This window comes from Dipodomys spectabilis, unplaced genomic scaffold (assembly GCF_019054845.1).
Source record: "Dipodomys spectabilis isolate Male_0828 unplaced genomic scaffold, ASM1905484v1 ptg000424l, whole genome shotgun sequence".
Classification (NCBI taxonomy): domain Eukaryota; kingdom Metazoa; phylum Chordata; class Mammalia; order Rodentia; family Heteromyidae; genus Dipodomys; species Dipodomys spectabilis.
This window is the reverse complement of record NW_024871101.1, coordinates 1,264,027-1,335,818: the sequence shown is the minus strand read 5'-3', so window position 1 is coordinate 1,335,818 and position 71,792 is coordinate 1,264,027. Positions and strand designations below refer to the sequence as shown.

Sequence of the window (71,792 nt, the reverse complement as noted above, 5' to 3'; positions counted from 1 at the left end):
TGAATATTAGGACCTATACACGTGGTACATTATAAGCACTACTCAGAGAGTTCTGATTTTTTAACTAATAAGTTTTTTTATTTGTGAAAATACCGTACAAAGTGGTTACAATTACATGAGCAAGGTAATATTTCTTTTTTTTTTTTTTTTGCTTATGTGGTGCTGAGGAATCGAACCCAGGGCCTCATGCATGCAAGGCAAGCGCTTTACCACTGAGCCATCTTCCCAGCCCATGAGTATATTTCTTATCAAGCATTGTTGCCTCCTCCTTTGTTTCCATTACCATCCCTTCCCTCCCATCTCCCCCCCAACCCCGCAAAGTTGTAAAGTTCGTTTTTCGACATACATCTTATACATTTTCTTATATATCTCATTGTTGGGATGAGTCCCCACGTATCCTTATTTAAACAATTTGTTTTTTCCCTTCCCTTCCCCAAATTATACCAACATCAAGTACAGTGAAAACAAGGGTTAAACTGTGGTGTTAGGCAAAAAGAACCCGAAGATAAGGACTCAAATGGTTTTGCTTTCTTGCTATTGTTTCTAACATATTTTTAAGATGCTTTCTTTGTTGCTTTGTATATCACTCAGAGGGTTTTTTGCCTCAAAATACTTCCTCCACTATGCCGGAGAGACCATTCTTCTGGAATTAAGCATTTCTGCCATCTTGATTTTTATCATCCTCAGGCAGGTTGAATTGAAACTTCTTTGTACAATTACTTAAGGATAATTTAAAAAGAAAAAGAAAATCCTCAAACTCCTACACAAAAAATCTTGGTGTGAAAAACTAGAAATGTAGGAATAAATGGTAGGAATCAGATATGAAGAAAAAATGGAGAAGCTTGTAGTATAAAAAAACAATTTTTTTCAACATTACGACCTGTAATTGCATCTCATTGTTGCAATGGGTCCACCTGTTACAACTTTGGCCTGGCGAGCAGGAGGGGGGAGAGGGGGGGAGTGGGGAGATGGGAAGGGATGGGAAGGGGAAACAAAGAAGGAGGCCTGATTAGACCATAAGAATAACACTTGGCTTATTTCTTTAATTTTCCCTTTCTGGGAGTGTATCTGCAATTTGGTGTGATACTTTCCCCTCACACATCTTGACTGTCATGAAGCAAGCATCTATTGAGAACCGGCTAAATGCAGAAGTGGATCAAATATATTTGAGAATAGAGAATGAGTAACAATGAATGGAATTTCGTTGATGGTACTAGGAAAGGGTTTTACCTCCCAGCAGCTTTTTTGAATCCAGTTAAGAAGATATGAGGTAATTTTCTCAAAGATAAGAAACCACTATTTATAACGGTCTAAGAATGCCATATTTACTGCTCTATGGTTTCTAGAAGGAAGTGAGGGATCCTCACTGGATAGAATTAGAGGTGGAATTTCATTGTGAAAGTCAGGCAAGACTTCCAGTAGGAAGAGGATATTATTTTAATTTTAAAAATAAAAAAAACTTTCACAAGAGTCTGTGATCTGAGGATCATGGTTTGAAGCCAGGAGTGACTCATCTTCAGCAAACAACTCAGAGAAAGCTCAAAGTGGTGCTGTGGCTCAAGGGGTAGAGTGCTAACCTTGAGCCAAAGAAGCTCCCAGGCCTAGAGTTCAAGCCCCAGGACCAGCAATATGTATATATGTATATATGTATATATATATATATATATATATATACACACACACACACACACACACACACATATATATATATATATATCTTTTATTTGAATTTCTTAAACTTCACCAGTCTTGCTACTTTTCAATGGGTTGCCTCTTACTATTCCACTTACCTGCTTTAACAAAAACAAAAATAGCTTTGAATGCAGGCATATTGCTCTCCTTAGGCAAAATACATGTTGTGAATTTTCAATCTGCTGCCACAGATAGAACTAAGAAACCAATCTTCATGTCTTTTTAAAGAAACTACTCAGTGGTGAGATTTCCTGAATGACATTACACTTATCTTTTTTCCTATTTAGGTGAACGGACTTCAGCCAAAATAAAACCAAGGAGTGTCCCTCTGGAAACCTCTTATATTTCATTTCAAATTGAGCAAATAGTCATGTATAAGAGCAGAGTGAGGATTTAGTTTAAGTTTTCATTTTATAGATGAATAAAGTATGAAAGAAAGAATACAGTGTTTCAAAAAGAATATACTTGAGACCGACCTGAGCTCAAGGTTCTTGACTCATAGCAATATCCTCACCAAAGTCAATTGTCTCTGGTCAGTACCTCACAGCATCTATGAAATGGGTGATTTAATTATAGTTATGTCACCTGTGCAAGCCTTAGATTTTGTTTAGTCAAATGCAAAAATGGTAGAGCTCTATGGCTCTTCCCTTAAATATAACAGCAGAGGAATACATTTTGACTCACGTAGACCTACTTACCAAAAAGCTTAAGCCCACTCAAGTTAACCACAAAAAATCATTCTTTTATCCTTTCTCTATAGTGTAATTCTGAATGATAAATTGTACTAAAATAGAAACAAATATTCCAACTTTAATTATTGGTTTGCTGAGAGAATTCACTTTATAATAAATGTTTCATTATCACCTAATATTTACATCATAATTTTAAGATTAAGGTTTCTATTTAGCTCCATTATCAAGTTCCATATAAAATAGTACCTAATGCACAACTGATTATTGGTTGTATAAAATATTCATACCATATGATCTATTATTTTAAATACCAGGAATTTTCCCATTAAAGAATTTTCAATACTTTAAACTTTTTTGGTTGTGATTTCATCATGACTAGCATTTGTTTAACATTTTGTAATCAGCAAAGTGTTTTATGACTTGCTATGCAAGTGCACAAAATCAGTACATCATTATCAGTTAAACGTCAAAGCACTATAATTAGCTGATTAAAATATATTTTGAACATTAGTTATCCTAATTATTTTAAGGGGAGCTAACTGTTAACAAATTATATTCATCACTGTTTAAGTAAAATATTTTGGAGACGTGGCTGGGAAAGTATTTTATGCTCTCAGTGCCAGGCAGTATACTATACATTTTGTACTCAATATCTTATATATTCTTTAACAAATTCATGTTTTGGTAATATTTTACTCCCTTTTTTAGTTTGACAAAAAGCTCAGAAATGTTAACTTCCCCCAAATTACACATCTTTCACACTCAAGAAATACTGAGTATTGACTTGAAGTTTTGAAATTAAGGAGATTTCAGGCCAGAGATGATCATTCCTGATTCTTAGTAGTGAACTGTAATATTACAGTTGAATTCTATTAATTGTTACAAATGAAAGAGCAATAAAAAAAGAACCTATAATAAGAGGTTCAGGAAGTTCATGGGGAAGTCAGAGAAATCCCAAGGGACTTGAAATGATGAAATTGTGGTGGCATTCAGGAGGTTCCATATTTGTGGAATTCCCACATAGTCTTAAGTAGACTATAAAACATATCTCTGAAAACAGTTTCAAGCAGCTACATAGCAAAAACAGTTTTTCAACACTTTCACAAAGTTTTCAGTTCTGATACAAAAAAAGTATGTTTTAGGTTTTGTGTGTGATTTTTTTAAATTGTTTTTATCAAAATGCTTCTTTGATTAGAGAATATGGTGGGAAAGCAAAATTTATTACACAGCACTTTGTTGACTACAGAAGGAAAGCAGAAGTGAATGTACAGAGAATTATTTTCATCCCAGATAAATACAGTAGTAGGCAAACGTAAAATGCTAGTTTAATCAAGATCCCATTCACTTGCAAAATCAATGTAGTAAAATAAAATTTTCATCCCTTATCAAGAAAATATAAATAGTCCAATAGCATCCAAAATAACAAATAATGATACAATCATCATTATTTAGGAATGCCTGAGACCTGGAAGAGAATGATTCATTCTGGGGAAAATATCCGGAAAAAATATACCAAAAATTATAATTTAAGTGCCAATGAGCATTCAATTTTTCTTTTTGTTTTTTCCTTTATTTGTACCCATCCTAGGGCTTAAACTCAGGGCCAGACTACTGTCCCTGAGCTTTTTTTTCTTTTTCTCTTTTCTTTTTGTTTTATTGTGAAAATACCATACAGAGGGGTTATAATTACATGAGCAAGGTACATTTCTTATCAAGCATTGTTGACTCCTCCTTTGTTTCCCCTTCCCATACCTTCCTATCCCTTCCCATACCTTCCTATCCCTTCCCATCTCCCCGCCCCCCACCCCATCTCTCCCCCCTGCACCAAACTTGTAAAGTTCATTTTTTGACATAACGTCTTGTACATCCCATTGTTACAATGGGTCCACCTGTATCCCGATTTAAACAACTTGTTTTTTCCCTTCCCCTTCCCAAATTATACCAACACCAAATACAGTGAAAACAGGGGTTATACCGTGACGGAGGGACATACAAAGCAACAAAAAAAATCTTACAAATGTATTAGACACAATAGCAAGAAAGAAAAATCATTTGAGTCCTTATCTTGTGATTCATTTTGCCTAACATCAACTAGCTCTCTACCACTTGAGCCACATCTCTACTTTTAGCTGCTTTTGTGGTTAACTAGTGTTAGGTTTTTAAAAAGAGGTAGCCAAGTAAGAACAGCACCACACACGTAGTATTCAGGTAAGGAGTAGGTTTATTCATCATTCTGGCTGGCACCAGGCCATGTTGGCCCTCCACATGGTTAGGAAAGGCCTGGGAATGAGAGCTGGGAGAGAGAGAGAGCTGGGAAAGAGAAGAGAGAGCTGGGAAAGAGAAGAGAAGGAAAGAGCTGAGAAAAGAGCTAGAAAAGAGAGCATCTGGGCCTGGGCTAGGCCTTATCTAGGGTATGGGCGGAGAAAGGTGTGGCCACATCAATTCAGATGTGACCTCGGCGGATGCAGATGTGACCTCTTCCAGGTGTGCCAGTTGCCTAGGTAATGCAGGTAACTGGGCAGAGATTTTGCTGTGAGGAGGGTGGAGTCTGCTCGCCATCCAGGAGCAGACCTTACAATTAGGAATCAGAATCTCATGGACTTCCTTTTTTTTTTTTGGTTGTTCGTGGGGCTTGAACTCTGGGCTTGGGCACTATCCCTGCGCTCTTCAGCTCAAGGTGAGCGCTCTACTGTTTGAGCCACAGGACCACTTCCGGTTTTTGAGTGGTTTATTGGAGAGAAGAGTCTCATGGACTTTCCTGCCAGGGCTGGCTTTGAACCTTGATCCTCTGATCTCAGTCTCCTGAGTAGTTAGGATTACAGGCGTCAGCCACTGGTGACCAGCCTCTCATGGACTTTCTTACCAATTTCCTTAGATATCAGCCTCCTGAATAGCTCTGACTTCAGGCTTGAGCCACTAACAACCAACAACCATTAATTTTTCTAATCAGATATAATATTTAGGGAAATAGAGGAAAAGGATATTGTTTGGATCTTTATGGTCAGACTATACCCCAAACTAAGCTTGGTTATATTGTTCTTAGTTTTAAGCACTTATAATTAGGAATAAGTTGCTGAGAAAATCTAACATTCTATACATTTTATGAAATAGGATTCAGGTGGAGCCCATAAAAGTAACTTTATTCAGCCAATGTTCATGTATGCATATGTGGACAAGACCCTATAGGGAAAGGAATACTCTTATCCATAAAATACATTATAGTGAATTATCCTACACAATGGAATTCTTTTTTGAATTTTAATTTTATTGTCAAGTTGATGTACAGAGGAGTTACAGTTACATAGGTAAGGTAATGAGGATATTTCTTGTCAAACTTGTTAACCCCTCCCTCATTTTTCTCCCTCTTTCCCTTTCCCCCACCATGTTGTACAAATTGTTTCCAAAATATTTTCTTGTGAGTATTGCTGTTGCATTGGTTCCCCCTTTGTCCTTTGTCTCACCATTTTTATGCCCCTTCCCTTCCCTAATTCAGATAAACATATAAAATACCCAGGGTACCAAAATCAAATACAGTGACAACAGGGGATAAACAATAGGGGGAAAATATGAAAGAAAAAAGAAATCACATAGCACATTTAAAACAAAAACCCTACTACACTGTTGGTGGCAGTGTAAACTTGTTTAGCCACTTTAGAAAGCAGTATGGAGGTTCCTCAAAAGACTCCACATAGAACTCCCCTATGACCCAGCAATCCCACTTTTGGGCATTTACCCAAATGATCACAAACAAAACCATACTAAAGCTACCAGTACAACTATGTTTATCACAGCATTATTTACCATAGCTAAGATATGGAACCAACCCAGATGACCCTCAGTAGATGAATGGATTAAGAAAATGTGGTACATATATACAACGGAATTTTATGCCTCTATCAGAAAGAATGACATTGCCCCACTTGTTAGGAAATGGAAAGACTTGGAAAAATTATATTAAGGGAAGTAAGCCAGGCCCAAAGAAACATAGGTCCCATGGTTTCCCTTATTTGTAATAACTTGTATATGTCTGATAAGGTGATTGTTTTGTTGCTTTGTATGTCCCTCCCCCACTGTGAAACCTTTGTTTTCACTGTATTTGATGTTGGTATAATTTGGTGAGGGGAAGGGAAAAAAACAAATGGTTTAAATATGGATACAGGTGGACCCATTGCAACAATGAGATATACAAGATGTTAAGTTGAAAAATGAACTTTACAACTTTGGCGTGGTGGGGGGAGGTTGGGGGGGGGAAGATGGGAGGGCAGGGATGGTAAGGGGAAACAAAGGAGGAAGCAACAATGCTTGATAAGAAATATACTCATTGCCTTGCTCATGTAATTGTAACCCCTCTGTGCAGTATTTTCACAATAAAAAAACTTATTAATATTTAAAAAGATGATGCTAAGTGAAATGAACCCCAAGATAGAGACACAAGTGTTTATTTTTCTTTCTTGTTATTGTTTTTAACGTATTTATAATGTATTATGTGATTTTTTGGTTTCTTTTGTATGTTCCTCCCCCATGGTATAACCCCTGTTTTCACTATATTTTATTCCGGTACCTTGCATCTTGTATGTACATTTTTCTCATTTGGGGAGGGGAAGGGAAATAACAAAATGCTTAAATAAGGGGATACTGGTTGACCCATTGTAATAATGAGATATACAAAACACTATGATGAAAACGAATTTCAGAACTTCAGTCGTGGGGGGGGCGGGGAGTTGGGAGGTGGGGAGGAAAGGGATGGTAGGGGGAAAAACAAAGGGTGAGGTAACAATGTTTGATAGGAAATGTACTCATTTCCTTGCTCATGTAACTGTAATCCCTCTGTACAGTATCTTTACAACAAAAATATATATTAAAACAACAACAACAAAGAAAAATCTCTTGTGTGCATGTCTTGGAGATAATTTTGCTAAGCATCATTCTATATGGTCATATGTATATAGCGATTGAGCTACTTTGCTCATCTGCTAAGATAGTCTTAGATGGATACCACTCTGGAAAGCAGTATGGAGGTTCCTCAAAAGACTAAACATAAAGCTTCCCTATGACCCAGAAATCCCACTTTTTGGCATTTACCCAAATGACCACAAAGAAGGCCACCACTATAGCTACCAGCGCAACTATGTTTATCACAGCATTATTTACCATAGCTGATATATAGAACAAACCCAGATGTCCCTCAGTACATGAATGGATCTAGAAAGTGTGATTATACCTATATATATGTATATGTATAAATATATATATATATATATGAATTCTATGCATCCATCAGAAAGAATGACACTGCCCCATTTGTAAAGAAATGGAAGGACTTAGAAAAAAATCATGTTAAGTGGAGTAAGCCAGACCCAAAGAAACATAGGTTCCACAATGCAATTCTTTTTCTAAATTTTAAATATATATATATATATATATTATTGTAAAGATACTGTACAAAGGGGTTACAGTTACATGAGCAAGGTAATGAGTCCATTTCCTATTGAGCATTGTTATGCCCCCCTTTGTTTTTCAGGTACCATCCTTTTGCTCCCCATCTCCCCAACTCCTCCCACCTCCCCCCCACACACACAAAGTTGTAAAGTTCATTTTCAACATAGTGTCTTGTACATCTCACTTTTACAATGGGTCAACCTGTATCCTTATTTCAGCATTTTGTTATTCCCCTTCACCTTCCCAAATTAGAAAATTGTATATATAAGATGCAGGGCACAAGAATCAAATACAGTGAAAACAGGGGTTATACCATGTGAGAACAACATACAAAGAAACAAAAAAACCCCACATAGTACATTATAACTACATTAAAAAGAACAACAAGAAAGATAAAAATTTTCTTATGTCCCTATCTTGGGGTTCACTTTGCTTCGCATCAGGTTATATGGTCATATGTACATAGTTTTTGACCTCTTTTGCTTGTCCTAGATATATACTAGTTATTGCAGATAAGGGAAACCATGGGACCTATGTTTCTTTGCATCTGGCTTACTTCAATTAGTATAATTTTTTCCAAGTCTTTCCATTTCTGAACAAATGGGATAATTCCATTCTTTCTGATGGAGGCATAGAATTCCACAGATTGGGAGATCTTCACTTAGCCATATAACGGACAACAATCTCATATCTAAAATATACTTACAACTCAAAAAATTAAATCCCCCAACAACAAATCCTCAAAGAAACAACAACCTGATTAATAAGTGGGCTAAAGACTTAAAGAGAGACTTCTCTGAAGAGGAAATAAGAATGTCCAATAGATACAGGAAGAAATACTCAACTTCTCTAGCCATAAAGGAAACACAAATCAAAACAACATTGAGATATCACCTCACCCCAGTTAGAATGGCTATAATCAAGAAATCTAATAACAATAGGTGTTGGAGGGGATGTGGCCAAAAGGGAACCCTACTGCATCGTTGATGGGAATGTAAACTTGTTCCATCACTTTGGAAAGCAGTATGGAGGTTCCTCAAAAGACTACACAATGCAATTCTTAATTCAAATGTTATACAATGCCTCTTATCTGTCAAAAAGTTGTATCACATTCCTGACACCAGAGGGAAAACTCAGTATTTTAAGTGTCTTCAATTGTCTTTGCTCTTTTTGTTTCTTTTTTATATAAGCAAACACTTATAAGCAAATTCATTACTTACTGTAAATTTATCAATTCAATCTGCTCTCAACAGAGGCACTGATACTCCCAGAAAGTGGATAAGGAAAAGAATGCTGGAGAAGGAATGGGAAAAGGTGTCGGGATGTATTTACTACTAATTTTTGCTTTGGGCCATACCTGCTGAACCTGTTAGAATGAATGGAGTCCTGAAAATAAAGAATTCTTCGACAGTTTTTGAGATCTGAGTTTTTGTTAGTGAGCCGTTAATAGACCAGAAAGTCCCTAAAACCCTGAAAGGATTTGTGACCTTTTCTCTGTACACTCATGTATATGTTTTTCTTGGGAATTTTTTCATAATTTTGAAGTTTAGGACAAAAATATGAAGAACTATTGAACTAAGATGCATCACTGTCTTATATTATCTGCTATCAGGATGTACAACCTCTCAGGAAGAAGCCAGAGCTGAAGATTTTCAGATAGTAATCCACTTAAGGGATGCAAATTGCTGATTTGATTTCCTCATTTTATAGGTGATGAAATTTAATCTCAAACGGCTACAAATATGGCCCAATGTGATATAGTTAGTCATGGGATCTCAGTAGAAGTTATTTTAAGATACCGTCTTTCTTATCCTCATTTATTTCCTTTCATGTTTCTTTCACTGTCAGTGTGAATCACATGCTCAGAATTCTGCATCCGTGTTTATATTGGTGTATTGAGATCTAGATAAAGGCAGGAGAGGAGGGGAAGTAAACATGGAAAGGAAATATTGACCGTAAGGATTATAATCATTTATGATGTAATTTTAAAACAAATGTTCTTTAGTCTAAAAGTTTCTGAAATTGAGCACATTTTTGTGTGTATTTTTGTGCCTGTGTATGTCTTTGTGTGTATTTTGCTAGAAAAATTCCATATCTAGCATAAACTTCTCCTGTGTCAATGCCCCACCAGAAGCTGGAATTTGTTGACTTCATTTTTGAGTTGAAAAACTAAGAGAGAGTGGATTTGCTCTTGTCTTATAGCTAAGTGGAAAATTCAAGATTAGAACCCAACCGTTCATTTTATTTATGTTATTTGTATTGTTCTGGCTATCTCTTTTTTTCAGCCACCTTATTGCTCTAAGTAAGTGTATTTTGTTTTTTCCAGACTTAATATTTGATCAGATGTCATCAAGACCAAGGACACTGTAGACTTATGTACAGAAAAAGGGTTGTAAATAAATATGGATCTTCTGAACTATGAATCATTCAGCTCACATATTTTCAAATGGCTATTGCCACTGTGGTGGAGGCAAAGAAAGGCTTAAGCCACGAATTAAGCTTTTAGAGACACATGGAAACACTACACTTAATGTAGACAGAAAGAGATTCAAGATGGTTAGAATAAATTACCAAATGTTCAGAGGATAGATGTCACACAGACAGAGACAATTCTGCAAAAAGCAAAGCCAGTCCTCTAGCAGAAACACTTGTAGGATTATTATCCAACACTCAGTACTTATGACATTGGGGAATGGGTATGACACCTGGCCCAGATTCTCTAAAAGAATCAGATGCCTTGGGCATAATCATTTGCACAAGATCCAACCTTTCCCTGTGTCTCAGGTTCACATTAACTTGTCCTTAATTCCAAGTTTCATAAGGATTGATCTTGAACTGTAAATAGTAGTAAATGAATAAAATATATCTGTATCTCTCTGTGTGTAGGAATATGTTGGTCTTAGTTTTTCAGATTTAATAGTACAGAAAGCCAATTATAAAGGGGTTCAAGTAGGGTGCCGTGGGACCCACTCTTGAATATTTACCATTGTAGCTAAGGTTTTTCAATGCCTTTGCAAGTTTGCAAATTACATGCTTACTAAAATGCTTGATAATACATAATATGTAAAAATCACCCGTTTCAAAAGGAAAAGTAATAAATTAAACGGAGGATGGACAGTAATCAACACTTTTCAGAAGATAGCCAATAATCTCAGGAAGATAAACTCAAAACCATTAACTACTGAAGAACTATAAATCCAGACCACAATGAGATACCACTTCTTTCTCCTTAGCATGATAGTAAAAAAAAAAAGCTCCACAATGACAAGTGTAATTATATCTGAGTTTTTACATGTATTCCATGGATCCATATCCATATCTTTATAACAATATCACATAATCTTCTGTTGCAGCTTGTGTATCATATTTTGAAATCTGGAATTGTAAAAAGTTCTCATTTTTGTTTAAAATCTTCAATGTCTTTTCATTATTTAGATCACTTTTAATTTCTTTCCATGATATTTCACATTTTTATGTACAAGCTTCACATTTATTTGTTACTGTTATTTGTTATTCTGATCTGTGAATATAGTTTTATATCCCCCTTTTCAAATCTAGATGGCTTTTATTTCTTGTTTGCTGGTTTTGATTAGAACTTCTAGGACACTATTAGATAAAAGTAATGATTGCAAACATCATCAGTTATCTTGTTTCCAAGCCTAGGAGAGGACACAAGATCCTCATGAATATGGTGTCAACTGTGATTTTTTTCCACAGAGACTCTTCAACAGGTTCCTTATCTTTGTAAGGGCTTTTTACCATGCTAAGGTACTGGATTTGTCAAATGATCTTTTATGTATTTTGAGACAATCATGAGACAATTAATATAACATGAAACATCTATTTATCTCTTAGTATTAAGACAGACTTGGATTATTAGTATAAATCCTACTTGTTAATGACATTTAATTTTTTTTATATCGCTCTGAATTGTGCTCACATCTTCATTCATAAGGTATATTTCTCAGTTTTATTTCTTCATGATATCTTTGGCTTTATAAGCAGAAAAGTACTGACCTTCTAGAATGACTTGTGGAGATTTTTCCCCTCTTTTAATTTTTGTAATATTTTGGATCCAGAAAATATTAATTATTCCAAAAGGTATGACATAGTTTATGAACGAAATCATCTGGTCTTGTAGTTTTGTTTGTGAGAAGTTTTGATGTTGTTTTTCATTGCACAGATCTATTTAGCTTTTCTATTTATTTCAGAGTATGTCAGTTGTTTGTCTTTCCCATTTTATTCAGTCTATGACATTGGTTAGTGTAAAGTTTTTCATATCATTTCTTTATGATCCTTTTTATTTACAACTATTTCAGTTATATAAGTGACATGAAACCTTTTCAAATAAGCAAATTTTGACTTTATTAATTTCTGTTGATTTTATTACTTTTTTATTAATTTCTACTTTAATCATATTTTTGTCCTCTTATTTGCTTAGGGCTTAGTTTTCATTTCATTTCTATTATTTCCAGTATTATGCTATTTTCTAAGTTAAGCTATAATATGGGAGATTAAAAAATAAATCTGTTTATGGATATAAATGTCTCTTTCATAACTGATTCTGCGCAATTCCATAAGCTGTGGAACTAGACATGATTGTCATGCCTGTAATTCCAGCACTTGGGAGGCTTAAGCAGGAGGTTTTCAGATTTGGACTACAGAGTGACAATTGGTCTGAAAAAACTGTTAATAACATTGGTATGTTGTGTGTGTGTTTTATTCCACTTCACCTTACTTTAATCCTAACTTTAATTTCCTTCACTTTTTCCCTAGATCCACCCATTATTTATGAGGATATTGCTTAATTTATACATATTTATAAATACACAATATTTTATGCTTTCTATTTCAAATTTAATTTTATACATTTTTTATTGTAAAAATACTGTACAGAGGGGTTACAGTTACATGAGCAAGGTAACAAGTACATTTCCTATCGAGCATTGTTGCCTCCTCCTTTGTTTTTGCCCTACCATCCCTTCCCTCCCACCTCCACAACTATTCTACCCCCCTACCCCCGCCAAAGTTGTAAAGTTCGTCAAATTTAATTTTATTAAGATCCAATCAAACACATTTTAGTTTCAATACATTCAAATTTACTTGAGGTCTACTTATGGACAAGTAGAAAGTAATCCTGTAGAATATTAGATGTTTGAAACAATAGCAAGAAAGAAAAACCATTTGAGTCCTTATCTTGGGGTTCATTTCATCTAACATCAACTTATCTGACCATTCCTGCTTGTCTCAGACATATACTAGTTATTGCAAATAAGGGAAACCATGGGACCTATGTTTCTTTGGGCCTGGCTTACATCACTTAATATAATTTTTTTCAAGTCTTTCCATTTCCTAACAAATGGGGCAATACCATTCTTTCTGATGGAGGTATAGAATTTGAGTGTGTATATATACCACATTTTCTTGATCCATTCATCTACTGAGGGACATCTGGGTATATCTTAGCTATGGTAAATAATGCTGCAATAATCATAGTTGTGCTGGTAGCTTTAGTATGATCTTGTTTGTGATCATTTGGGTAAATGCTCAAAAGTGGGATTGCTGGGTCATAGGGGAGCTCTATGTGAAGTCTTTTGAGGAACCTCCATACTACTTTCCAAAGTGGTTGAACAAGTTTAAACTCCCACCAACAATGCAGTAAGGTTCCCTTCTGTCTACATCCCCTTCAGCATGTGTTGTTATTATAGTTCTTGATTATAGCCATTCTAACTGGGGTGAGGTTTTACAACTTTGGGAGGGAATGGGAAGGGATGGTAATGATAAGGGGAAACAAAGGAGAAGGCAAAAATGCGTGATAAGAAATGTACTCATTACCTTGCTCATGTAATTGTAACCCCTCTGTACGGCATTTTCATAATAAAAATAAATAAAAAATAAATAAATAAGAATATTAGATGTTTACTTGAATATGTGATCTGCTACTGTTTATAGGAATTTTCTATAAATATATGTTATAATATTTTAACATATATTTCCTTATTGAACTCCTGCTTAATCCTTCTATCCACTATTGAAAGTGAGGTATTAAACTCTCCAACTTGTATAATCTATTTTTTTAATTCATGTTGCATGTACTTTGCAGGTCTCTTATGTGCAATATGTTTATAATTGTTATATTTCATTGATTAATTTATATTCACCATAAATGTTCCTATTTATTAGTAATAATTTTAGTTCTGGTGTCTACTTTTTCTGATCTTTATTATACTCATCCCAACTTGCCTTCAGTTATTATTTTATGATGGGTCTTTTTCCATCCTTTTATGGATTTAAAGTGTATCTCCTGTAGACAACATATAGCTTGATATTCCTTCCATTCAACTTAAGCTGGAAATGTTTTCTTTTGATTAGTTAGCTAGCTCATATAAGTTTAATGTTACTGTTGATCTAAATATTTGTTTGCTTTTATTTCTATTTTTTGTCTCTACCTCTTTGTCTTCAATTTTCCAGTAACTTGTATCAAGTAAATTTCACATGGTATTATTGTACTTCCTTTAAGATTGTAACACAATCTTTTAGCTATTTTCATTTGTGCCAGTACTGGAGCTTGAACTCAAGACCTCATACTCTTGCTTGGCTTTTTTCACTCAAGGCTGGCTCTCTTTCACTTGAGATACAGCTCCAGTTTAGGATTTTTTGTAGGTTACATGGAGATATGAGTGTCAATGACTTATTTCTGGGCTAGTTTTGAACCATAGTCATTAGATATCAGCCTCCTGAGTAGCAAGGAGTTTAGGCATGTACCACTAGCATCTGGATCTTTTTAGTTATGTTCTTAAGTATATTTCCACATTTACAATATTTAACTTATCTACATCAGATTCACACCAGTTTAATTTCAGTAAGTTATATTAACTTATTTTCTAAATAGATATATTTAGTCTTTCATTGTGTCTGTGTGTATGATATGTTTATGTACCAAATTAAGAAATACTTGGTTATAATTTTTTTTACTTTCTATAGTCTTATTGTATCTAAAGAGATTATGGGAATGAAAAACACAAATACATCACTTAAAGTAATTTTTTCCAAGTCTTTCCATTTCCTAACAAATGGGGCAATGTCATTCTTTCTGATGGAGGCATAGAATTCCATTGTGTATATATACCACATTTTCTTGATCCATTCACCTACTGAGGGGCATCTGGGTTGATTCCATATCTTAGCTATAGTAAATAATGCTGCAATAAACATAGTTGTGCTGGTAGCTTTAGTGTAGTCTTGTTTGTAAACATTTGGGTAAATGCCCAAAAGTGGGATTGCTGGGTCATCGGGGAGCTCTATGTGGAGTCTTTTGAGGAACCTCTATACAACTTTCCAAAGTGGTTGAACAAGTTTACACTCCCACCAACAATGCAGTAAGGTTCCCTTCTGTCCACATCCCCTCCAGCATCTGTTGTTATTAGAGTTCTTGATTATAGCCATTCTAACTGGGGTGAGGTGGTATCTCAATGTTGTTTTGATTTGCATTTCTTTTATGGCTAGCAAGGTTGAGCATTTCTTCATGTGTCTATTGGCCATCCTTCTTTCTTCTTCAGAGAAGTTTCTCTTTAAGTCATTAGCCCACTTATTTATTGGGCAGTTGTTTCTTTGAGGATTTGTTGTTGGGGAATTATAGGTCCCATGGTTTCCCTTATTTGCAATATCTAGTATATGTATGAGTCAAGCAGAAAAGGTCAGATAAGGTGATGTTAGGAAAATGAACCCTAAGATATATATTTAAATTTTTTTTTCTTTCATGCATTTGTTTCTAACGCATTTATAAGATTATTTCTTTGTTGCTTTGTATGTCCCTCCCCCACAGTATAAACCCTGCTTTCACTGTATTTGATGTCGGTATAATTTGTGGAGGGGAAGGGGAAAAACAAGTCATTTAAATAAGGATACAGGTGGACTCATTGCAGCAATGAGAAGTACAAGTTATCATGTCGAAAATGAACTTTACAACTTTGGTTGGGGGGCAGGATTGAGGGGGCAGGGAGAGGCTGGGAAGGGATGTAAAGGGGAAACAAATGAGGAGGCTACAATGCTTGATAAGAAATGTACTCATTATCTTGCCCATGTAATTGTAACCCCTCTGTACAGTATGTTCACAATAAAAAAAATAGGTAGAGGAAATTTTTTTAGATATATCAAAAAAGCACACAAAATATAATTAGCTGTTTGTTTTAAGAGATAATCTTAAAAACTGCCCATGAATAAAGGCAAAATGTCAAAAAAAAAAGAAAAACACAAATACATTTATAGAATTTGGGTGGGGTTAAAAATTTTACTTTTGAAGGTGTTTTCAGTCTGATTCATAAAAAATGTGTACATAGAGTATCATGTGTTTTGGTATTTGTATCTGGGGTACTGATTGCTTAAACTGGGTTAAATATATCTATTTTACCAAACATGTATAATTTCCTTATGGTAAAAACATTCACAATTCTTTTTCATTTTGAAATATATAATAAGAAATTGCTATCTATAATCCTTCTACTGTGCAATAGCACACCAGAACTTGCTTCTATCTAATTGCAGTTTTACACTCATTGATAATCTTTTCCCTATGCTATCCCCATTAGCCACAACCTCTGTAGCCACCTTTCTACTTGTAATTTCTGTGAGATTGCCTCTTTACAATTCTACATATGAGATAAATCATGCAGTGCTTTTCTTTTTGTACCTGGCTTATTTGACATAAAATAATGTTCTCCAGTTCCATCTGTGCTTTTGAAAGTGAGAAGATGCCATCCTTTTTACATGGCTGGCTAGTATTCCACTGTGTACATGCTCCACATTTTCTTTGTCTTTTAAGCAGTTGAAAGATATTTAGGTTGTTTCCATTTCTTGGCTGTTGTGGTTATATACAATGAACACAAGAATACAGGTGAACATACTCATTTCGTTTTCTTTTGTTATATATCTTGAAGTGGGATGGTTAGGTCATGTAGTAGTTCTATTTTTCACCTTTTAAGTAATATCTACTACTTGAGGAGCTCTCCCAGCCCAGACTTTCATTATTTATCGTTGGATGAGTGGATAGGACTTGACGAGTATAAGGTTCAGAGAGTTTCGCTTCTCTTTCTTTTTGAGACAAGTGGCTCAGAAGACACCTCTATAATCATACTTAGAAGAAATTTCCTCTCTGCTCACCAATTTGGGCATGTGCAGTCTTTCAGATCACCAGGGTTGAATGTGATCTTATTTTTAATATCCAGATTGTTAATAGTCATCGTGAGGTTAGAGTAGCTTAGGTTTCGGTCAGCATTTGGCCATAGGCTATGCTTAAGACCTATGAACTTTTTCTTTTTGTTGATTGATCTGTAAGTGACTCTGAGAAGGTTATCAAATCAACACATCTCACTCTGATTTCTCATGAGTAGTAGATACACACATCCTTCTCAATTCCCAGAATGTTCTATAATTCAGGAAAGCTATTTTTGACAGTTTCCCTTGATATCCTACTGCATTTCTGAATTGTCTGCTGTTTAATTAGCACTACCAGCTACCTCTAAATTGGACTTTACCAAATTCTGAACTTTTTGACAAGGTGTTTAAAACTGGATTCTTCACACATAAAGGCAGAGCTGTCTTTATGACCTGCCACTTTTTTTTTTCTTGCCAGTCCTGGGGCCTGAACTCTGGGCCTGGGTGCTGCCCCTCAGCTCTTCTGCAAAAGGCTAGCATCTATCACTTGAACTACAGTACCACTTCCAGCTTTTTCTGCTCATGTGGTGCTGAGGAACCAACCCAGGGCCTCATGCATGCAAGGCAAGCACTTTACCAAGATAGCCACCTTCCCAGCCCTGACCTGCCACTTTTAATAGACATTTCCTCCATATGAATGTACAAGAGTGGAGGCAATAGCATACTTCTCCTGGAATAACAACTCTGATTTCCCAGTGGGTGCTGAGTGAAGAATGTTGCCCCCTTTTCTCACCTTGCTTTTCCCAGCATAGCACCTCAGTCCTATGAACAGACCAGAATGGAACTGATTAGGCTCAAATATTCTGTCACTGTCCCTCCTATGTCCTAGCCCAATGAGTGGAAGTTGAGTGGGAAAGTTCCTTCTTTGGTGTGTGCCAGTACTGGGGCTTGAAGTCAAGTCTGGATGCTCTGCCTGAGCTTTTGTACTCAAGGTTAATGCTCTACCACTTTGAGCCAAAGCTCCATATCCCTTATATTGCTCATAATCAGTAGATTTTGGTTTTCGCTAAACACACCAACAGTTCTTTTGTGCTACTTAGATCAACTTTCAGAACTCTTCAATGGATATTTTCGACCTTTTTACCTGAAAAATTCTCCTTTCTCTGGAGAAAACAATTTGTTAAAATTCTTAAGCCAACTGTCTGTTTTTCAAATAATGTTATATTGTAAGAAAGCTGCAATCAATCCCATATGCATTGCTATGGATTCTTTTGTTCTAAATGACAGAGTTGGTTAGTTGTAACAGAGATAGAGCCTTCAAAAGCAACAAACTATTTATTGTTTCCCTTATAGAACAAAGTACAAGTTCCAAACTTAAATATTTCACTCAGCTTTCTTGATAACTGACTTCATATAGTTGTAATCAATTTGATGCAAAATAAATACAAATATCTCTGGTGTCACTGAAGTGTGAACTCAGAGCCTCATGCACATTAAACAAGTATTAACCACTATCATAAATAATAGATTTAAAGAAGATGCAAAGTTAAGCATTGTGGTGCATGCCTTTGGTTCCAGCTACAAGGGAAGCAGAAACAGGGGATCATAGTTTAAACACATTCTTAGCAAAATTATTAGGGCCCTATCTCAGCCACAGTGACCAGATCTGTGGTTCCTGCTACTTGAAAGGCAGAGCTAGGAGGACTGGTCCAAGACTATCCCCGTAAAACAAATTTAAAAAGAAGTGAGTATGACTATAATTCCAGTAGCAGAGAGCTTGTCCAGACATATGAAGCCTAGATTTCAATCCTCAGTATCACTACAAAAAGAATGAGAAGGAGAAAAATGATAAAGAGGAGGAGGAGGAAAAGAAGAAAAAAGAAAGGAGGAGGAGTAGAAGGAGGAGAGGGAGGGGAAGGGAGAGGGAAATGGGAGGGAGAAGGGGGAGGGAAAGGAGAAGGAGAAGGGTGAGGAAGAGATGGAAGAGAAAGAGCAGGAGGAGGAAGACAGGAGGAGGAGGAGGAGGAGTATTTAGAACTGTGGAAATGAAGCTGGGTTGACTAGTGGTCTAAATCATGAGTTTGACCAGCTGATCCAAGAGATTACAAATTCTGATTAAGAGACTAGTAACTATTACCTGGCGAAGCAACTAAGTATTTTTATAAAGGAATAGGCCTAAGTTAGAAGACTAGGAAGGCCATTTGGACTAGTGAAAGTTGAAGACATAGAATGTCCAAGTAGGAAGGAAAGAGAATTCATTTGAAGTACTAACACAGTGTTAAGAGGTACCTGCACCCTGTTTCCTGGATGAAATTTGGTTCATACTTTAATTTTTTGTGTGGAAAATACAATATAGAGGAGTTACAATTACATGGGCAAGATAACAAGTACCTTTCTTATCGAGCATTATTGCCTCTTCTTTGTTTCCCCTTCCCAGTTCATACTTTATTGACTTCCATATTTTCAGTATTGTGTTCCTTACTTTGAGATGATTTACACGCAAATATATGTGTTTACTTGTCTGCTAAAACATTGGCCATTACTAAAGGAAAGATTTACTTGCTTTTGTAAAATATTTTCTCCCCAAAGCCCTAGCTCTCTCTCCATTGGAACTGTAGGCACTACGGGTACATGTTTTCCATATGCATATCTCTGTTCCCAGGATAGGAAACAGCTTTTGCAAATCAGATTCCCAAAGCTGTGAACTTCCAAGCATGTTTTATTACTCTTCTGCAATTCCACAGCTGTGTACAGCTGTTTCCCATGTTAGGAAAAGCCTTCATGTCCTCCTCATAGATACTTGTACTCAGCCTATGGTTAAATCGCCACTGCACACAGGCACACCTAAATCATTTATTTTTCAGGCTTTTGGAGCAACTGGAGAATTAGGAAGCATCTGTTTCAGATAACATAGTATGTGAAATCACAGAATTCTGGCAACGCAGGTTTTTGTCAACTGAACAGTCCCTCTGTTCAGCCTGCTATTTTCTTATACAAGTTTAAAGCACTCAGGAAGGAATGGAAAGTACAGACCAGGACTGCTAGCCAAGGCTTTTGTCCGAGCTCTTCAACAAACACCATGTGTAACCTATTTACCCCTACCTCCATTCATTCAGGCCTGTTTCTCAATAAAAAGAAGGTGTGCGATTAGATGATCTCTGAGGTCATTGCCAACTTGCACAAATTTCTGAAATCTACCATTTGTGGATTTCTTTCCAGCTGCATCATATGGGTTATTTTGGATTGGAAAAGGCTCTGTACGTGAGGAAGATTTTTTTCCAATAGTACACACAGCCCAAAACATACATTCCTCATGCCCCACACCCACCATCCCACTCCCATCACCCTGTTTAGTCCACAGCCTCTACAAATTTGGCACTAAAGCTGCAAAATTCCAAGGTTGATGCATAACCTTGCATTTCTCACACAGTTGTGAACTGCTCCCGTTATCCACTCTTAAAAGTCCTCATTGGCCTTTCTGTTCCACTTCAGGATTTACACTCTTTGGGACAGCCCTACACATACTTCTAGATCATCAGCTTCCTCCTGCCACTATTTTGGGGGCCAATCTTTCCCACTGAGCTATAAACCACTTCATATAGTAACTGTAAAAGATGCAATTGGTTAGTTCTAATATAAGCATCATTTATTGATAATGTACAAAAGGCGAAGATATTGAGGCATGAATAAGGGTTTCACGTATACCACCTATAAATATCTGAAGTTAAATAAATAAATCAGATTATCTGAATTTTTCGTCATCTTTCAAATAAAATATACAACCTCCCCCACTCAACACTTGGAGTAGTTGCCGGTGAACATCATAGTTAAAGTTAATACAATTAGAAAAGCATTCAGTACTATACTCTGCATATAGCAAATCATTTCAATATGTTTTAAATGATGATAGTATAGATTAGTGGTTTTGTTGCTGAAATATTTTAATGGGAGTGTCTTAATTTTAACCCCTGTTGTGTATGTAAAGTAGTACAGTTAATTCTAGCTCTCACAAATTAGGAGGATGGAGAGAGGAATTTTTTTCAGTTGGACAAGTGGGCCAATTTATAAGCAATGTTAATAAAATATGTTGTGAAACAAGGACCTCATTTACTTGACTTACTTACTTGAAATATCCTCATATAAAGCCCGTGTGTATGAACTTATGTGTGCATGAACACTTACATACACATATGCACACTTCTTGGCCTTTTCTTAAAACTTTAATCCCTAGCTGAGCACTGGTGGCTCATGCCTGTAATCTTAGCTATTCAGGAAGCTAAAATCTGAGGATTGCAGTTCAAAGCTAGCCCAGGCAGGAAAGTCCATGACACTCATATGTTTAATTAACCACCAGAAAACTGGAAGTAGAACTGTGATTCCAAGTGTTAGAGCACTTTCCTTGAGCACAATAGCTCTGGGACAGCACCCAGGCCCTAAGCAAGCCTCATGATAGACAAAGAGTAAACCCTTTTGTACAGCATCTTCACGATAAAAAATTCTTTAATCCTAGTTCAAATGAAGCAAGAGAATTTACTTATAGTTAATATAGATAGTGTGTTGAAATGGCAAAGTTCTTTGCTGGGAAACCTGTGTTTTATCATTGTAATCTTAAGGAAGAAGGTGGAAATGAGTCAAATCTATGAGGACAATATTAATTTAATAGGGAAAAGAGATAAAAAGCTGAAAACTGAGGAGATGCATATTTTCCATGGTTTCTCTGGGACTGGCCAGAGAAAATACAAAGCTTTCTAACATGAGAATTCAAGCCCAAAATGTTAGGCTTTGTGCATCCAGGTAAAAGTATAGTTGTTATAAGTGCTTATTTTCTGGGTTGTCTTTTCAAGTGTATGTGGGAGAATTATAATTTACAAAAGAGACCTTGATTTTATTTCCTTAAAAGTACATTTTAGTCTCAAGATGATTCATTGAGGGAAATGGAATTTTTGTCATGGTAACTATAACCATTAAGATAATTCTTAGTCAATTTTTAAACTCAATTTTCAAGAATTTACAGAAAGTCCATTATCATGGAATTCACTTCATTTTTTTCTTTATTACCCAGACATAAAATTTCCCTTTGAGATACTGTACTTGAAAATTTCAAGGTTTTAAAACTAATATTTTAGGCACTTATTGGGTTTCATATTCTGGCCTGACCTCTCATATTCACTTTTAGAGAGCTCAGTTGGTTGATTGCTGAGTTCTCTAATTGCAGGCTTAAACCTCTGGGAAACAAGAGTTTGAAGCATTACAGCTTCTCAAATGGCAATCAGGTCTTTCTGAGTGCTCAATCTATTGCTAATTTTAAAATTAAAGAGACGATTGTTTTTGCATGTATGCTGTTTGCCAGAGTTGAAGATTGTGTGGTGAAGTACCCTGGCTGTGCTTGAGAAAGAAAGTGATATAAATGCAGGTGTTGCTGAGTGCTATACAAAATACTTCCAAGGGCTCCACATCAAGATTTACAGCATGAGTTAAACTCTTTGCCCTGAAGAAAGTGGCCCAAGATTCTTTATTCGTTTTTATGTGTGTTTTTTTGGCTTACATTTCAACATGAATTGACTTTAGCCCACAGACTTTTGTAGCTTACTAGGAAACAGTTTTCAAGTACTCACTTTATTTCATTAGATTCACAGAATGGGTGCAAAGTAAGATGAGATTTTTTTTTCTTTTTTGCTGGTCCTGGGGCTTGAACTCAGGGCGTGGGCACTGTCCCTGAACCTCTTTGTGCTTAAGACTATCTCTCTACCACTTGAGCCATAGTACCACACCAGCTTTTTCTGAGTAGTTTATTGGAGATAAGAGTCTTAAGGATTTTCCTGCCCAGGCTGGCTTCGAACTGCAATCCTCATATCTCAGCTTCCTGAGTAAATAGTATTACAGGTGTGATTCACCAGTGCCCTGGTAAAAAATTGGATATTTTTTATAATATAATGTGCTCAACACATTGGCCAGTTGATCCTAATAACAATACCCAACTTATTAATAACAGAAAATATATATGTACTTTATAACCATCCAAATCATAACTATCATTTATCCTTCAAAGGTCCTTTTAAATATTTACTGTGTCTAGGGATTAGACATCTTTATTCATAGTGTATGTACTAAATAAGTTTCTGGAAAACATATACAACCCTTAAGATAGTCATTTAGAACAAGCAGTGTGACAGAGTGAATTTTTTTCCCATTCCTGGGGCTTGAACTCAGGACCTTGGCACTGTCCCTGAGATTCTTTTGCTCAGGATAGCACTCTACCACTTGAGCCACAGCACCACTTCTGGCTTTTTCTGTTTATATAGTACTGAGAAATCGAACCCAGGGTTTCATGCATGCTAGGCAACCACTCTACCACTAAGCTACCTTCCCAACACAACAGAATGAATTTTTAAAGTTCAATAGGACCCTAGAAATTGGTATGAATGAAAATGAGTCATTTGGCGAGGTGACAGGTGCCAAGGGGCATGGTATACATTAATGCTTGTAACCTGTATTTTTTTTAAGCTTTAATATGTGTTGTAGAGATTTGCTTTGCATTTTCTGCTCATTTAATCACTCCATCCAAAGTAGAGTGATTATATTCCTTAGACTAGTACAATTTGGCCCAGAAAGATCGGGTGAAGAGATCTAGATTATCTCTTTCTGGTGCCATGCCTTTCTGAGAAATATATTGTCCAGAAATTCCTAAACCTGTACTTTTTTAATTTTTATTTATTTTTTATTGTGAAAATACTGTACAGAGGGGTTACAATTACATGGGCAAAATAGTGAGTACATTTCTTATCAAGCATTGTAGCCTCCTCCCAAACCTGTCCTTTTGTTCATTAACAGCTCATATAAATGAATTTTAAGCATCTAATTGTATATATTCTCTTTGATTGTACTAGTTATTCTTTTGGGGGATTTTTTTTCAAGACAATGGAAGTGATGTTATACCCTGTTTATTTTTTTTCTTTTTTTGCCTGCAGTTTATGAATAGCAACCAAAATTCACTTTTCAACCAAGTAATGACTATATAACCCAAAACAAGTAAGGTAATGATTCAGAACTTCTTCCACAGAGCACAACAGGATTAATTATCAGGAGTGTATAATATAAGGTATCTTGAAACATAGAGGCTTATAATAATCAAAAACAAACTGTGTTTGCCATGATTTATGATAGTTTAACAACTATCCTAACATTAGTGTAATGGCAGTGATTATTAATGAATACACTGACAATAGTGCCAGAATATAGAGAAATAAAAAAATCTCTTTCTCGAAGTATTCAGAATGGTTAATATCTTAGTGTTTATTTGATAAATCAGGTCTAGTGTGTGTGTGTGTGTGTGTGTGTGTGTGTGTGTGTGTGTGTGTGTGTGTGTGTGTGTGTGTGTGTGTGTGTGTGTCCTAGGGCTTTAGCTCAGAACCTGGATGCTTTTCTGCTCATAGTACTCAACCACTTAAGCCACAGCTCCACGTTCAGTTTTTTGGTGGTTAACTGGAGATAAGCATCTCATGGACTTTCCTGCCTGGGCTGGCTTCAAACTGTAATCCTCAGATCTCAGCCTGAGTAGCTAGGATTACAGGCATGAATCACACTGGTGGCTGGCTTCATCAGTTTTTGAACATTGGAAATATTAACTATGTTCTTGTTTTTGATGATAAGATACCTAATTTAAAAATGAGTCAGTTGGGCCTTGGTTTAACAAGAGTAAGAATTCCATAGTGTCTATGCCCATTATATCCTCTTCATTTTTTTGGAATAATACTATCTTAAGCTTTAAGTGCTTTTTGCCATGCTGGTAAAGAAATCTTGGTAGTATTGAACAATAGTATTCGTCATTCCAACCAAATTATACTTTGGTCCCTAGGAATAAAAGAATGAAAGAAATTATTTATAGATCTTTTCAGCTAGCACTGTCCCATAAGACATGAAGATATTACAGTTTCAGAATATGAAATGTGAGCTAGCCATTGTAACATAAGTTCAAAATTAAGTAAATTGAAATACATATTTAATAAAGCATGTTCCCTATTTTCTTTCTATTTTTATTATAACAAAGATAAACCATCTTTATTCTTCAGTGTATTTGTATAGTATTTGCTAGATACTTCAGTCAAAGACCGAGACAGACAGGGCAGGTCACAATGCAGAGCCGTGGACAAGCAACAGTGAATGGAAATCATTTTTTATTAGCATCAATTTGTTGTTTGGGGAAGTTACATTTCACATATCAGTATATACATAGAGTGTTCCTTGACTTGAGTCAACCCCTCAGTCACTTTCTGTCATCCTAATCCTTCTTTTCCCAAACCAGTTTTAACAAGCTTCATTGTTCTATTTTCCTTTACTTAAAAAACTTTTTTTTATTGTCAAAGTGATGTACATGGGGGTTACAGTCACATAAGTAAGGTAATGAGTACATTTCTTGTCAAACTTGTTACCCCTTCCCTCGTTTTTCTCCTGCTTTCCCTCCCCCCACCCTCACCACTCCCAAGTTGTACAGATCATTTCCAACATATTGTCTTGTGTATATCTATTTTCACACATAAAGAATTTTGACCATATTCATACTTCTTTGCCCTCTTCATTTGCCCTTCCCCTCCCACTACATGCCACACACACACACACACACACACACACACACTGGATAGCACCTGTTTGACATTCCTGGTTTTATGTTTTCATTTTTTAAGTGCAATGCTAAGTGTTCAAAGGCATTTCACCATGATGTTTCTCACATGCATACACAATATTTTGATCAGACTGACCACCTAGTTTACTACCATGTTTCCGATCTCTACAACCTTTTATTATTCAAGAGTTTTCAATGACATTTTTTAAATCCCTGTGGGATTTTTCATTATACCTGTTTTAATATTACCTTCTGTTTGTGATAAATTATCTCCATTTCTAGTAGTATGTTAGTGCATTTTATGTTTCTAAAACAAAATATTTGAATCAGGTGTTTTATAAAGAGGCTTATTTAGATCACAACTGTCATGGTAAAGGATCTAAAAAATATGACATTAGCATCTTGATGAGAAATCTTGGTCACATCACAAAAAAAATGGAAAGAGAATTGGTAGCATGCAGAAAAGGCCAGGAATAGGTCATAATCTTTTTTTTTGTAACAACCTGTTCTCCTGGAGTTAATATGATTCATGATATAACATTTATTCATTTTTACATTATTCAGATCATTTATATTTTTAGTGTTAGTAAACAATACATTTTAAAGTATTTATTGCAAAGGTTATGTACAGAGGGGTTACAGTTACATAAGTAAGGTAATGAGTACATTTCTTTTCAAGCACTGTTATTCACACCCTCATTTTCTCTCTCTTTCCACCCCCACTCCCTTCCCCCCAAATTTTATTATTCTTTTTCAACATATTGCCTAGTGAGTAATGCTGTTGCATTTGTTCACCCTTTGTCCCATCATTTCTGTTATTCCTCTACCCTTCCCTAACTCAGATAAACTAACATACAAGAAAAACGGTACCAAAATCAGAAACAGTGACCACAGGGAATAAACCAGAAAAGAAAAGAAATGAAAGACAAAAGAAATAACTGCAAAACGTACACTTGAAAAAAGAAAGAAAAACAAAACAATCACAAAAACTCTGTTTCCATATTGTGAACATCATTTTGATTAGCGTCATTTGATGTGGTCATATATACATAGCTTATAGGCTATTGTGAACCTCTGCTAGGACTATCCTAGACACATTCTAATTATTATAAATGAGGGAACCATGGAGCCTTTGTTTCTTTGAGTCTGGCTTACTTCATTTAATATGATACCCATCAATATCCCAACAACATTCTTTAATGAAATAAAGGAAGCAACCCAAAAATTCATATGGAATAATAGAAAACTCAAAAGCAAAAACAATCATTATCGGGAAGAACAGTGCTGGAGGAGTATCAATGCCAAACGTCAAACTTATTATAAAGCTGTAGTCATAAAAACAGCCTGGTATTAGCACATGAACGGGCCTGAGGACCAATAGAATAGAATTGAAGACCTAGAAATGAACCCACATACCTATGGCCACCTGATCTTTGATAAGGGAGCCAAAATCATCAGATGGAAGAGACAGCCTCTTCAACAAATGGTGTTGGCAGAATTGGCTATACACATGTAGAATATTTAAGTTAGATCCTTATATATCACCCTACATGAGAATAAACTCCAAATGGATCAAAGACCTCGAGGTAAGAGCAAATACACTAAAAATATTACAGCATAAATCCATTCTTGATGGCAATACCCAAATGGGCTAATGCCCAAATGAGGTATTACCCTCTTACTAGGCCCTATGTCTTGAAGATACCACACATTACAAAAAAGACTATCAGCCAAGTGACAGTGGTGCTCCCCTGTAATCTTAGCTACTCGGGAGACTGAGATCTGAGGATTAGAGTTCAAAAGCAGCCAAGGCAGGAAAGTATGTGAGACTCTTGTCTCCAATTAAGCACAAAAAACTTGAAGTAGAGGTGTGGCTCAAATGGTAAAGTGCCAGTCTTGAGCAAAAAAGCTCAGGGACAGCCCCAAAAGAGACTATCAGTCTCAGGAACAATGATATAAATTCAAGATAATGAAGAATACTGATTTTTAAATTGTTATTGTAAAGGTAATGCACAGAAGGTACTATTTACATAAGACAGGTAATGAGTATATTTCTTTTTGAACAATGTCATCTCTTCCCTGGTTTTCTCCCAGTTTTTCCCAACAGTTCCCCCAAACACAAGTTGTATAGTTCATTTTCAACAGTGTGTAGTATATCACTGTTACATTTGTTCATTCTTTGTCCCACCCTTTCTGTGCTCCCCCTTATTTTTTTAACTTCTGCTAATGTCATATTAAGTTAGACTTATGAACACAAAAGAAGTTTGGGGGATTTATTGAAAATAATTGTTAGTTTTTCAAATATACTTAAAGTAACTTTCATGTCTTTATAATTTTTTCAGCAAAAGCACTAAACTCACACAATCTTAATATTGGATAAAATAGATATTTATTTTTTTTACCACTGTCAATGTCAATTTCAACTTTCTGTGTGTACATACATTTGGTCCTTCTAGAGAGGAAATGGTACATATTTGCATGCCATGTTCCACCTATGCTATATGTACACATATTCATTGAGAAAATATAAAAGTATGCTAAAATCTGTTGGCTTAATTCATAGTCTCTGAAACACTGAAATGGTAATTATATTCTTTTTTGTCATGGCATGAAGTATTATTAAAATAAGTAATATTTTCCAACTACCTGATATTATCACTAAATTCTCAAAAACAAAAGTGTTTAATGAGACTAAAAAGATAAAGAAATAAGTAAATATATGATAAATAGGTATAGAATAATCCTCAATTACACTACTAGATAAATCCCAAGGAAATGAAGTGAGCTTTTCAAAGAGATACTTCCATTTGTATTTAGCATAGCATTATTCACACTAGCCAGGATATGGAACCAATTTAAATATCCATCAACATTAGAATATATAAGCAAAATATGGTTTATAAAACACACAATGGCAACTATTCAGATATGGTAAAGCATTGTCATTTAATTGTGACAGTGACAACATGCATGAACCTACAAGATGTTACACTACATGAAATAGTCAGGACCATGAAAAGCATCACAAGACATTACTTAGAATGTAAGAAAATTTATCTTGTAAGAGTTGAGAATATCCTTATCTTGGGGTTCATTTCACCTACATCAACTTATCTGACCATTTCTGCTTGTCTCAAACATATACTAGTTATTGCAAATAAGGGAAAGCATGGGACCTATGTTTCTTTAGACCTGGCTTACTTCACTTAATATAATTTTTCCAAGTCTTTCCATTTCCTAACAAATGGAGCAATGTCATTCTTTCTGATAGAGGAATAAAATTCCATTGTGTATATATACCACATTTTCTTGATCGTTTCTAACATATTTATAAGATGATTTCTTTGTTGCTTTGTATGTCTCTCCCCCATGGTATAACCCCTGTTTTCACTGTATTTGATGTTGGTATACTTTGTGGAGGGGAAGGGAAAAAACACATTGTTTAAATAGGGATACAGGTGGACCCATTGCAACAAGACGTTATGTCGAAAAACGAACTTTACAACTTTGGCAGGAGTCGAGGGGGGGGAGCTTGGAAGAAATGGTAAGGGAAAACAAAGGAGGAAGCAACAATGCTTGATAAGAAATGTACTCATTACCTTGCCCATGTAATTGTAATCCCTCTGTACGATATTTTCACACACAAAAAATGTTGAGAGTAGAAGACTGGTTAGTAGAGACTGGGAAGAGGAGAAGAGACATAGAATTTGCTGATAGTGTACAATGTTATAGTAAGTTTGATAGGAAGAAAAAATTCTGGTGATTTCTGTCATAGCAGGATGAATAATTATAATAATACACTGAATACCAGAATAGATAGAAGAGAGAAAATTGAATGTGTTCATTGTAAAGAAATGATAAAAAATGTATCTGATGGGCATGCTAATTACTCTGTATTGATCATTAGCCAATGAATTTGTGAATCAATATATCACATTGTGACTGATAAATATGTATCATTATTATGTGTCATACAAAAAGATAAAACCAATTAATAAACTAAGAATAGACACAAAAAGAAAAAGGGCAATGGAGGATATGATAATAAAGGTAAGATGAAGCTTGTGGAGATATGCTATATTGTAGTCTGAAAGCTAATATTTATTTTTGTTTATCATGTCATTATTACCATGTTGATCATTAGAAATTCAGAGTGAAGAATATGTGGATACTGCTTTCAAGAGTGCAGTAGCTAAGAGACAGTGGTCTTCATTTTAGCACTGAATGAAACCCATAATCCCAGGTAGTAAGTTTGGGTCCAAGAATTTTTGTAAAAATATCTCTTGGGTTATTATAGCTCTTCATTTCAATAGAAATTATTTACTAATCAACCTTTAATGCTCTACCAAACCAGGCAGTTAGGTCATATCAACTGTACTGCCCTTCTGCTAACTTGAGATCTTAATTTTCAAGCCCTCATAAGTATTAGGCAGCTACTTTAGATCAATTAATCATGACTATAGCAGTGTCAACTGACCACAAGAAGGGCCTTAGGGGTTTGAGGATCAATTTCAGAATCAATAATATAATGCAATCCTTGTGGTAAGGCTTTAATGAAGATTAGGTGAATTAAGCCATAAAAGTGTCTTATAAAACACTTCATAAATGCTAGTTTTAACAGCATTTCCAAAAGTGAGCTTCTGTAAATATTGTTCTAGGAGCTATTCCTTACAAATAATCAAACAAACAAATAACTATTATTGTTTTTTTAAGACAAACGGTTTCAGGAAATGTTGCCAGCTAATAGCAGATTCTGGAGGGGATGTGGCCAAAAGGGAACCCTACTGCATTGTTGTTGGGAGTGTAAACTTGTTAACTACTCTGGAAAGCAGTATGGAGGTTCCTCAAAAGACTCCACATAGAGCAACCCTGTGACCCAGCAATCCCACTTTTTGCATTTACCGAAACATCCACAAGCAAGGCCATACTAAAGCTACCAGCACAACTATGTTTATAGCATCATTATTCACCATAACTAAGATATGGAACCAACCCAGATGCCCCTCAGTAGATGAATGGATCAAGAAAACGTGTGTGTGTGTGTGTGTGTGTGTGTGTGTGTGTGTATAATTATACACATATATACGTATACATAATGGTATTCTATGCCTCCATCAGAAAGAATGTCATTGCCTCATTTGTTAGGAAATGGAAAGACATGGAAAAAATATATTGTTATCCGACCCAAAAAAACATAGGATCCATGGTTTCCCTTATTTGCAATAACTACTATATGTCTAGAACAAGCCAAAAGGTCAAAAGCTATGTAAATGTGACAATATAAGATGATGTTAAGGAAAATGAACCCCAAGATAGGGACATAAGTGATTTTTTTCTTTTTTGCTATTGTTTTAATGTATTTATAATGTACTATGTGATTTTTTTTCTGTTTCTTTGGTATGTTCTTCCCCCACATTATAACCTTTGTTTTCACTGTATTTGATTCTGGTGCCTTGCATCTTGTATATACATTTTTCTAATTTGGGGAGGAGAAAGGAAATAACAAAATGTTTAAATAAGGATACAGGTTGACACATTGTAACAATGCTCTATAGGAAATGGACTCATTATTTTACTCATGTAACAGTAAACCCTGTATGCAGTATTTTCCAATATTAACCTATAAAAAAAGAAAAAAAGGAAAAATCAGGTAGAAATAATTGATGTGAAAAATGGAACAGAAAATTCAAATTACTTTTATGACATAAACATTCAACAAATAGGACTAGATAGGTATTCATGAAAATTACACAGCTAACTCTATTCATTGGTGAAAGAATTCAAAACACAATAACCAGAGAATGGTGCCTACGTTCACCAATTTGTGGAGCATTGCATTTGAGGTTTTAGTTATAGAAATTCCACAAGGAATAAAATGATACTCAAACCAGAAACAAAAATTAAACTCTATTCTCGGCAAAGCAAAAGAAGTATTTAAAGAAAGAATACCACAAACAAGGTTACAATAAAAATCTTAAAGATTTATAAGGAAACAAATTAGAAATAATAAACAAGTTAAGGAAAATTACAGGATCCAAGTTAAACAAACCACATTCATTTATATACAGCAGCAAAAACTATCTGAAAATGAAATTAAGAATACAGAATTTATAAGAACATCAGAAGAATAAAAATTTTGAGATACAGTGGGGGAGGGACATACAAAGCAACAAAGAGATAGTCTTATAAATGCGTTAGAAACACATGCATGAAAGAAAAAAACCCCTTAAAATACATAGCTTTCACTATATTTGATGTCAGTATAACTTGTGGAGGAGATGGGGAAAAACCAGCTGTTTAAGGATACAGGTGGACCTGTTGCAACAATGAGAAGTACAAGTTGTCATGTCCAAAACGAGCTTTACAACGTCGGTGCGGGGCGGGGGGGGGGGGGGGGGGGGGGGGGGGGGGGGGGGAGGAAGGGGGATGAAGGGGGGGAAGGGGGGAAGGAGAAGGATTGGGATGGGGGGGAGGGGGGAAGCTGGGAAGGGAGGTGAAGGGTAAACAAAGGAGGAGGCTGCAATGCTTGGTAAGAAATGTACACATTATCCTGCCCATGTAATTGTAACCCCTCTGTACAGTATGTTCACAAATAAAATAAAATTAAATTAAAAAAAAATTTGAGATACATTTAAACATGTATATGGAAGGCTCATACAATGGAAAGAAGATGTTAAAGAAGCCCTAAGTGATAGAAAGATATTCCATTTTCATGGATTGGAAGACAATATTTTACCATAACATTAGTCTCCCCAAATAATCAATAAGGCTATTGCATTCCTTATAAAAATCCCGTTTTCCATCTCTTCATAAGTGAAAAATATGCATCGAAAAATCACATGGAATTGCAAAAGTATAAAAATTGACAACATAACCTTCAAAAGAACAAATTTGAAGAACTTGTACTCCCAACTTTACTACAAATCTGTTATAATCAGAGCAAAATAATAATACCAATAAGAGTAAACACATAGGTAAATGGAATGGAGCCAAAAGTCCAAACATAAATGTCTTTACCTATTATTAATTGATTTTTGGCAATAACATCAAGACCACTCAATGGAATAAAAGCATTGTTTTTAACACACTTGATATGCATTTGAGAAATAATTGAGATCCTTACCTCAAACCATATACAGAAATTACCTGGAACTAGAGCAAACACCTAAATATTTAAATATTTCTAAAATAAAATATGGTTAAACTTTTATGACCTGTAGTTAACAATTAATTCTTTATTTAATTCTAAAAAGACAAAAAACAAATGGGCGGTCCATGGCTCAAGGTGGACCACCTGCCTAGACCAGTCAAGTTGATACAACACATAGAAATAGCAATCACAGAATGCAAAAGAAATGATAAAAATCAGTATTTCCAATGAACCAGTTTATCAGACATTCTGAAGTTAAAATATTAGCATTTCTACTCATTTTCATCTTCTGAAGGCAAATACAAGGTCCATATATTCACTCTTTTCTCCTCTACCTACAGTAAGTTTTCATACATACATCCTTGTTTGAAGACACCAATGTGCTGGAGGAAGAATAATATAGAGCTCTCTTCTTACATCAGGCCATTGAGAAGCTTCTGAAGCAAAATAATTTTGGTAACCTAACACACAACTTCTAATGTTAATAAGCTTAATTTAACATATTTCAGTATTACTAATTATTTCCTGTATTACAATTAACAAGTCATCTTCCTTATCTAAAAAGAAAAAAATCTATTGTGTAGACTGGGAGCCAATGGCACATGCCTATAATCCTAGCTCCTCTAGAGTCTGAGATTTGAGAACTATAGTTCATTGACAGCCTGAGCAGACAAATCCAATTAGTAAGCAAAAAATCCAGAAGTAAATGTGTGGCTGAAGTGGTAGACTGCCAGCCATGAGCAGAAAAAAATTGAGATTATAAGGCCTAGAGTTCAAGCCCCAATACTAACACTAATTAATTGAATGATAATTATTTAAATTATTGTGAAATGAAAAAGTATTAAGCTGTAAATCCATCCAGAAAAGTATACATTGCTACTTGAAATTTTCAATAAAATTAAATTAGTAACATAACTTTAGGAATATGAGACAAACAATTCACAAACCTCCTCTAAAAATCTATCCTCCCCTGTAATCCATGCCTCAAATGATTCCATCCCTACAAGTCTGAAAATGTTGGTCTCTCGACTACAAAATGAGAAGAGAGTATCGTCAAAGAAAAACATTATCTGCCAGTATATTTTGATGAGGCCAGCCTACCCTTTCCAGTTTGGCAAAACCTTTCTTGTTTGGAAAGTCTACAAAAGGCAACTATCCTTAACAGAAGCAAGTGTTCTTTTCAGGGATCAGGTTATTGCCCATTGGCAATTGATTTTGCCACTATTGGCTCCAGACCTCTTAAATTACATTTCCCTCTCCTTGAAAGTACAAATATTAACAGAAATATCACCCCTCGGAAATAGACTTTCATTACATGAAAGTCTGCTGCTCTGAAAGTCCCCTGCTCTGAAGGGGAAATAAGAATGGCCAGAAGACACATGAAGAAATGCTCAACATCTCTGGCCATAAAAAGAAACACAAATTAAAACAACATTGAGATTCCACCGCACCCTTCAGAATGGCCATTATCAAGAAATCAAATAACAACAGATGCTGGTGAGGATGTGTCCAAAAGGGAATGCTACTACACTGTTGATGGGAGTGTGAACTTATTCAACCACTTTGGAAAGTAGTATGGAGGTTCCTCAAAAGACTACACATAGAGCTCCCCTATGACTCAGCAATCCACTTCTGGGCATTAACCCAAAAGGCCACAAACAAGGCTATCAGCACAACCATATTCATTGCAGCATTATTTGCCATAGCTAAGATATTGAACCTACCCAGATACCCCTTAGTAGATGAATGGATCAAGAAGATGTGGTATATATACACAATGGAATTCTATGTTTCCATTAGAAAGAATGACATTGCTCCATTTGTAAGAAAATGGAAAGACTTGGGAAAAAAATCATATTAAGTTAAGCCAAACCCAAAGAAACATAGATTCCATGGTTTCCCTCATTTGTAATAATTAGTATATGTCTAGGATAGTCCTAGAAAAGGATTACAGTACAATGTGAAATGTACTCCAAGATATGGAAACAAGAGGTTTTCCTTCATTGTTGTTTTTAATGTACTGTGTGAAGGCATTTCTTTTTTCTTTCATTTTTTCTTTCCTCTGGTTTATCCTCTATTGTCACTGTTTTTGGTTTTGGTACCCTGTGTCTTTTTTTAACCTGATTATTATTTAATATTATCTTGACTGGAAAATACAAGACTGCCTAAAAACCCTCTTATGGCCACTTGTTTCAATTATTCTTTTTTTAATTTAAATTTTTTTTATTTCAAAAATACCGTACAGAGGGGTTACAATTACATGAGCAAGGTAATGAGTACATTTCTTATAAAGCATTGTTGCCTCCTCCTTTGTTTCCCCTTAACATCTACCCTGTTTCTTGTATATACCTTTATCTGATTTGCAGAAGAGAAGGGGAACAACAAAATTGGGAGACAAAGGACAGAGTGAGCCAATGCAGCAGCAATACTCAAAAGACAATATGTTGGAAATGAACTTATAACCTGGGAGGGATGAGGGACAGAAAGTGGCAGAAAGGGGAGGGAAAGTGTAACAATGTTTGACAAGAAATGTACTCATTAATTAATGCATATTACTATTCCCTCTCTGTACATTAACAATAAAATTAAATTTAAAAAATAATTCTTAGGTCAAGGAGGAAATGAATGTAAAAATTAAGAAATAAAATGTTATGTGAATGACAGAAATGTTTAATTTTGAATATTTTCAATAGAATTATAGAAGAATAAGTAAAATATGACTATGTAATAATGCCACAATATGTTCAATTAACAGTCTGTACTGAAAAAAGCAAAAAACTTTCATGAATCATTTTCTATTAAATCCAAATATCTTATTCCAAGCATACAATTGAATATGGAGTGCAATGCAAAGAGAGTGAGACCCAAGGATTCTTGAACAAACTGTGTGTCATTGCAACCTCTTGGTCATTTTTCATAGAGAATAAAAGAAAAAATGCCATACTTTCCCAGAAAATGTATTTATTCACTTTGATGGAAAGTCAAAGATATTGTTTCTTAGTAATAAATTTTGAATGGCTTTTAATTAAATCAAAATTTAGGACATTATCCTTGTTTAAGTAGCTAATGAGAGAAAATGTGTAGTGAGATCTAAAATGTATAGTTCATACAGGGCTCTCTGTATATACACACGAACTGACTAAAGGGGAAGAATTCAAACTGAGAATGTTAATAATAATGATTTAATTACATTAACATTTTCAAAAAGAAAAAGCATGATGGATAAAAAGGAAGAGAAAGTGCCAGTGCTTTTGTAGGACAACAAGCAGCAGAGATACAAGAACAGCTTTCAGAGAGTAGTCTAGAAAGGGAAGGTGGGGATGGGAAGGTGGCTCAGTGGTAGAGCACTTGCCTTGCATGCATGAGGCCCTGGGTTCGATTCCTCAGCACCACATAAGCAAAAAGAAAAAAACTGGAAGTGGCGCTGTGGCTCAAGTGGTAGAGTGCCAGCCTTGAGCTGAAGAGCTGAGGGACAGCGCCCAGGCCCTGAGTTCAGGCCCCACGACCGGTTCCCCCCAAAAAAAAATAGAAAGGGAAGGTGTTAGGAAGTGAGTTCTCAAACAGTCTGTATCAAATCATGGGATCCTTTGTAGTGTATAAACCTATGTTAAATGAAATAAATCAGGTTAAAAAAAACCCTAAGTGCCACTTGAATCTCACTCATATGTAGGACTTACGGAAATATCTCATAGAAGTTGAGGGGAGAATGGTTGCTAGAGACTGGGGACAGCAGAAGGGAGAAGGATTGGGAAAGAGGTTGGTCAACAGGTGTAATGTTGGAGTTAGATAAAGAGGAGTAAGTTCATTTCTGGGTTTTCAATTCTATTCCATTGGTCCTGAGGTCTGTTCTTACAGACCTATAGCCATCTAATCTTCGATAAGGGAGCTAAAACAATAGAATGGAAGAAAGACAGCCTTTTCAGTAAATGGTGCTGGCAAAATTGGTTAACTACATGTAGAAAACTAAAGCTAGACCCTTATATTTCACCCTGCATCAGAATCAACTCCAAATGGATCAAAGACCTTGAACTCAAAGCAGACACTCTGAAAACATTACAGGATGGAATAGGAGAAATCCTAGGTCTCCTTGGCTCAGGCCGAAATTTTCTGAATAGAGACCCGGAAACACAACAAATCAAAGAAAGGTTGGACAAATGGGATTGCATAAAGTTGCAGAGCTTCTGCAGGGCGAATGACATAGCTAGCAAGATCAATAGAAAGCCCACGGATTGGGAGAAGATCTTTACTAGCCGTACAACGGACAAGGGTCTCATATCTAAAATATACTTGGAACTCAAAAAATTAAACCCCCCAACAACAAATCCTCAAAGAAACAACTGCCCAATAAATAAGTGGGTGAAAGACTTAAAGAGAAACTTCTCTGAAGAAGAAAGAAGGATGGCCAATAAACACATGAAGAAATGTTCAACATCCCTAGCCATAAAAGAAATGCAAATCAAAACAACATTGAGATATCACCTGACTCCAGTTAGAACGGCAAAAATCAAGAACTCTAACAACAACAGATGCTGGAGGGGATGCGGACAGAAAGGAACCTTACTTCATTGTTGGTGGGAATGTAAACTTGTTCAACCACTTTGGAAAGCAGTATGGAGGTTCCTCAAAAGACTTCACATAGAACTCCCCTATGACCCAGCAATCCCACTTTTGGGCATTTACCCAAATGTTTACAAACAAGGCCACACTAAAGCTACCAGCACAACTATGTTTATTGCAGCATTATTTACCATATACCAGCACAACTATGTTTATTGCAGCATTATTTACCATAGCTAAGATATGGAACCAACCCAGATGCCCCTCAGTAGATGAATGGATCAAGAAAATGTGGTATATATACACAATGGAATTCTATGCCTCCATCAAAAAGAATGACATTGCCCCATTTGTTAGGAAATGGAAAAGCTTGGAAAAAATTATATTAAGTGAAGTAAGCCAGGCCCAAAGAAACATAGGTCCCATGGGTTCCCTTATTTGCAATATCTAGTATATGTATGAGTCAAGCGGAAAAGGTCAGATAATGTGATGTCAGGAAAACGAACCCTTAGATATGTATTTCAATGTTTTTTTCTTTCATGCATGTGTTTCTAACGCATTTATAAGATTATCTCTTTGTTGCTTTGTATGTCCCTCCCCCATAGTATAACCCCTGCTTACACTATATTTGATGTCAGTATAACTTGTGGAGGAGATGGGGAAAAACCAGTTGTTTAAGGATACAGGTGGACCTGTTGCAACAATGAGAAGTGCAAGTTGTCATGTCCAAAAGGAGCTAAATTTTACAATGTCGGTGGGGGGGGAGGGAAGGGGGGAAGGAGAAGGATTGGGATTGCGGGGGGGAGGCGGGAGGCTGGGAAGGGAGGTGAAGGGTAAACAAAGGAGGAGGCTGCAATGCTTGGTAAGAAATGTACGCATTATCCTGCCCATGTAATTGTAACCCCTCTGTACAGTATGTTCACAAATAAAATAAAATTAAATTAAATAAAAAAGAAAAAAAAAAGAGGAGTAAGCTCTGGCTTTCTATGTCACAGCATGATGACTATGGTAATGAGCATGCACTTCACATCTCAAAATAGGTAGAAAAAAACAAGTTGGATGTACTCACTGTAAAGAAAGAATAAAAAATATAAGGTGATGAATATGCTAATTGCCCTGCATCCCAGCCTTGGGCATTACTTCCTATATACATGTGCCTAGGATAGTCCTAGCAAAGGATCACAATAGCCTAATAGCTATGTTCATATGATCATGTAAAATGATGCTAATCAAAATGAACTCCATGATATGGAAACAAGAGTTGTAGGGTTTTTTTTGTTGTTTTGTTTTGTTTTTAGTTTACTGTTTTCAGTTATTTCTTTTTTATTTTATTTTTCCCCCTCTGGTTTATTTCCTCTGGTCACTGTTTCTGATTTCAGTACCCTTTGTCTTCTATATAAATTTATGTGATTTGGAGAAGGGAAGGGGAATACAGAAATGGTGGGACAAAGGATGAGCCAATACAACAGATATAATCACTAGACACTGTGTTGGAAATGAACTTTACAACTTGGGAGCAGGGGAATGATATAGGGAGAATGACGGATAAAACAAGGGAGGGGAAAATACTGTTCAAAAAGCAATGTACTCATTACCTTATTTATGTAACTGTAATCCCTCTCTTCATCAGCTTTACAATAAAATAAAATTTAAAAATAATTCTCAAAAATCAAAACACATTGCAACAAGGAGATGTACAAGTCGTTATGTCGAAAACGAACTTTACAACTTTGGTGATGGGGGTGGAGAGGATTGCGTGGGGAGGGGGCGGGGGAAGGATAGGAAGGGATGGGAAGGGGAAACAAAGGAGGAGGCTACAATGCTAGATAAGAAATGTACTCATTAGCCGGGCGCTGGTGGCTCACGCCTGTAACCCTAGCTACTCAGGAGGCTGAGATCTGAGAATTGCAGTTCAAAGCCAGCCCAGGCAGGAGAGACCGTGAGATTCCTATCTCCAATAAACCACCAGAAAACCAGAAGTGGCACTGTAGCTCAAGTGGTAGAGCGCTCACCTTGAGCTGAAGAGCTGAGGGACAGTGCCCAGGCCCAGAGCTCAAGCCCCACGACCGACAAAAACAACAAAAACAAAAAAAGAAATGTATTCATTATCTTGCCCATGTAATTGTAATCCCTCTGTACAGTATTTTCACAATAAAAAAAGAAATAAAGTTATTTCCTGACTGATAAAAAAAATCAAAACACCTCATTCTTCCCATAAAAATGTACAAATATTGTCAAAGATTTAAATTAGTTTTACAAAAGATCTTAGCTTGTGCCTTTTAAAAAGATTTAACACTTGATTTATATATATATATATGTATATATATATATATAATACATTATTATTCATACATACATACATACTATCTTTTTGCTGGTCCTGAAACAAACCATAAAATATCAAAGGAAAAAAGTTGTTTTGCATTTTGCTAGTAAGGTAGTACATTATTTTCCCAGTACTTACTATAAACAAAACTGAATTGTAATATGTGTACCGATTTGCCACTTGCCTTTTCCATTATTGTTTTGGAGATAGTTTCAATAGAAACTTTGATAACAGGACAGGTAAAAGTGAAGCATTTTCTAATTCCGTGTTTGATTGGTCTTGATCTGTTCCCTCTTTGCTCTGCCTTGACTGTACTGAGCCAGATAAACAAAGAATAAGTTAGGACTCCTGGTTGAAAAGTGAGAGGTATAAAGCACTATATCACTTCATTTTCATCTTCTGTTGCTTTCATACCTCTGTCCTAGACACTTCGTGCTTATCTGTTTTCCTATGCTACATATTTTATTTTATTTTTTGTAGTACTGATGGTAGAACTGAGGATCTCATACTTGTAAGGCATTGTGTTATATGAATCATGTTCTTAGTCCTTTTGTGCTTAGTTTGTTTTTCAGATAGGGTATCATGGAAACTTTGTCCAGGCTGGCTTTGAACTTCCATCTTACTGTTTTACCACCCCAGTAGCTGGGGTTATAGGCATGGGCTTCTCTGCCTGTCATTCCTCCTACTTTTCCTCCTCCTTCTTTTCCTTCTCCTACAACTCCACCTTCTCTTCTTCTTCCTCCTCTCACAACAAATTCTTCTCATCCTCTTCCTTCTTCTTTGTCTCTGTTTTCTCTCTGTGTCACTCTCCTTTCTTGGTTTCTTTTTTTATTTATAAACCTGACTTATTCCAACTCTCTGTCTTTGGTTACTAAATCAAATTTGTATACTTCTTTCCCAATTTAGATTGTAAGCCAGGTGTGCTAAATATACTAGATGTAATTCAACCAGTTTGTTTTATATAAACACCAAGGAGAGTCATCACTAAAAGTGAGTGGCAGCGAAAGTAGAAGAAGCTAGGATTAAAATGGTCTGAGGAAGACAAAGTATAGTCTGGAAAGAGGAGTCAGAAGATACAGAGATGCAAAAGCCCAAGACGTATCTGACAAAGAGTGAGAAAATTTGATTTACGTGCAAGCATAGTAGGGTAAAACAGGTTTCTGTTAGACTAAATGCCATACCAAGGACTCTGTTTTCTTGCCATTTTCAGTAGATGTTAAGGAAGTTGACCTGCAGTAGGAATGTAGATCATAATAAGTGCAATTTAAGGATCGGAGACATGGTGGGGGGGGGGGGAAGGATTGGGTGGGGAGGTAGGGGGGAAGCTGGGAAGGGATGTGAAGGGTAAACAAAGGAGGAGGCTGCAATGCTTGATAAGAAATGTATGCATTAGGGCTGGGAAGGTGACTCAGTGGTAGAGCGCTTGCCTTGCATGCATGAGGCCCTGGGTTCGATTCCTCAGCACCACATAAAGCAAAAAGAAAAAAGCCGGAAGTGGCGCTGTGGCTCAAGTGGTAGAGCGCTAGCCTTGAGCTGAAGAGCTGAGGGACAGCGCCCAGGCCCAGAGTTCAGGCCCCACAGCTGGACCCAAAAAAAAAAAAAAAAAAAAGAAATGTATGCATTATCCTGCCCATGTAATTGTAACTCCTCTGTACAGTATGTTCACAAAAAAAATTAAATTAAATTAAAAAAAAAAAAAGGATCGGAGACAATCAAGCTATAAGGTGGCATACCAATAATGAATTCATTCTTACCCTGTATGCCAACTCTCATCCTGGTGCTAATCTATATTTGGTTCTTCTGTGATGTTTTCCTCCCTTCCAGAATTACTCTTCTACTAAGAGTTTCACAAATGTTAGGGAAATAAAATATGATTAGGACAGTAATTTTCTTGTTTATCCCCAGGTGGGATGAAAACCATTGAAGTTTAATGAGAATCTAACCAGGCAGACAAAAGGAAGAATGACCCAAAAGAGACAGTGACCTTCAGAATAGCAATCTAGAACTCTTGCTCGAGTGAATGTAAGAATAAGAGCTGACTCCTAGTTCCAAGAAGCAATGTATGAAGGTGGTGTTGGAAACAACTTTGATGGAATTCACACAGATCTGCTTTGATAAGTACTTTATTGAATTCACTAGAAAAGAAAAAGACAAAACTGGGAAGATACATGAAAGATGAACTTATGAGGTATTGTGTTTATTGTTCATTCATCTTGTCATACCTCAACTTCCCTAGTGAGAAGAAGGCATAAATAAATGATCCTTTGTTAGCAAAAACAATCACAAAAACAAAGCAAAAATGAAATAGTGTACCAGACACACTTTTTAAAGCATAGCTTAGAAATATATTTCATAGAACTACAAAAATGATAGTCTAATGCAATATTGTTACTGAAAACCAACCAGACTTTGGTCTTAATTAAATTCAGCAAATTCAACTAATCTAGAAGAAATAATGACTCTAATTGTAAATATTCATTTTAAGTATGCCTTTTTAGACCCCTAGTTCCTAGTGATTGCCACGGTCCATTAAAGACAGAGAGACTCAGTATGTATAATTTTGATAATTTTTATTGTCCATATTTGTTACTCTTTATGTTAGTGTTTGAGCTCTGAAAGCAAAAATATGGGGCTGCTACTAAAACATTCAAAAAGACTTTGTTACCTTCTCCTTTGTTTTTCCCCTCGATAGGAAATGTACTCATTACCTTACTCATGTAACTCTAACCCCTCTGTACAGTATTATTACAATAAAAAACACATAAAAATAAAAAAGAATTTGTTGAGCATCTCTATTTACATGATGCCAAGAGAACTAAATTATAATTTCAGCCCATAAAAATAGAGAAATCTGAAAGCCTTAATGCATCTAGTAGTCGAAAGAAACTACTAATGTCTTACCTGTAAAAATTAGGTTCAAATTTAATTTGTCAAAGAACAAAATAAATATGATGTGGTTTCATTGAAAAGAGTTTGAGAAAAGAAAGAAGTAAACATCATGTTCAATTATATACGAAAGACTGAGGTTTTACATATTTCATATTTGTGTATATTTGATTATTTGATACATGTAATCTGTCCAAGAACTATAAGAACAATAGTGATTTAACTATTTAATACTTAAAGGTCTCCCAGCAAGTCTACCCATGTTCAAACAATGCTAGTTAGTAAACTATCCCTCCATCTCTCCTCTTTACAATATGTTCCTCTAGATTTGTCTCAAATTTATTTCTTCCCAAAGTTCTGAAGAACATGCTTGCAATATGCACAATTTATCTGCAGAGGACAATGACTATACATTATTGGCTATCAGTTGTTTTTGTAAAACTATGTTCAAGCCCTGATATTTGATTTTGTCGGAGATCTTTGACCTGTATCACACCTCTTTCTTCTGGAGGACTGGATCCAAGGAACTTATGATAGTATTATCAATAAATGGTTCTTTCTGTTACCCTTAAATGGTACCAGTCCCCAGGTACAAGTGGTTCATGCCTATAGTCTTAGCTACTCAGGAGGCTGAGGTCTGAAGATCACGGTTCAAAGCCAGCCCAGGAAGAAAAGTCCATGAGACTTATCTCCAATTAACCACCAGAGAACTGGAAGTGGTGCTGTAGCTCAAGTGGTAGAGTGCTCGCCTTGAGCTGAAGAGCTCAGGGACAGTGCCCAGAGCCAAGGCCCCATAATAACAAAAAAAAATAATGGCACCAGTCAATGCTGTTCCAACCTTGAGCACTGCAAGCTTCAAACCTTCATGGTTTTCTATGATGTTAATAGGTTGTCAGGTGTTATTAGAAGTTCAGGATAGCACTATGTCTACTTTCCCTGATTTCATTTTTTTTCTTTTCTCTTTTTGCCAGTCCTGGAGCTTGAACTCAAGGCCTGGGCGCTGTCCATGAGCCTCTTTGTGTTCAAAGCTAGCACTCTACCACTTGTGCCACAGGGCCACTTCTGTTTTTTCTGAGTAGCGTATTGAAGATAAAAGTCTCGCAGACTTTCTTGTCCAGGTCAGCTTCAAACCACAATCCTCAAATCTCAGTCTCCTGAGTAGCTAGGATTATAGGCATGAGCCACCAGTGCCTACCACCCTGATTTCATTTTTAATACAACCCTTCACTGTGTACTTACAATTACATGATTTTTAAAGAATTCTCTGTATTTCTTACTGGAGCTTACCATGCCTGGTAAAGCAGAAAGGGGAACTCATTAAATATAATCACCTTCAGAAAGATAAAATGTCTTGTACAAGATTACACAGATTTTTAAAAAACCATACATATGGGACTAAAATCTACCTTAATTAGTATCGATCAGTCACATCTGTAGAAGCAATAATACTATTTTTAAAATTCTTTCTCACTTGTGTTTTGGGAAGCAAAGAATAGAGAAATGGGGTTGTATATTTGGCTCCAGAAATACTTGATCAAGGTGACTTCATAAATCTCTTCTAGAAGTAAGATTAAATTACAGATTTCTGGAGAATTCTGGTTACTTCAAGAAATTCTGAAAGCCAGACCTTTTTTGTGCATCTCTAAACCTAATGGATAATGTTCATTATTCATGATAAGAACAGGCCAATTTCTAAAAATGAATTAGTGTTTCTCAAAACTTTAAATGCATAGGGGAATGTCTGCAAAGCACTCCTAAAGAGGAAGGAAGCAACAGCCAAAGTGAACACATGTTTTCTTAAGAGCATTGTGGCAAATATAAAATTACCTCAGTAAGAGCATTGAAATAGTTTTAAATATACTACTTCTTGATGTAATAAGTAACTATTTTTGAAAAGTTAATTGTACACACACATTTATATATATATATATAATATATATATATATACATATATATGACAATGTTTATGTTCTAAGAAATTCTAGGTGTCAAAAACAGCTAATCATACCTCAGTGCACTGGAACTCAAATATCTGGCAACCCCACCTATCTAAACACAGCTGACAGAGCCAGGAAGGAAGCAAAATAGTCCTCAATTGCCAAAATAGATGTCATAATATCCATAAACTTCAATTCATACACTTTGTTCCATAGGAGATTTTCCTTTTCCAGCAGACATCCTATCCAAATAAAATAAAATAAGCAGGCTTTTATTCATATTTTAGAGTTAAAACTCTTTCCTAACTTGTCTGATTCATGTGTTTTGAAAGCCACAGAAAATTAGGAAGAACAAATCAAAAAGATAGACTACTTAAAACAGTTCTAAAGACAGTGGCAAAGACTGAGTATTGATAGCTTGAAAAGCTAAACATATAGTACTATACATAACAAAGAGAACTAAAATTCAATGAGGTCATTTTAAGGTATGTACAAAGAGGTTTCAATAGCCCTAAGAGAAGCAATGTATACAATGCTTTGATGCTTATAGAGATAACCCTTGTTGATTTTGACGAGTACACTAACTGATAGCTTTCTTAAATAATAGCATTAATACCAATTCTAACAAGAGCACACATTTGTAAAGTGCTTTTGTGTATAGAAATCACATTCTAAAACATATATTTCTTATTTATCCAATCTTGGCAAATCCCCATAAAATAATACTAAAGCTCAGAGAGAAATAACTTACTCTAACTTTCATAACTTCCCTAGACATACCTAAAATTAAAGCCATGATCCTTTGTGTCTACATGAGTGTTTTGTTTTCATATACCATGCCCCCTAAGTGCTAAATATTATCTGCTTTTGTTTGCACAAGACTTCATTGTTACAAAAATCACACAAATAATATATTTAGTGAGTTTCTAATCCTATACTTGCTAGATAGTAAGTCTTTATAAATTTATAAAACTATCAGAGTTTTTAAAATTGGAATTTTAATGAAACCCAACATATAATTTTCAGTTTCAAAAATGCTACAGGAAGACTTGTATCACAAAATGATATAACCACAGAGACTTTTAAAAGTATAATTTTCATTCTGTACTTAGGATTCAACTCATCAACATTATCTTTCCTGGTGAAAAATAAGTTCTGACTGGACTTTTGTAACTGGAAAATGATTAACACCATTAACATTGGTGTGTGTGTGTGTGTGTGTGTGTGTGTGTGTGTGTGTGTGTGTGTGTGTGTGTGTGTGTGTGTGGTGTGCACCAAACTTGGAGCTTGAACTCAGGCCCTGTTTGCTGTCACTGAGCTTTTTTTTTCTTTTTTTGCTCCAGGCTAGCATTCTACCAGTTGAGCCACACTTCTACTTCCAGCTTATCGGTGGTTAACTGGAGATACAGTCTCATACACTTTCTTGCCCGGCTGGCTTTTAACCACAGTTCTCAGATCTCAGCTTCCTGGGTAGCTAGGATTACAGGTTTGAGCCACCAGTATCTGACTAATTCATTGATTTTTAATGTACCAGTTTATGTCTGAGTTGTATATGAAACAATCAAACTAAGCAAAGAATGTAACCATTGATTTTGATGAGCAAATATAACAAAACATTTTCTGAATTAGTGCCAGTATATAAAAACATGCACCACTTCACACACACTCACTGGCGTCCAAACAAAGAGGGTTTATTTTAAGCTAATTTCAAGTTCATAAAGCATTTTAGAACATAATTTTATTTTATACTTAAGGTTTATGTGTTGTGGGTGAATTCCATGGTACTTTGGAGATATTTAAGGTTCGTTTGAATTGTTTCTACAAAGAGGAAAAAGGAAAGCTTCACAGATATTTCAAGTTATAAGGATATGAATTCCCACAATATATTAATCTCAAATGGGCTTTTTTAATTGAATCAGCTCAAGCATGTATTTCTTGAATATAATTAGGATCATATTATTCTGACATATATTATATTTTTCAGTGTTTGTATAACTCACTTGTGTCACCTAGTCTTCAATTGACATACCATTTCTCTTGGGTAAAGATGAATCCATTCTGTTGCTCATCCCCTTAGGTATGAAATATATTTTTTCGTTAAGTCCATAGAAAAATTCACTTCCATTTAGACATGATATTGGCGTGGGTAAATCCTGCAGAGGATCATTTTTATGGTGTGGAGTATGGGTCATTTTTTTCTTAACACACACTAACATCATCATTTTAAAAGAAAAATCTTAAGAATGACATAACTACACCAATAAAGCATATAGATTATTCTTGCTAATTTTTTGATTACATTATATTGGAATCATCCAAACATTCAAGAGAGATTGTTTGAAGATCGTCCTTTCTCTGATGAATTTCCAAAGCACTGTCCCTACATCTCACACATGACTGAAGAACCAAGCCACTGTGTTCTGAAAATTGATCACGAAATTCTGAGGTCATAAAATAATATACAACTGGATCAAGACAACAATTCAGATTTGCGAGACACAAGGAAATGATGTGGAAGCATAGGGTGGTCTTTGTAAAGGAACAGTTTGAGAACATATCTTGCTTCACCATCATAAAGAACGGAAAGTTGAGATGGTATGGCGTGAAACATACAACGAACACCACTGCACACATCAGAACCATTCTCAAAGCCTTTTTCCTCTCTTTGGTATTCTGAGGTGGAACTTGAGATTCTTGCAAAGATTTTCTTGTTTTCCAGGTGCAGTAAGTAATAATTGCAACAGGAAACACAAACCCTCCAAGTTCAGCAGCAGTTACCATGCCAATGGAGGAAGCCATGCTAATATGGTAAAGGCCTAAATCAGCAAAGCAGGATTCAGTGTGGTTGTCTAACCCAGCGCTTCTCAAAATGGGGAGTGGCAAACAGGCAGTCCCAACGATGACCCAGATGGCAGCACTGATGCCCACATCATACCTACGCTTCCAGTTCCTGGCCCTGAATGGCTTTAGGAGAAAGAGGCACCTCTGAAGGCTGATGCATGTCAGGAAGCAAATGCTGGCATACATGTTGAGATACTTCAGGTAGAAGCACAGCAGGCACAGGACCCTCTGGAAAGGCCAGTGGTGGCTGATGTAATAGTAAATCCGGAGGGGTAAGGACAGCACGTGGGCAAGATCAGCCACAGAGAGGTTGATCATGAAAATGATGGCTTTGTTTTTCTTGCTGATGAAGCGACAGAGAACCCACAAGGCTGCACTGTTGGCCAGAAGACCAGGGATGAAGATGATGATGTAGGTGGTCGCATAGAGGGAGTACTGAAAAGGCATTTGAAAATCAGTGCACTTTGCCCTCGTACTGTTTGTGCTGTTACTTCCCATCTTCTTCCTTATGAAAAGCATTAGAGTGATGATTTCTGCAGAAAATAGAGGGAAAACACCATCAAGGGCATGTTCACATATATCACAAGTCCATGTTTTACATATATAGAAATAAGATTTTCCTACCATAGAAGCATTCAAGTGTGCATTTTTGTGAATTCCAGCGTCTTAACTATGTAAAATAAAAATTAGCATATCAGTCTCCAAAGCAATCATAGTAGCAAAGACAATATTTTCAGGAATCAAGATTGGATGTGTTGGCAACCACTTAAGTTAAATTTTCCTTTGAAAAACAATTAATCTGACCTGTAGAGCTAATCAACAGACAAGATCTCATTGGAAAATAACCCTCACACATATATTCCATCACTCTTTAAGGTTCCCAGTTTCCATCATATAGTTGTGTCCAGTGATTACTCAATGTTTTGAGATTTACTGGGGCCTGTATAATCATCCTTGGGAAAATGAAATCTTACAGTTGCTACTTATAAATGAATGGGTAGCTGCTCAGGTAGCTCTATGAGCTTTTATCAATGATACATGAAATAGGGGTCAAGATAGGGATTGGCAGTTTATCAGGCCTTGGAAACATGTGGGTTTGAAAGTACTATTCAGATAACTTTTGCCTCTTAGACAAAGACAAAATTGGCCCTGTTGATATAGCACTTTTCTAATGCTCCTTTGACTAAAGTTCTGTATTTGTTAACAATAATATGGCAACTCTACTGTCCTTGGGAATATCCTTGTAACCACTTGGTACAATTACCAGAATACATAAAAGACTAGAAAGTATCTGCTCATTCATTGATGAAGCAAAAAGGAGCTTTTCCCACTTCTGCTCACAGAACAACTCTATGAAAATGCTATCAAGGTGAACAATTACAATTTTAATTATCAGAATTTTCAGAATATTCTTTTCTCTAGTGATTTAAAAATATGCTCCCCTGATCTTTCATTCTAGTTATTCTTGTCAGTGTCAGATAAAATATTCTACTCCTTGTTGTACATAAAAGCTCTTCAAACATCTGAAGATAACAATCATGTCTTCTCTGAAGTCTTCCTTATCCTGGTTAAAAACTCAATCCTAATATGTCATGGTCCTTGTTCTTGGGTTTAATGTCAGAACAGTATTGTTTTTGGCCCAATGCCACTAAAGTACAAATTATTTTACCCCTAAAGATGAAAGTTCAACTACTAAATGTTTGACATTTTAAGAAATATAATTTATACTTCTGAATACAGAAACAAATAGATAAATTATATTTTAATACTTCATTACTTTTTTGTTGCTTGCAAAGGCAGTTTGCTGAGCATTTTTTGGAATGAGAAGAAAAAAGAGGCAATATTATTGTTCACTACCTAGTACTTAAGTGCAAAAGTTAATGCCTGTTTTGTGACAACTCTTGAAACATGAGTTTGAAAAACCAAATAGGGTCTAAGACAACTTCTACCCAAATTTAAATGCAGCCAATTAAAAAATAATGGTAAAAATACAGTCAACCAATCTGCATCCCAGATGCTGAGCACACTATTTGATGCTTTCACAGTAACTACATGAAATTCTCAGACTATTTACTGAACAGGCAGTTTACTTCAATCAAGCAACCGGGTCATGCAGGCAGCTACTTTTGAGTGATTTATTCTTTTCATTGAGTTGATTGATGCCAACTTCTCCAATTAGTCTAGGAAACTATTGATCACCTTTTCATAGCTTATCCATTGGACTAGCTGAAATAATTGCTATTATATCATGTATATTGAGTCTAAAATTAAGGACACACAAGGAAGAACCAAAACTAGTCCTTGAGATAATGTTAAAGAATGATTAATACTCACGATCATTTCCAGTTTTGTTATAGCATGATTAACAATCACTGAATATCTACTATTGGCAGGTATCATGTTAAGTACTTTATCTCTCTCTACCAATCTCCAGCAGCAATCTTATACAACAATAATGTGTGAAATATGGCTATTTCATACATGGGATAACAGAGCGCCCCCCCCCAAAAGGCAAGGCTCACTTCCTCCATGAAGCCTTTTCTGACTTCTGAAACATACAAATCAATTCTCTGGCTTCAGAAAATTTGTAGTTCTTTTTTTTTTTTCCCCAGAAAAGTGTGCTTAACACACCCAGTATGATATGATTACATTCCTTTCCAGGGAGTCTAATTTGTTCCTCTTACATATCAAAGACACATTCTTTTACTTCGAGGTCTAGTAAAGTGTCCTGAATATATCAAGGGTCAACTCAGTGTTTGTTGGTTAAATAGTTGTATGATAAACAAATGAATCTGGGACAGAAAAAATGGTTTCACTTAGAGAAAGAGAACCAGTAGAAAGGAATGTCAGGGGGATTAGAAATGAGAAATTAGCTGTGATGTTTGATGCGACCAGCAGGTGTCATAAGTATACAACATTCAAATAGCTTGACATTTAATAGAATTGATTTTAAAATCTCATTAAAAATTAATGGAGAGAAATACCAATAAGGACCAATGTGAGTTGAGAATTAGAAGCCTCTAAAGAATATTTTAGAAAGTCTGGGCTTAATTTATTTTTCTTAGTCTATTTTCTCACAGAGTTTTCTAAAGACTGCTTGGCTTCTAGATGCATTATCGATTCCTAAAATATTAGAGCTGTTAAAGTTCATTAAACTCTGGTTCAGTTATTTATGAGGAAGCCAAGGCCAAAAAAAGGAGAGTAAAGTTTCCAAATTCACACAGAAAATTAGTGGCAATGGCTGAACTGGGATCTCTTGCCTCCCACTACAGAGAATTTTCTACTTTTCCAGGAACTTCTAAGATGAAAACCATATTTTTGTAATTATCTAATAATAAAACAAATGTTCTGAAATGAACCAATGCCAATATTTAGACCACTAACCTTGACCATGAACTATTTCAGCAAGAGGGATTAGTTCCTTCCAAATTTTCTAAGACAAATACAGTATTTTAAAATGAATTTTTCTAGTCCCTAATGGTAAAATTGTGTAAGAAACTGCCTTAAAAACTTACATGATGTTGTTTTAAATTTTTTTATTATTTCTTGACACAAGGAATAGAATTTCACATTGGAAAACAGAAGTAAACACAAACAAAACAAATCTTATTAATGTAAAATATATTTCAATCAGAGACTCCATGTGCTCTGGTTTTATACAAAACCAGAAGTTTTGTTGCTGACACTTTGGTACCTCTTTTCCAAACAATTTCTCTACACATGTAGACTGATAAATGAATGCATATGTTGCTCTTTTTACTAAATTTGACTTGTGTACTCACAGCTTTCTATGCCAATACATTTAATCCCTCAATCATAACTGTCATAGTAATATATAATATCCTCCCATGTCAATTACATCTAATTAGCAATTTAAATGAACATTAAAATTGCACAGTGTAATTTATTTAACTAATGAGCATTGTGGTAAATTCCCTTCTTTTCCTATTAGAATCATTTGTAAAAATACTGGTAACACTTTTGCAAACCCGTTTGTGTATTTGAACAACTCTATCATAAATAACTTCTAATAATGCCATATTATCCCCCAAGAAAGCATCCTATATGGAATTTCAAAGGATTTTTTTTATGTAACATCACAGTGTCAAATGTATTTGTATTCCAAATATGTAAAATTTCATCTAGCTAGGGAAGAAATATGATTAAGTGAATTTTGACACACTCTTATTTTTTAATGGCGAATGACACATTGTGTAAATTTATGGCATATAAAATTTTGGTTTAATTTTCATCATTGTGTAGAATAATTTGGCCTATTTACCTTCATTTAGTTATTTCCATGTAAAAAGTGCTTTAGTAAAACAGAACAGGAACTATAGCAAAAAATATCTCATTGTGTCTTGATTTTAGAAAACACATCATCAAGATTCTGTATTTAAATATTAAGAACTTCAGAGTTGGAAAAGTATGACAGTTGCCTTAATGCCTTAGTGAGAAGTTAAGCTTTTAAGAACTATTCACCACAACGAATATTTGAGGAAAGCCTAATGAATTTATTCTTAGCCAACTAATTAAATTAACAAGTTATTATTAATATCCAGAATAGCCACTGCTTTGTGGCTTCTGCACTCACATAAAAATGCTTGAAAAATTCAAGACAACTTTAAGACAAAGCAAGTAGGAGAAAAAAATTATGTTGTCCCAGAATTTCTGCTTCTGGAGTGTCAGAAATGTGAAAACAGTGAGTTCAATCAAAGCAAAAGAATACCTTATTCTTAAAAGGTTTCAAAATCTAGCTGGTAAGCACTTTAATTTATGATTGATTTTCAGTTTTAAAGGGAAAACATATTTATGATTTTATTTTCCTGTAGAAATTAGAGACATTTATAAACTTTCTCCCATAACCACGTATTTAAAATTCTTTTTCATCTGAGGCCAGTATGTTTTTAATTCAGTTTATTATTTTTTTTATTTTTCATGGTCAATACACTAAAATGGGTTCAAATAAAGACTCTAGACAGACCTGAGTTTGAATGTAAGTCCCTCCTTTTACAAGGTATTTTTCTGAATTTATTTGATCCACAATTTTTTTCAACTACAATGTGTAGCATTTTTTTTGTACTTTCAGAGAAGTAAGCTAATGTATTCAGTGTATGTGTAGTAAAGTAACATAAAAGATGTTGCTATTATTCTAAATTGCTTTGTATAATTCTACAAGAAATATGAAATATGAATATGTTACAAAGATCAGATGAAGTTGCATGTACACCAGAAGCTACTCTAGTCTTTATTAACCTCAATTTTCTTTGGATTTTTGAAGTATCCAGACACACCAATTTGGAATCAGCATTTAGTGGCAGTCAAATTTATTGAGCATTTCTAGTATGCCATGTACTTTATCTTTGTGACGCTCCTCTAAGTGTTCATTTAAATCAGTGAAAAAATGGCCCAGTTGTTGCCCAAGATTAAACTGCTAGTATGTGATGGAACTGGGATTACAAGCCAATTATTCTTCCTACTACATTAGGTGATATTGTGATTAGGGTTCCGAACTTGAGTATAGCTCCCTGACAAGTATTTTCTCTTATTGCCTCTAAGACATCACCTAGACCTTTAAAAGTATGAGTTGGAATGTTGTTATATGATTACTTTGCATTAAACTCAATTCACACGAAGTGGCATCATTACCATATTTACCTTTTAATACCACGTGCGCAACTGTCAATTCCTATTATTTGTATTTTGCTTTAATTAAACTTTAACCATTTTTCTCTTTCTGTATCACTTATATTGTCTACTTCATATTCTTATCAGCCCCTGCCCTTTCCCTCTACTTCTAGATTTGTTCACTGAAATTAGGTGGTATTGTTCTGAACTAGATTATTGTAAGGTAAGGCATTCATTATCAAGGAAAGCTACTAAAAATAACTTAAAAACTAAAGCAAAAGGAACAACAAATTAGTTGAAATAAAGCATAAAGAAATGTCTAATGGAGGGACAAAGGGTAAACAAATGCAGCAATGGTACTCACTAGACAATATTTTGAAAATTAACTATAAAACTTGTAGATGGGGATGGGAAGACAAAACTGAGAGACAGCAAGGGAAGAGGTGCCATTGTTCCAAAAGAAATATACTCTTTACCTGTAGTCCTTCTGTACATCACCTCTATAATAACAAAAATTAAAAATTAAAAAGACATGCCTAATATTGGCAGACACTGGTGGCTCATGGCTGTATTCATAGCTACTCAGGAAGTTGAATTTTGAGGATGGAAACCAGGAAAGCCCATGAGACTCATCTCCAACTAACCACCAAAAGCGGGAAGTGGACCTGTGGCTCAAGTGGTAGAGTGCTAGCCTTAAGTGAAAAGCACTAGCAACCAGGCCATGAGTTCAAACCATAGTTCTGGCAGAAAGAGAAAGAGAGAAGAGGATGGAGGGAAAGGAGAGTGTGGGAAGAAGGGAAAGAAAGATGCCTAATGCCATAGTAAGAAAAAAGTAAGACAACAATGCACATCCAATCTTACCTGTCATTAAATGTAAACAGATTAAATATAGGAATTAAGAACAGATATTAGAAGAATGGATTAAAATAAACAATGATATTCAACAATCTTGCTTATAGACACATGGTAGACTCAGAGAAATACATGGATTTAAACATGAAGTTAATACAGGTGGACCTATAACAACAATGAAATGTACAAGATGTTATGTAGAAAATGAACTTTACAACTTTGGCATGGGGAGGGGGAGATGGGAAGAGATGGGAAGGGGAAACAAAGGAGGAGGCAACAATGCTTGATAAGAAATGCACTCATTACCTTGCCCATGTAATTGTAACCCCTCTGTACGGTATTTTCACAATAAAAAAACCATAAAGTTACAAAATAAGACATGCATGCAAATTGTAAACAAAAGAGAGAGGACTGGGGATGTAACTCAGAGGTCAAAGGTGTGTTAGTATACACAAGGTACTGGGTTCAAGCCCCAACGACATAAGACAGCTATAATGAGACTTATTAACTAACTTGCTGGGTATGGTAGCATGTGTCTTTAGTGCCAGCTCCTTAGCAGGCTAAAACAGAACTACTTGATCCCAGGAGTTCAAAGCCAATCTGGGTAACAAAGCTTTACACTGTCAGAGAGAGAGAGAGAGACAGACAGACAGACAGACAGACACAGGACAGAGAGAGATAGAGATAGAGACAGAATAATAATTAATATAAGACAAAATAGATTTTAGACAAAATTCCTGTTAAAGGTAAAAACTATTATAATTAGAACATAATCACTTTTATGAGGAAAATTTAGTAATTAAAATATATACTCCTAAAATAATGGGCTGAAATATATGAGGAAAAACCAGAAATTAAAATAGAATAAAAACCAGATGCCAAAACCAGCTTTACAATGTCGGTGGGGGGGGGGGGGGGGGGAAGGGGGGTATGATTGGGTGGGAGGGAGGGGGGAGGCTGGGAAGGGAGGTGAAGGGTAAACAAAGGAGGAGGCTGCAATGCTTGGTAAGAAATGTATGCATTATCCTGCCCATGTAATTGTAACCCCTCTGTACAGTATGTTCTCAAATAAAATAAAATAAAATTAAAAAAAAAAAAAAAACCAGATGCCAGTGGTTCACATCTATAATACTAGCTACTCAGATGGCTGAAATCTGAGGATTACAATTCAAAGCCAGTTGGGGCAGGAATATCTGTAAGACTTATCTCTAATAAACCACGGAAAACTCAAGTGGTAGAGGACTAGCTTTGGACCAAAGAAATTCAGGGACAACACTGAGAACCCGAGTTCAAGCCCCAGGATTGGCACGTGCACACACAAACACACGAGGAATAGACAAGTAACAAAAGTTGGAAATTAAATATTCTAATAGTCTGCTTTCAATAATAGAATTAGAGGGCCCTACCTTACCTTGAGATGCTGGAGCATGAGGTGAGAATGTTAAAACACTGGCTAAATCACTGTTTGTTTTAAATTTAATTTTATTGTTATTGTAAAGGCAATGTACAGAGGTACTATAGTTACATAAGTCAGGTAATGAGTACATTTTGTTTTGGACAATGTCACCCCTCCTCTCATTCTCTCCCAGTTTTTCCCTCCTGACACCCCTCTTCCATGAGTTGTACAGTTAATTTTCAACATAGTGTCTAGTGAGTATCACTACTGCATTTGTTCACCCTTTATTCCTCCATTTCTATGCTTTCCTTTACCATCCCCCAAACAGATAAAATTAAATACCAGACAAAAGGTACAGAAAACAAAAACAGTGACAAAGCAAAGAGAAAATAAACAAGAAGCAAAATAACATAAAACCTGTTGTTTCCATTTCTTGGAGTTCATGTCTATATACATCATTTTATATGATCATATCTACATATTTATTGAGCCTTTGTAATCCTCTCCTAAGAATATCCCCCCTTGGTCTCACTGTGTGAATGTCTAGAGTCCTGTATAATTTACCATGTCCAAGTGTATTTTTTTTGTCTTCTACCATCCAGAGTGTTTACTTGTAGATTTATAGGCACATTCTAGTTACAACAAATGAGGGAAACTATGCAACCTATGTTCCTTTGGGTCTGGCTTACTTCACCCAATATAACTTTTTCCAAGTTTTTTTTTCCATTTCCTTACAAATGGTACAATATCATTCTTTCTGATATAAGCATAGAATTGGTCATGTTAATGATAGTCCTTATTATAAGTTCATCTTTCAATCAGTATTTTGCCCTTAAATAGGCTAAAATATTAGGGACCAGGAAAATTTTACTCCTTAACTGATAGCTGTTAGACCCTTCTCTGGTGCCCTGGCTGTCTTCTGTGCAAGCCTATCAGCCAAGCAACCCTGGATGGTAATTGCTTTAAATACCTTCATGGCAAGTTGGCTATGTTGGTGACATGACAGTCACTCTGAGGACACATGAGCAGTTGTGGGGGACCACTTCAACCATGGCTGAAGACATGGACTTGGAAAGCAAGAAAGAGACTCTGCAAACTCTTAAATGACCTTACAGCCATTTTCATCAAGACTAGAGGGGGAAATAGATCCCATGGTGTCTCAACACAAGTCGTGTGATTGGCGCAAACACAATCCCTTGTTGGTATGAAGATTTGCTGTGCTTGCTGAAAAAGTAACCACGTCACTTTCTTTAGCTATAAACAGGCTGTTTGGCTAACTTGTTGAGTCAGTCAGGATACAGTCTCTCTTCTGGTGTTATAATATTAGGTTCAATGAAAAGCTTCTGCCAAAAGATATTTTCTTTCCTACTTTTTATCTTTATCTTTACCATTGATACAGTGGGGTGAGGTGGCGATATGAAGAGAAGATGGTGGAAGAAGCAACAGAATGCTAACAGCAATAGCTGAAGAGTTCCTAAGAGTAACCTAGACTACAGTAATCATCAGGAGTAGGGATGGCAGAAATGAAAGGAATGATGAAAGTAGAGAGACGTTAACAAAGGGCAGAAACCTAAAGCTAAAGATAGATGGAAGGCTGTAACAGCACAAGAAATTATTTTGAATCCCTGGTCACTGAAGGAGTTCCTTGGGGCTGCCAAGCCTTAAAGAGTAAGGACTCAGATACCCTAGGTTCCAAACTATATCACTAGCTTCAGTCAACAGCTGAGAGTTGTGACACCTTAGGCACAAGATTGGAAATGCTTGTCATTGAAGAGCTGAAGATCTTAGCAAATGAAGTCTACTTGAGAGCTGCAACAACTAGCAGCAACTGTTGAATGTGTTTTGCTCCCCATGTTGCTGCTGCTGCCACCTAAAGCTTAGAATTACAATAAGCCATCTGTCAGGGCTGCCAGTGTCTAAAACAAATGCATAGCTTTTAATGCCTAGAGGAATAGCCTGTACCTGTCAGGGTATGGGGTTGTAAGCATCTGGGTCTGCCAGTTATCCCCAATAACTTGAATACTCAAGGACCTAGGATTGCCAGCACAGGAAGAGCTTCTTCTTGACTCCCTATGATTCCTATCCAGCTAGAGCAAAAGCACACCAGTAAGAAGATTGGTCCAGAACAACTTGGTAGCAGAATAACTTGGCAGAAATTGAGCAAGAATGTACAAAATTGGTACAACACTATAAACTACCTAAACTTAATAGAAAACAATAAAACATTCCACTCAACAGTATCAGAATATATAATTTAAAAAACTGAAATCATACATGATATGGTCTTTGACCATAATTGCATGAAGTTAAAATGAATAATGGAAGAAAAGTTTGCAAACTCTCAAATATGAGGAAATTTGAAGACACACTTGTGAAGAAAAATGGATCAAAGAAAAATATTACAAGATAAATGATAAAAATACTTTTTTGTAGGTCATGGGGCTTGAACTCTGGGCTTGGGTGCTGTCCCTCAGCTCTTCAGCTCAAGGCAAGCGCTCTACCACTTGAGCCACAGCACCACTTCTGGTTTTCTAGTGGTTTTATTGGAAATAAGAGTCTCATGGACTTTCCTGCCTTGGCTGGCTTTGAACTGTGATCCTCAGATCTCAGCCTCCTGAGTAGCTAGGATTACAGCATGAGCCACCGGCACCTGGCCAAATTATAAAAATAGTTTTGCAGCCATGAAATTAAATGTATAACATATCAGACTGATTCAACAAAACTAAAGTAGACTTGGAAGTTTATAGCTTAAGAGATATATTAAAAATAATAATGTTCTGAAATCAATGACCTAAACTTCTGCCTTAGGAAGCTACAAACTGAAAGGCAAACTAAAGCCAAATGTTAGGAAATAAATAATAAAGATTAGAGCACAAGCAAACTAAATGAATAATAGAAAAACAATAAAACACATCATTGAAACCAAAATTGATTATTTGAAAAGACAAAATTAACAGCCCGTTAGCTAGACCAAACACACACAAAAAAGAGAAGACACAATTTACTAAAAACAAGATTGAAACAAGGGCACTATTACTGACCTAATAGAATAAGGATTATCAGAATAGTATGTCAAAAATTAGTGGGATGAATTTATATACTAACACAAACTACTAAATTTTAATTTACAAAACATTAAAAATTGAATGAGGCTATCATTAAAAAGATACCAAGTTAACAATTCAAAACTTCTCACAAGCTGAGTACCAGTGGCCCTTGCTTATAATCCTAGCTACTTAGGAGTCTGAGATTAGAGAATCACAGTTCATAGCCAACACAAGCAGAAAAGTCCATGAGACTCTTACCTACAATTTACTAGCAGATTACTGAGCTGATGATACAGTTCAAGGAGCAGTGCACTAGCCATGAGGAAAAAATGCTAAGCAATTAGTGTAAGGCCCTAAATTCAAGTCTTAGTACAAGTGTACACACACACACACACACACACACACACACACACACACACACACACACACACACATCTGGTCAATGAATTTCTGATTTCTTGAGTAACACTGATCTAAGTACTAAGAATTTTCTAGAGGACTAATATCTTAAGGATGAATTTCTGGATTGCTTTTGGATTTTATGAAATTGACTTTCTCTAATATGATTAGAATTAAAAGCATCATTGGAAGCTTTTCATAGTCAAGAGACAATAGTAGCCAAGACATGATTTGGAATAAAGGTATACAAAATACTGCAATGCCTAGTATATATTAAAACCGTACAGAAGATAGTTTTTTAATATATATTTTATTGTAAAGATGCTGTACAGAGGTGGTTACAGTTACATGAATAAGGTAATGAGTACATTTTCTATCGACCATTGTTACCTCCTCCTTTGTGTTTCCCCTACCATTCCTTTCCTCCCCACCTCCCCAACTCCTCCCTCCCTCCGCCCCGAAATTGTAAAGTTCATTGGCAACATAGCATCTTGTACACCTCATTGTTACAATGAGATGAAAGCATTTGTTATTTCCCTTCCCCTCCTCAAATTAGAAAAATGTATATATAAGATGCAGGGCACCTGAAACCAATACAGTAAAAACAGGGGTTATACTATGGGGGAGGAACATATAAAAGAAACAAAAAACACATGGTACATTAAAAACAACAGCAAGAAAGATAAAATGTCCTGTGTCTCTATCTTGGGGTTCATTTCGCTTAGCATCATCTTATGGTCATGTACATATAATATTAGAATTATTTTTTTTTCAAAAATACAAAACTCTGGGGCTGGGAAGGTGGCTCAGTGGTAGAGCGCTTGCCTTGCATGCATCAGGCCCCTGGTTTGATTCCTCAGCACCACATAAGCAAAAAGAAAAAAAAGCCGGAAGTGGTGCTGTGGTTCAAGTGGTAGAGCACTAGCCTTGAGCTGAAGAGCTGAGGGACAGCGCCCAGGCCCAGAGTTCAGGCCCACGACTGGACTCAAAAAAAAAAAAAAACAACTCTGGACTGCTTGCTCATAACTGAGCTAGAGGGAATGACAAGAGTAAAGGTTGAGCATAGGGCTTTAAACTTTCAGCTCAAGCTTCATATAAATGACCTTCAAGTTTCTTCATTTCCCCTGAAAGAAGCACTTATCTTCTGTAGCCATAGGGCCAAGAGATTTAGTTAAACCAAAAACAAGCTCATCCTTCAACTGGCTGATTATAAGGCAAATTAAGTTCCCCATCTGGCAAGAATTCTTCTTTTAAAATAAGGTTTGGAAAGAAATAGATATTAAAAATTGGAATGGGAGTATACTGACAGAGCCAAATGAAGCTGGAGATATTAAACACCTAAAATATTTTGTCTTCTTTCCAGGAAAAGCAGGCCCACTAAGCCTGCCTAATGATTTCACTGCATCTTTGCCTAAGAATCTGTAATGGCTTATCCTGAGGTATTTGCCTCTGAGTCTCTTCAGGAACTACTCTCCTAACTTCTCTTGCTTCTAGAACCATAACTTGACTTAAGTCATAGTCGGCCTTAATGGGTGAAACGTAGACATGTGACTCTCCAGGTGGTATTATACACACCAAAAGAACTACACAATATCTAAAACTTACACAGAGAGAAATCTTGGACATATGGTAGGAACGGATTTAAGAATATAGGACGATGGTTGAAGAAAAACAGATCTAAGTCTGAATGAATATATTGATAGATATCCACTAAGCAGAGCTTCTGTATTCAGTTTTAGCTTGGGCAATTATAATGGGCATTAAGGTAGAGGAAAGAAAGCACTAAGACTTTATGCCCTCAAATGGCCTAAACTAAGTATAGTAACTACTTTTGCATATTGTACAGAAAAGAGTTGAAAGGCTTAAGGAAACTGGAATGATAGAGTATATTTATTACATAAGTCCTGGTCATCCAACCCTGGAATGACTCAACAGGAAAACCTTTCACCACACCTGTGAAAAATACATATGGAAAGGGAATCTAATATTTTTAAGATCTCTGTAAGACAGGAATTACCGTGGGAACTGTTGACACTGACGGGAGATCTCTATGAAGGCCAGCTTATTGCACTTAATTGCCAAAAATAAGATAGACATGAATATCATAACACGGATTGGATTCAAAGCTGTAATTAGCATAGTTTGAGAGAGATATCTATGGTGTTGGCTAATTGTTCATGATAATCCCACAAAAGAAATACATGAATACATATCTTAGGGTTCATTTTCCTAACATCAACTAATCTGACCTTTTCTGCTTGACTCAGACATATACTAGTTATTGCAAATAAGGGAAACCATGGGACCTAAGTTTCTTTGGGCCTGGCTTACTTCACTTAATATAATTTTTCCAAGTCTTTCCATTTCCTAACAAATGGGGCAATGTCATTCTTTCTGATGGAGGCATAGAACTCCATTGTGTATATATACCACATTTAGATATGCATTCAAGTGTGTTTTTTCTTTCATGTGATTGTTTCTAACACATTTATAAGATTATTTCTTTGTTGCTTTGTGTGTCCCTCCCCCATGGTATAACCCCTGCTTTCATTGTATTTGAGGTTGGTATAATTTGTGGAGGGGAAGGGAAAAAACAAATCGTTTAAATAGGGATGCAGGTGGATCCATTGCAACAATGAGATGTACAAGTCGTTATGTGGAAAAACAAACTTTACAACTTTGGTGGGGTGGGGAGGAGGATTGGGTGGGGAGTGGGGGCGGGGGTGGGGGAGAGGATGGAAAGGGATGGGAAGGGGAAACAAAGGAGGAGGCTCCAATGCTTGATAAGAAATGTACTCATTATCTTGCCCATGTAATTGTAACCCCTCTCTACAGTATTTTTACAATAAAAATTAAAATTAAAAAAAGAAAAAATGAAGTAGATGAACAGGCTACTAAAATTTTACCTTATATAGTTAAGTAGAAGAGCTCTAGATCCAATGGACAAAATTCTAACTTAAATAGACAAGACAAAGAGTCATAAATAATTTCTTAAATTTGAACTACTTTATAATCCAAGAACCTTTTGAATAAAGGAGAGGCTAGTCCACCAGAAGAATAATCCTACTGCACTGTCTTATTTTATACTTTTGATCAGTCCCAGCTTCCGTTACAGGGACTCATTAGCATTTTAAAAAGAGACTGCAAAATAGAGAAACCAATAACCAAATTACTCAGGAATTCTTGAACCTTGCCCTGAGAACAAAAAAAGTAATAATCATCCAACAGTTAGCACATATGCCATATAATCCATCAAATATGATTATACTTGAACTGTCAGACAACAAAAATGCTATATGAAACATTTGGGATGCCACTGTAACTAAAGCACAATGTAGACTACTGGAATTTGTAGCAATTGTAAGTCTTTCATCCTACTCAAATAAATATTGTCTGTACAACACCTTTTGGCTTGCTACAATGCCTTAGTAGAGACAATGTTTAACTATGGATGAACATGTCATCATGTTATTTGAGATGTACATCATCATATAGGGAAGCAAAGCTGGAACACTTGCTGAGGGAAAGGAGAATGTACAATGGATAGTAGATTGCAATGATTTTTAAATGCCAGCAGTAAGGATGTCATCAGGGTACTGGACTAAAACGTTGCACCATCTCTGTATATAGCTTCCCCAATAAAAGATAAAAGCAGCAGGATGACCCCAGCAGCACTTGTAGATTTTCTTTTATGGCTTTCATCATAAAAGAACTATTCGTCTTGAACAGTTGCTAGAGAAGCCCTGAGTACATGTCTTAAAGACCTATTTTTTCTCTAATAAATTTTGAGTTGACGTTTCTATATATGAGGTCAGTATCCAGTTTCATTCAACATATGATTATAGAGCTATTCACAATGCCATTTATTAAATAGAATGCTCTTCCCCCTTGTATGCTCTTTGTACTTCTGTCAAAAATCCATTGATTGCAAACACATGGATTTATTTTTACAATTTCAATTCAGTTCCATAGTTTGTATGTTATTTTGACTCGTATTGCAGTAGATTTTTAATTAGGTTGTGACATCTCCATATCTCCAACTTTCCTCTTTTGCTTAGGATTTATTTGGCTATTTGGATCTTTGGTGGTTCCATATGAATTATAGATTACTTTGAGGATTTCCTTTAAAATGTTATTAAATTTTTGACAGCTTGGATTGTTTGTACATTTGGAGTGCATTATGGATATTTTAGCAATATTCTTACAATTGATGAACACGGGATATATTTTTAGTGTGTGTGTGTCTGACCTGGGGCTTAAACTCAAAGCCTGGGCACTACCCTAAGCTTTTTATTTTCTTGCTCAAGGTTAGTACTCTAACATTTGAGCCATAGCTCCTCTTTTAGCTTTTTGGTGCTTAACTGGAGATTAGAATATTATGAACATTCTTGTCAAAGAGAGTTTAGAAATGCAATGCTCAGATCTCAGCCACATAAGTAGCTAGGATTTCAGGTATGAGCCTCCAGCACCCAGAGAAATAATTTTTTAAAATTTCCGTCACCTTCAATTTCTTTCATTATTTAATTATTTTAATGTGCATATCTTTCACCTCATTAGTCAAATTTCTCCTAAGCATTTGCTGATGCTCATGTAAATGCAATTGTTTTTTTGATTCCTTTCATTGTTTCTTGCATGTGTATAAAAATTAATTTTTTTTTGTCGGTCCCGGGCCTTGAACTCTGGGCCTGAGCACTGTCCCTGCGCTCTTCAGCTCAAAGCGAGCTCTCTACTGCTTGAGCCACAGTGCCACTTCCAGTTTTCTAGTGGTTTATTGGAGATAAGAGTCTCAAGGACTTTCCTGCCCGGGCTGGCTTTGAACCGCGATCCTCAGATCTCAGCCTCCTGCGTAGCTAAGATTACAGGTGTGAGCCACCGTTGCCCAGCTAAAAGGTTACTAATTTTTATAGGTTCATTTTTTTTCTTCAAACTTTAGTTAACTCATCCAGTATTCATAAAATATCGTTAGTAGATTTCTAAGGATTTTCTACATAGAACATACTCATGTGCCTGTTAACAGGGACATATTTTTCCCCTTTTTGAATGCCTCACTGTTTTTTGTTTTTTATTTAATTGTGAAAATACCATATAGAGGGGTTACAATTACATGGGCAAGGTAATGAGTACATTTCTTATCAAGCATTGTTGCCTCCTCCTTTTTTCCCCTTACCATCCCTTCCCATCTCCCCCCTCACGCCCCCGCCTCCGTCTCGCCCCCCTTGCCCCCCACCAAAGTTGTAAAGTTCGTTTTTCGACATAAGGACTTGTACATCTCATTGTTGCACTGAGTCCAACTGTATCCCTATTTAAACGATTTGTTTTTTTCCCTTCCCCTCCACAAATTATACCAACATTAAATACAATGAAAGCAGGGGTTATACTGTGGGTGAGGGACATATAAAGCAACAAAGAAATCATCTTATAAATATGTTAGAAACAATCACAAGAAAGAAAAAATATTTGAGTGCTTATCTTGGGGTTTATTTCACCTAACATCAACTTATCTGACCTTTTCTGCTTATCTCAGACATATACTAGTTATTGCAAATAAGGGAAAACATGGGACCTATGGTTTCTTTGGACCTGGCTTACTTCACTTAATATAATTTTTTCCAAGTCTTTCCATTTCCTAACAAGTGGGGCAATGCCATTCTTTCTGATGGAGGCATAGAATTCCATTGTGTATATATACCACATTTTCTTGATCTATTCATCTACTGAGGGGCATCTGGGTTGGTTCCATATCTTAGCTATGGTAAATAATGCTGCAATAAATATAGTTGTGCTGGTAGCTTTAGTATGGTCTTGTTTTTGATCATTTGGGTAAATGCCCAAAAGTGGGATTGCTGGGTCACAGGGGAGCTGAAATTGTAGAGATTCTGCATGGCAAAGGACATAACTAGCAAGATCAATAGAAAGCCCATGGATTGCGAGAAGATCTTCACTAGCCATATAATGGACAAGGGTCTCATATCTAAAATATACCTGGAACTCAAAAAATTAAGTCCCCCAACAACAAATCCTCAAAGAAACAACTGCCCAATAAATAAATGGGCTAAAGACTTAAAGAGAAACTTCTCTGAACAGGAAAGAAGGATGGCCAATAGACACATGAAGAAATGCTCAACCTCCTAGCCATCAAAGAAATGCAAGTCAAAACAACATTGAGATACCACCTCACCCCAGTTAGAATGGCTATATTCAAGAACTCTAATAACAACAGATGCTGGAGGGGATGTGGACAGAAGGGAACCTTACTGCATTGTTTGGTGGGAGTGTAAACTTGTTCAACCACTTTGGAAAGTAGTATGCCTCACTGTTTTGAGTAATTGTCATATGTGTGCTATGACATAAAATATTAGGTTGAATATTAGAGGTAAAAGTGGGAATCCTTCTGCTGTTCCTGAAGTTTCTACTGAGTAATTTACAGAGAGTTTTATGTGTGTTCCTTGTATCTGAAGATCTTTTGTCTTTTAAGAATACCTGCTTTGTTTTATTTTGGTTAGTGACTTTATAAAATGCCCTATGGACCTGTTTACTTTTAGTGTTTTGGGACGAGGCTTTTGGGTTTTGTTGTTTTGGTATTGCACAGAGCTCTGTGCTTGTTAAGATAGCATGAATCTACTGAACCATGCTTCTAGCTGTTTTTGATGGATAATGTGTTAAAATAGAGTTTTACTTCCCACATAGGTATACCCAGAAAACATCATATGTGTCCTTTTAGGCTTCCTGTCCTCACCGGGAACACAAATGCACATCCCCTCATCCAGCTTCCTACCTTGGAAGGATATTATACTTAAAATTGAATTATTCCAGTGAAACCTCCTTCATACTATTACTGTATTTTAATTAAAAAAATAAGGAAAAATTTTGAACAGCATCTGTAACAATTCAAATCCTTTCTGATTGGATTGTTGAGTGATGTAGCTGCTTTGGAAAGGAAATTAGCAGTGACTCAGAATATAGTTACCATAAACTTTATCCATTCCATCTTAATGTGCATAATCAATAGAAATTAAAAATGCATCCATGCTAAACTTCATTCCATTAATGTTATTAATAGCATCTATCATAACAGCAAAAAAGAAAAAATCACCCATATGTCCATTAAATAAATGGAATGAACAAAATGTAACATGTCAGGCAGAGAATTGCAGTGTTCAGCCCCTATCTTTCCATGTCACACTACCAACTTCTAGAGAATGGAAAAGGTAGGAATATTGAGATAATAATAATGTAATTTGTAATACAGTTTGTAGTGAGCCACTAAGTGTAAGTAGTGCATTTCCCTGAGATCTAGGACCTAGTACAGCAAATTTTTAAAACTTAGGAGTGTTTTGTAGCCAAATCACACAGAAGTGTGAGTAACATGAAGATCCACTACATGTGACTAGCATCAGAAATAGGAGGTCAATTTGAGGGGCTGCATTCATAACTTGTGAGTTTGAGATGAATCCATATAGTTAGCAGTAGTATCAAATTTTTTCAATTTTTGTGGGACCAACAAATTTCTAAATACAATCTTTAAAAGATTTCCTACTGAGATGTTAAAGCGCAATTGGCTTGCTCAATAGACAAACTAATTTTGAAGGAGTCACCAGGGTTTTCATATAAAATACAGTTCTAGGAAACCATCAGATAATCTCCCAAATCTTTACTGCCCGTGTTATTCACTGTCATGAATATAATTCACAAGAAAGAAATAGGTTTCTGGTTTGGTTTTGTTTGATATCTGGCTTTAGGAAGTTCAATTTTAAACCTTCGAAATACTCTCTGGCAAACATGTAGTCAGTTTGCAAACAACAAACTGAATCTTCCACCAATGCAAGCTCTGACATGAGGCACTTAGGAAGTTTTAAGCCTACGTTGTCTGAGCTCTGAGGGGAACATAAATTATCATAAACATTAGAAAACAATATGAATGTTCTTCAAAAGGTAAAAATAGAAAGCATATGTGATCCATCCATTTTAATTGTAGTATCTATCTAAAGAGATTGAAATAAGTTAATTAAAGACATACCTACACTCTCATTTTCACTCTATAATCATTCACAATAATACCAATATGTAAACAACCTAATTAGTCATGAGTAGGTGAATTCCAAAGGAGAATTTGGCATGTATACACATTGAAATACTATATAACATTAAAGAAAGAAATTGTGTCACAGGAACATGAGTGTATATGAAGAACATGATTCTAAGTGAAATAAGCTATATTCAGAAAAGTAAATGCTATCTAAAGAGCAACAATGTGCCCAATAAAAAACACCAACTTCATAGAAACAGACTGGAGGCTAAGAATACAAAGTTAAGAAAAGTTTCAGTGATCAATTTCTCTGTATGATAACCATACTTAATAATATATAGATAACCATTGCTTAAAGAATAGATTGGTTTGCCAGGTGCAGCTGGCTCACGTCTGTAATCCTAGCTACTCAGGAGGCTGAGATATGAGAATCGCAGTTCAAAGCCATCCCAGACAGAAAAGGCTCCAAGAGACTCTTAGCTCCGATTAACCACTCAAAAACTGAGTGGAACTGTGGCTCAAAGTGGTTGAGCAAAAGAGCTCAGGGACAGCACCTGGGCCCTGAGTTCAAGCCCCACAACTGACAAAAGATTTGTAAATTGATAGATTTGATAAGGTGATAGATTTGTTAATTGGCTTTATCAAATCTTTCTATAACATATTCATAGACCAAACATCAAATTGTGTGTTATAAATATAAGCAATTATTTGTCAACTAAAATAAGTTTTAAGAAGTTCATTTGGATGAAGGGATGAAGGATGTATGATCAAAGTAGAATATGCATATGTGAAAATGGAACAGTAAAAGCAGGTGAAATTGTTTTAAAAAGTAGGTATAGGGGATGAGGAAAAGTGATAGAAGGAATGAATTTGATGGGGTACCTTATAAACACATGGAATGGTGAAAATGAACCCCCATGTGCAAACTACCATATGCTAACAAGAATCTTTGACAAAAATTTAAAAAGGTAAATGAAAAAATTAAATAGATCACTAAATTTGATATTTTTGGAAAGTATTATAATGTTTCACATCATACTTGGAATTAAGTTTAAGAAGTAATATTAATCCCTGCAAACATCAAAAAGAAAAACCAATTTCAATGATTGACATGGGCCCCTTTCTAGTTTATGTACATGTAGATCGTCAGATTGTTGAAACATATACATTGTAACTATACCTTAGTTGATAAGTAGACAGGATATGTGAAGTAAGCAAATTTCTCTTTATGTTATCCCCCAATTTCTTCCTTTTTGCTCCCTTGAGTTTTTTTCAATAACTTATACCTTTTGAAGTCTGACCCTTTATTGTTTGGGAAAAATTAACAGCTCATTGATAAATCTAACTCATATAGACATTCACTAGATTTCCACTAGCTGAATCTCTTACCTCTATTAGGAATGCTTGAATTTCAAAAAAAAGGTGAGAATTTAAAGAGACAGTAAATAACCTCTAGTAATACATTACTAATAGTGAATTTTTTCAATAGAGATAGAAATGTAAGGAGACCTAAGGAGACACATCAGGTTGAGGGAGCCTTTACCTAGCCTCAAAATAATATACTAAAGCAGTGGCCAATTTGCACATCTAACTCTAGTGCTATGTTATCGCTTTATAACCTTAGAAAATACAAACAAGTATTATTTTTTCCAATATTGAGCAATAATTTTGACCAAATGCAAAAATATCTCATGTTCTAGTGAATAATCTCTCAGCCTTCTAGGACACCCACATACACAGCTGCAGAAAACAAGATATCAGCACAGAACCCGCCAACAGCAACCCCTCCTTCCCCCTGGAGCTCTACAATTCAGCAAATGTCTAGTTCCTACTAAGCACTAATATAGGGATACACTTTACTGCTGGTGATACATAAATGATTAATTCCCTCTTCCTTCATCCAGGATCAGCAGCTGGCTAAAAATAAAAAACACCCTACATCTCATTAAATTAGTTTGGTGGATGGGAGAAAGAAAGTGAATTGGGGAGAAAAAAAACTCTATGCAGAGTTTTCCAGTCCGCTGTAGATGTCTTCTTTTCATAATCCTTCCAAAACTTAGTTTCTAAGGCTGGTCAGTCCAAGGGGTTTTGCTGACCTCAGATCTTCTAGAAGACCCCCGGAGCCATGCAGCTGCTTAGTCTGCCTGGTTTCATATACTTTCCCAAGTCTCAGTCACCTTGGAACTACTTCCACATAGGAAAAACTCCACCCGTACTTGTGGTCAGAGAGATTAGGCAGAACCTCTCTCAAAATCTAACATTATTATGGTGCCACTTGGCAACCATAATAGGCAGATAGTGCCATCCTGTGAGTCATGCTCATATAGTCTACAGCTGTTAGTTTCATTTTGTTTCTGGAAACAATAGTACTATAATAAATTCTTTTTTCCTAATAGTTCATAGAAAAATTTAATTGAGGTATCTTCTGAAAGAGAACTATAACTCCAACTCTTTAATGTAATGGAATTCAGTGTTTACAAAATAACACGGTATTGTTCATGTCATGAGAAGATAGTGATATGAGAATGTATCACTAATGTATCTGGGATCACATATCATTTTATCTAATTGTGAATCATCTTACATACTTAATCAAATTCCAAGCGTGAAACTAGCATACATAAAAAAGAACAACTGCTTTATTACTTCAAGTAAAGAGAATGGAAGAAATTCCTTCCCCCAAAGACAGCAAAAATACTTGGAACACTTTGCTAAAAAGTTTCCCATGTTCTCAAATTAAAAATACATCCAAAGAAATGTTCACCGTAAGTTGAGAATCATCTCCATTGAGACCAGACAGCTGTGCCAGCTTCTAGGGCTTGATGAAAATCCTTTTGTGCTATTTGAAGCCAACATGTCCCACCAGAGAATGCATGCATGGAAAATGTCCCAGTCCAAGAAAACATGTCAAGTCTCATCTTACAAAAAGATTTAGGCATTTAAATCTATTTACTATTTGAATGCTGCTGAAAATTTTGTTGACAAAAACCATGGACTTAAACCTTGAAGTTTACTTTCTCCCATGGCTCACACTAAAAGAAATGCATTTAATCAACCACAATCTTAATTTTAGCAGAGAATTGTTAAGAGCAGTGTTTGATATAACCCTGGACTCCTGGTTTTTTTCAATAGCACATTCAATTGTAGAGAAAGGAGCTTTCTATCTTGACAGTCACATTTCCTCTCAAAAGCATGCAGCAGTTTCACTGAACATTTTAACCACTTAAATTTATAAATAGATATTACCTCACTGGATTCTCCATTCTTCATTACAATACATCCCCCTTAAAGGTAAGATATTAACAGACTCAGAATTACATTTTCAGTGGAAGTAGCAAGATTTCACACGGTCGTTTTCACTGCACAGAGATGTTTTAGTTCTATTTTTGAATGTATGAAGAGAAAGCCAAGAACCTTACCCTTTCTACCCAGATATCCTGTAGAGAACTGCAGGCTTGTACAGCTACAAGAGGAAGTAACTTGGTTTATTCAGCAAAACAGGAAAAAAAACAAAATCGTTTACCTCTAATGGGAGGTAGAACTGTTCGTCAGAATCACTCAGTTGTTTAGAAAAGCATTCCCCTCAGAGGATATTGTGGGCAAAGAAAATTCAAATGTTGGCTTTGATAAATTCAGAGTTTCCATGATTTGTACACTTCTTCAATCAAGAACAGAGGATCTGACTTCAATTTGCCACGTATTTGCCATCATTTTCTCAGTCTACTCCAAAAGTTTCAAGTGGGGAGTATGAAAAAAAAAAACTTCAGCCTTTAGAATTTTACTTTACCCTTTAAAAATGAATGATAAATTTAAAATCCAAATCACTTAAAATTTTAATCTTAAAGCAACAAATATCACTTGATACATTGATTTTTCCATTATTTATCTGTTATATATGTTTCCTTACCAAGACCTCTTCTTCAGATGATCAAGGCATATATTCCTTGGGGAAATCCATTTGCTGTACTCTGAAGGCTATCAGTTTGATAAACTTACAGAAGATGCTGTATTTCCAGATCTCAGTAGATCCCAGGGATGCAATGACTGTCATTTCCATCTAATGACATAAAAGGTCATGTGTTTTTGCCATGGTGCTTGCAAAGAATGTGTCAAAAATGTACTGAGCTTCCTGCTATGAACACGCCCTTCTTACTCTATCATGATCTTTCTTCTTCCTTTTTTCTGTGTGTGCTCATGCATGTGTGTGAGTCAAATGTGTCTTTCAAGCTGGCTGGGTGAAGTATTTCCAAGCCATATTGAAGTGTTTAGTCCACATTGCTCTATTTTGCCATATTGTCTGTTATGAGCATAAAAGATGAAAATAACAGGAAAATTTTTGACAATTAAGGCAAAACTTACTGGTCACCAAAATGGAATGATATGAGGTCACCAAAAAAACTGTGCTAACCAATGTCTCCCACAAACATAACTAAGTGTACTCTTTGAGACATGCTTCTGGGTTACAGTTTCGTCTTTCTTCCATTATCTTTGAAAACATTGAATTTAATGTATTTCATTTTTAAAACTATATTGGGAATGTCTTATTTGATTAGCCTTAACTATAGGAGAAGAATAGTAAAATGGATAAAAATTGTTCAGAATTAGTAGTGGTAAAGATTCCCAAGGTAAGTGTTCAGAACTTTATGATCTTGACATTGACACTATTGGAAAGATTCACTAGCAGTCATACAACAAACGTTCATCTGAGTGACCTCATTAAGTGCAGTAAAAGAAGAGCTTTAAGACAAAAGTCTGTCTCCTCAGAATGTTGTTTTTAACTATTTGAATATATGTGTAGTTTGAGTAGCTAAGATTTTAAGGGGCTCTTTTATTATGTCGACTCCTTTTAGCTACAATAGTTTTCTTTGTTATGTTTGTAGTATACAAGAAAAATCAAATGTTCACAATGTTTTAAACTACGAGGCATCAACAAGGGTTTAACTTAGAAAGTATGATAAGAAAAGCCAGGGCCACTGCATAGGGTTGTGTGATGCAAAAGTGACAATGTGAAATACACATGGGATTTGAAATTGAAGCCAAGCATTATTATAAGTACAATGCTGTTTCACCTGGAAGCAATTATATACTTTTCTTTTCATCACACATTTTCATGAGCACCAAGTAGTTGTGCATGGGAGGTTCATTTTGACA

General features: G+C 35.7%; 1 protein-coding gene across 5 annotated transcripts; it reads right to left on the bottom strand.

Moving 5' to 3' along the window:
* Positions 1–45,938: 45,938 nt before the first annotated feature.
* LOC122097657 (putative P2Y purinoceptor 10) lies at positions 45,939–70,722 on the bottom strand. Of its 5 annotated transcripts, none has more exons than XM_042668256.1 (2): positions 70,549–70,722; positions 45,939–47,826 (listed from the first exon to the last, which is right to left on the bottom strand). In XM_042668256.1, the coding sequence occupies exon 2, from the start codon at positions 47,810–47,812 to the stop codon at positions 46,748–46,750; it is 1,065 nt and encodes a 354-aa protein (XP_042524190.1). In that variant the 5' UTR covers positions 47,813–47,826; positions 70,549–70,722; the 3' UTR covers positions 45,939–46,747. The 5 variants fall into 5 exon arrangements, with proteins under 5 accessions (XP_042524190.1, XP_042524194.1, XP_042524192.1 ...); XM_042668260.1 differs by having other exon boundaries at positions 70,638–70,705; XM_042668258.1 differs by lacking the exon at positions 70,549–70,722 and adding an exon at positions 70,061–70,339.
* Between the last annotated feature and the right edge of the window lie 1,070 nt (positions 70,723–71,792).

What these genes read in the sequence shown, in the direction of transcription:
- LOC122097657 (XM_042668256.1), bottom strand. Translation starts at nt 47,812, where the DNA reads ATGCTTTTCATAAGGAAGAAGATGGGAAGTAACAGCACAAACAGTACG.